At 36.1% G+C, this 65,642-nt stretch overlaps 3 protein-coding genes across 4 annotated transcripts; all 3 read left to right on the plus strand.

Annotated features, from left to right (window-relative positions):
- Window positions 1-44,627: 44,627 nt before the first annotated feature.
- LOC120149934 (transcription factor MYB1-like) lies at window positions 44,628-46,230 on the plus strand. Its single transcript, XM_039162644.1, has 3 exons — window positions 44,628-44,779; window positions 45,030-45,159; window positions 45,664-46,230. Exons 1-3 carry the CDS (start codon window positions 44,647-44,649, stop codon window positions 46,190-46,192), a joined length of 792 nt encoding a protein of 263 aa, XP_039018575.1. The 5' UTR covers window positions 44,628-44,646; the 3' UTR covers window positions 46,193-46,230.
- A 575-nt stretch (window positions 46,231-46,805) lies between these two features.
- LOC120149882 (protein CTR9 homolog) lies at window positions 46,806-55,196 on the plus strand. Of its 2 annotated transcripts, none has more exons than XM_039162583.1 (24): window positions 46,806-47,081; window positions 47,297-47,363; window positions 47,490-47,684; window positions 47,891-47,991; window positions 48,272-48,325; window positions 48,408-48,524; window positions 48,649-48,712; window positions 48,824-49,038; window positions 49,597-49,681; window positions 50,232-50,332; window positions 50,431-50,523; window positions 50,744-50,812; window positions 50,940-51,032; window positions 51,214-51,480; window positions 51,972-52,052; window positions 52,139-52,297; window positions 52,480-52,575; window positions 52,964-53,065; window positions 53,146-53,253; window positions 53,329-53,553; window positions 53,813-54,079; window positions 54,196-54,267; window positions 54,374-54,691; window positions 54,869-55,196. In XM_039162583.1, exons 1-24 carry the CDS (start codon window positions 46,941-46,943, stop codon window positions 55,061-55,063), a joined length of 3,285 nt encoding a protein of 1,094 aa, XP_039018514.1. In that variant the 5' UTR covers window positions 46,806-46,940; the 3' UTR covers window positions 55,064-55,196. The 2 variants fall into 2 exon arrangements, with proteins under 2 accessions (XP_039018514.1, XP_039018515.1); XM_039162584.1 differs by having other exon boundaries at window positions 54,374-54,686; window positions 54,867-55,196.
- Window positions 55,197-55,882: 686 nt separating this feature from the next.
- LOC120149883 (RING-box protein 1a-like) lies at window positions 55,883-58,380 on the plus strand. The gene is made up of 5 exons (XM_039162585.1): window positions 55,883-56,075; window positions 56,163-56,213; window positions 56,323-56,382; window positions 57,939-58,010; window positions 58,116-58,380. The coding sequence occupies exons 1-5, from the start codon at window positions 55,940-55,942 to the stop codon at window positions 58,151-58,153; spliced, it is 357 nt and encodes a 118-aa protein (XP_039018516.1). The 5' UTR covers window positions 55,883-55,939; the 3' UTR covers window positions 58,154-58,380.
- The last annotated feature ends 7,262 nt before the right edge of the window (window positions 58,381-65,642 follow it).

A 65,642-nucleotide genomic window follows, 5' to 3' on the forward strand; every position in this document is an offset into this window, starting at 1 on the left:
TGTGATTTACGTTCTTGGATAGTTTTTCCTCATCGCTCGACTCTAATTTGCAGCTTGTCGGTGATCTTTTAATAGTTTGATCCCCTTTGTGGTTCGTTTGCTGATGCAGTCAAATATGTTTGTATCTACCTTTTGTTCGAGCTTAATTGGTTAAATCTTTTAATATTTTTCTTGTATCTTCCTTGTGTCGTGTGATCTTAAATGGCTAACTACATGTGTTATTGATTATAGGAAAAGTCTTCATTATGTGTTTAGTTCGTGATTTTGTAAACATTCATTGTAATTTGGATATTTTTTACTTTTAACAAAACTAGTAGCTTCTATAGAATAAAGAAGATTACATGTCACTAAAAGAAAAGTTCAATTTATTTTTTTTATTTTTTTAATATATCATTATTTATTTGATTGAAAGTAAATAAATTATGTATTATCAGTGAATTCAAAAAAAATGATTCATACTTAATTCAGGATACAAATAGCTTGAAAAAAAAATGCAAAAACAGATGAAAAATTGAATAATACCTTTTTATTATTTTGTTCATATAATATTTCTATCAACCTCATGAGGATTATCAAACGAAAATTCCCATGTTTACTCGATCACCTTGATAAATTGTAAAATGTCTTCGAACAAGCAGTGGGGTGGTGGCGCAGCTAGCTAGCACGTAGGTCTCATAGGTTGTCTGAGTGACCCTGAGGTCGAGAGTTCGAGCTTCTCTCACCCCATTTTTCTTTCTTCTGCATTTTGTTTGGTACACGTTTTTCCTGGATAACCTGGCAATTGATACTTTGCACGGTTTCTGTATAGTTTTTCAGGGTTTAAAGGAATTAAGGAGGGAGTCTTCGTTGTTCAGCAGATCACTTCCGGTGAGAATCTCATCCGCAAGAGCTAAGGGTTTCTCAATGGAGTCGAAGCTGTCAAAAGTCAGTTTTGGAGACTTAAAAAATCAGATTTTTCGGTGCAATAAATGCATCGAATGGGGCAAACAAAATCAGCTGTAAATTATTGAATTATTTGGCATGAGATAATTCATATTTAGTCATTGTAATTTAGGGTACTTACAAATTAGTCCTTAAAGCTTCAACTATAAATACCCTAACTCATTTAGCTTCAAAACCATCCCAAAACATTCTAGCTTTCTTCCAATACTAGAGAGAATTTAGAGGGTTTCTTGAGAGTTGTTTTCTCCTTTTTATCAAGAGAGAATTATCATTGTTTTCTCCTTGGTAGATAGAGAGAGGTTGTAATTCCTATTTTCTCATAGTGAAATTCTTCTACCGTTGCCCGTGGTTTTTACCCTATATTATTTAGGGGTTTTCCACGTAAATTTTGTGTCTTCTTTATCTTCATTTTTATTTTCTCAAATTATCAGTTGCGATTTTGCTCTATCCGATAGCCGTCTTCCGCAACAATTGGTATCTGAGCCAGATTAAAGTGTGTAATATCTGCTTATTGTCTTTGTGGTTGCCACCAAAAGGTGGATCATCCAACATAAGAAAGTAAGAAGGTATTACCCATTCTTTGAAGGTTCCATAGAACTATTCACGATAGTGAAATAGTGAGAGCTATCCGTAATAGAAGCTATGGCAACAAAATTTGATATTGAAAAATTCAATGGGAGAAATTTCTCATTGTGGAAATTGAAGATGAATGCAATCCTGAGGAAAGACGGGTGTCTAGCGGCTATAAATAAAAGGCCGATGGATTTCACAGATGACAACAAATGGATCGAAATGGACGGAAATGCTATGGCAAACTTTCATCTAGCATTAGCAGATGAAGTATTGTCAAGTATCGAGAAGAAGAAGACATCTAAGGAGATATGGGATCATCTCACCAAACTGTACGAGGCCAAATCGCTACACAATGAAATTTTTCTTAAGAGAAAATTGTACACTCTCCGTATGCCAGAATCTACTTCAGTGACGGAGCACTTAAATACACTGAACACTTTATTTTCTCAGCTTACATCCTTAAGCTGTAAAATAGGAGAACAAGAACGTGTTGAACTTCTACTTCAAAGTCTACCGGATTCGTATGATCAACTCATCATCAACTTGACAAACAGTAATGTCACCAGTATAGTCTTCGATGACGTTGCAGCTGCTGTTCTACAAGAAGAAAATCGGCGCAAGAACAAGGAAGACAGACAAGTAAATCTGCAACAAGCAGAAGCGTTGACAACGATGACAATGATGAGAGGGAGATCAATAGAACGTGGCCAAAGCAGCAGTCACAAACATGGTAGATCGAAGTTGAGAAGCAAGAAGAATTTAAAGTGTTACAATTGTGGAAAGAAGGGTCACTTGAAGAAGGATTGTTGGAGTCTAAATAAAAACTCCAATCCACAAGGCAATACCGCAAACACTTCAGATGATGGAGATGCTCTATGTTGTGATGTAACACCCCCAACCCGTATCCGATCCGGATACGAGTTCGAAGTGTCACATTGACTTTTCAAACATTTATTCGTATAAAATAATGAGTAATTTAAAAACTTTGATAACATTTAACTTATTCAAAACGTTTACAAAATATATATCAGAGTTCATACAATTTATGTCTTTAGACTACATGCCAACTACACTCTATATACCGTACATATATTTTCTGATATGACAATTGGGTAAGGAGAACTGACCTGTCTTGCTCCTCTTAGCTCTTTACTCTTCTCACTTCTGTAACCTACGTGTGAAACAATCACACGCTAAGTCGTTGACTTAGTGAGGCATAAAACATATAATAAAACTCTAACTCGTAATCATGCTTGAACAATTTCTACTAACATATCACATACAAGCATCATACCCACATATACATGTAATGATTCCTACTATGCACCTTTCATATATATATATATATATATATACATATCCACGCATACATATAATTACCTTCTTTCCTATCATTATCATATTATCACCTTTCATATTTCTATTCTCTTGTTCATATAATCAATTAAGCTCATATCATATATCTTATAGCATATACAATAATCACTAACACACATATATCATATACAGTACATTCCATGTTATCTCTTATTAGCCCATGTGCACCTGTGAGAACTGTAGATATGTGAGTCTATTGAGGTTGTGCACCACTATGCTGTCACCACAGCTCATATAAATGTCCCGAAGGACCTATCCAGAGGTCACAAAGACCCCGGTAACTGTCCAGAGGTCATAAAGATCCTCGGTAACTGTCCAGAGGTCATAAAGATCCTCGGTAAACTGTCCATATGTCTCGAAAGACATAGGTAAAACTGTCCATATGTTCCGTAGAACATAGGTAAACCCTCGACTCTTGGCATGCCAACTATACCCCTAGCTCTCATGACACATAACATGGGCGTTATCATTTATTTCATTTCAAATATTCACATAAACTTGTAATTCACTTTCCCATATCACGTATCACATAGCTTCTTTTCATATTATCACATAGTCACGTAGTTCATGTTTTCATATAATTCTATCATTTCTCACCCAATCACATTTATTCATGTAAACATACTTATCATATCTTATTCACATAAGATCATATACTTCATATAATATATAGAAACACCTAGAACACTTTCACGTAGCTTATAGTCATAGGTCTTATCTCATAACATGTACTTGTTTTCAAATATATATATTTCATATCATTTCTTATACCATCACATAATTCGTTCAACATACATAACATATCATGTAACATTATAATAGAAATACCTATAAGTCATATCACTTAGAGCACATATACTTATAGTCACATTGCTTATATCTTACTCTTATGCCTTCTCTTAGATATATATATATATATCCTCACGATTTATCCTACTATAAATCATATAGCACTCTTATAATTCATATTCATATTCATCATGGCAGACTTATAAACACATCTCACTTCTATTACTTCTTTATATATATAATCTAATCTGTTTACTTAAATCAATTTCATATAACTCCTATAATCTTCTCATATAACTTCATAACCTTTCTTATGTAATTACTTATACTTTATCATCTAACACATAAAAGAACAGATCAATCCATATAATCAAGCATACATACATGCATATTCCACTCATGCCTTTAATCATGAATTCATGTGTAACACTTTAGGAAATAGACTCATCGCAAGTCTTATTCCCATCGCACATTGTATACTATTGAATATGCACTCACCTGGCCTCACTAGTCAATTCCAATCTCTTATATTTCCCCTTGATCGATCTTACTTGCCAAACTTTCCGGAATTGCTTTATGCGTAGAATCTACATAAATGTACATTTTGAGGCAATCATTAGATACCTACACCTTGTAATTGGATACTAGCAACTTAAACGAACTTATTAAACCAATATTCACATTTTCCTTTAGGGGGAATCGGTTCCCTACCATGGGGGTATCGATTCCCTCAAGACATTCTGGAATTCTGTCGTTTGAAGGGGTATCGGTTCCCCTTGAATGGGTACCGATTCCCCTTGCCCAGAAATCATATTTCAGCCCGAAAATTACTTCATTTTCTCTCAAACACTTCATATATCATCCCCTTTTTCATTCTTAACCCTAGTACACATACTTAAACCAATCTATATTCATTTATTTCATCTTAAACCTCAAAATCCTATCTTCCATATGAGATTCAAAAATCATACCAAATTTTCTATATGTTCTAAATCCAATTATATCACTCCAAATCTCTTAATTTAACTATTGACAAGTCAAATTTAACTTCAAATTCTACTTATCAATTCCTTTCCAAAATTTCATATAAAAACTCCAAATCTTTAATCTCTCTTAACCCCTCCATCCTTTGTTTTTAAGATGATTTAAGCTTTCCTTAAGCTTAGTTATCATCTAATAATCAAAACCCAACCTTAAAATCAACAATTCATTTACAAACAAAGAAACTTACCTTTGGCTTGCTCTCCCACGTATGAAGAAGAAGAAAGGAGAAGAGCACTCTGGAGAGTTCTCTTCCTTTTCACGTGTATATAATTCCTTGAATGATCAAATGACCATTGAACCCTTAATTTCCTTTAATAATTACTAAATAACCTTCAATATATATTCAAATAATCATTGAATTATTTCATTCTTCTACTTTAGTCATCAAATTCTGAAACTTTACAATTTGATCACTAACCCGGTATTGAGGATGTTACATGTGAAGCGTCAACCACCGTGGAAGGAAGAAAACAATTTGCAGATATATGGCTCATTGATTCGGGAGCAACATATTACATGACCTCAAGAAGAGAATGGTTCCATCATTATGAACCTGTCTCAGGAGGATCTGTGTATAGTTGCAATGATCATGCCTTAGAGATCGTAGGCGTGGGAACCATCAAATTGACGATGTATGATGGAACGATTAAAGTTGTTCGAGATGTACGGCACGTGAAAGGCCTGAAGAAAAATTTATTATCCTACGGATTGTTGGATAATAATGCTAGCAAGATTGAAACACATAAATGAATCATGAAGGTGTTTCGTGGAGCGCTTGTGGTGCTGAAAGGAGAAAAGATAGCTGCAAACTTGTACATGCTTAAGGGAGAGACTTTGCTAGAAGCAGAAGCCTCTGTTGTCTCATGTAGTTCAGATTCTGTAATGCTATGGCATCAGAAACTTGGACACATGTCAGAACAAGGAATGAAAGTCCTTGTGGAGCAAAAGCTACTTCCAGGCTTAACAAAGGTATCACTTACTTTGTGTGAGCATTGTATAACAAGTAAGCAACACCGGTTGAAATTCAACACATCAAATTCTAGAGGCAAAAGTGTTCTAGAATTGGTTCATTCTGACGTATGGCAAGCACCATTTACATCCCTAGGCGGAGCAAAATATTTTGTCTCATTTATTGATGACTACTCCTGGAGATGTTGGGTGTACCCTATTAAGAAGAAGTCATATGTTTTTTCCACTTTCAAAATCTTCAAAGCGCGGGTGGAACTTGATTCTGGAAATAAGATCAAGTGTTTCAGAAAAGATAATGGAGGAGAATACACAAGCGAAGAATTTGATGACTTTTGCAGGAAAGAAGGCATCAAAAGACAGTTCACAGTGGCGAACACTTTTCAACAAAATGGAGTGGCATAGTGGATGAACAGAACCTTGTTAGAAAGAACAAGAGCAATGTTGAGGGATGCAGACCTAGAAAAATCATTCTGGGTAGAAGCAGTCAATACCGCCTGTTATTTGGTGAATCGAGCTCCATCAACTGCAATAGAGCTGAAGACACCAATGGAGACGTGGACTGGTAAACCAGCTGATTATTCAAGCCTCCATGTATTTGGAAGTATTGTATACGTGATGTACAACTCCCAAGAAATTTCAAAGCTGGATCCAAAATCCAGGAAATGCAAATTCTTGGGGTATGCTGACGGTGTAAAGGGGTATTGCTAGTGGGATCCCACTGCCCGCAAAGTGATCATTAGCATGGATGTTATCTTTGTAGAAGATAAGCTACAAAGAAAAGAAGAAGATGGTAGCGCTGAAAAGTCAGAGACTACACAGATACATGTGGAAAAGGAGTTTGAACAAGGAGATTCTTTTGAAGCAGAACCAACACATGATGAACAAGAACCAGAGAGTTCTGAAGCTCCAACAACTCGTCAATCAGATCGTGTGAAAAGACGTCCCAATTGGCACTCAGATTATGTTATAGAAGGTAATATTGCATACTGCCTTTTAACAGATGACAGTGAGCCATCAACATATCAGGAGACAATAAACAGCTCAGATGCTTCACTATGGATGATAGCGATGCAAGAGGAAATTGAAGCCCTTCATAAAAATAATACATGGGACCTTGTGCCACTACCACAAGGAATGAAGCCAATTGGTAACAAATGGGTCTTCAAAATCAAGCGAAATGGTGACGATCAAGTTGAGAGGTATCGTGCAAGACTGATGGTCAAAGGATATGCTCAAAAAGAAGGTATTGATTTCAATGAAATATTTTCTCCTGTGGTTCGACTAACAACAGTTCGAGTCGTTTTGGCAATGTGTGCTACATTGGACTTACATCTAGAGCAGCTAGATGTTAAAATAGCTTTTCTTCATGGAAATCTTGAAGAAGAAATTTATATGCTCCAGCCTGAAGGTTTTGAAGAAAAAGAAAAGAAGAATTTGGTTTGCAGGTTGAACAAATCTCTGTAAATTTGTTCCTCCTAAAGTGGCAGCTTTTGTCTGGAAAGCGGTTCATAATAGGCTGTCGGTTACGACTGAATTAATCAAGAGAGGGGTTAATGGTAACGTTCAGATCAGTTGCTTATTTTGTAATGATCACCCGGAAGATGTTAGTCATGTGCTTTGCCATTGCAATGTTGTTTGGCAAGTGTGGCAGAGATGGTGTTATTTATGGAAAGTGATGATCATTTTCCCTAAGAATGTTAAACATCTTTTAGAGTTATGGTCGTCACAGGTTATTAAAAGTAAAGTTTGAAACCTTTGGCTTCTTGGATTCTTCGATTTGATGCGGCAGATTTGGTTGTGCAGAAACAAAACTAGGTTCGATGCAATCTCTTTCTCTGTGGACCGGTTGTTCAATTTGGTGTTAGTGCAGGTTGGATTTTGGGCTAATATCTTATGGCCATCTCTGGTTCCGCTTGTTCTAGATTTTGTGCGTTGTGATTGATGATTTTCCTGCTGATGTTATTGTTTTCCTTGGCTCTTTGCTTTCGCTTGTTTGTTGGCCAGTATATCAGTTATAGATTCCTCTCGTGCAGCGTGGAGTTTTAGCATCTTTTCTTGGTCTGTGATTTCCAATAAATATCGGAAGCTTTAGTAATTGTTTGTTGTGTTCTGGATGGGTTCAATTCATCATGACAGTCGTAGCAGGTCAGCTGGAGGATCCTGTGTAGATTTAGTCTCCAGGGAATTTTTTTTAAGGCTCAGTATGTGTCTATTGGCAGCTTGCTTTTCGGTTCTGTACTCGTTGGATGGGCCGTCTGCACTCGTTGCACTTTATGCTTATAGAGACTGCATAGCTCCGTTTAGTCTCGTTTTCCTTCTTCCTTCTTTTCATTGGTCCACCTTCAGGTTCTGCGGTTATTCATGCCTCAGTGCTAATCTGTATTCATGTTTTGGGTGCCGTGGTGGTTATGTTAGATGTGCCGGCTCGATACATTGGTTAGTTGTCTGTGTGTGTCCCGTTATGTTCATTTTATGGGTTGTATATGCTGGTTTATTTATGAACTGGTATGGGGGTTGGTTGTATGGCTGAGTTAAGGTATGTTGATGTAAGATATTATGTGTTTCGGCACTATCCCACCTCAAGGTGCACTATTTTTCCTCTAATTATAAATATGAATGTTTTTTAATGAGGTCCTTGAGATGATATACTTTGTATTCATCTTTAATGCAAAGTAATCTCTTTAAAAAAAAAATCACCGTATTCGATCTAAAAGACCTAACTTTATACAAAGTTGAGAATTTACACAATCTATCATATTTATCTTTTTATGAATCGAACAATTTTCTTAACCAAGTTGAGTATAACCAATTAGCTTCAAATTATTAACACAATTAACAAAAATCCGTAAATAATTGACATTATTTACTCTCCCTAAAACTATAAAATCCTTAAATAATTGACAATATTAAAAGTATATAGATCAAATTGTTTGTTCAATTACTCTATCGGCTTGAACCTTCGTTTACACACTCGAATAGACTCAAGTGTAATATCTAATCATTACTTGTTTTGATTATGCAAACTCCTTTAGAATACATGATTAGTCCAACTATTACTATGTGACAATGACAATTTGTTAGCAATGGATCGTAAATTTGCATCGACGTCACACGCACATGGTTTCTATTTCTATATTTCTATGTAACCTTTGATTCAATACTATTTCATATTACGTATGAAGGAATATATATATATATATATATATATATATATATATATAATATTACATATTATGTGTGAATGAATATATATATAGGTCGTGATCCACTTATATAATATAAAATTATTTAGTTCTACATAAATTTAAGATTGTTGCATGAGTGAAAATAGATGATCGAGATTGACTATTTATTTTTTTCAATGAATATCTTCTCATTTCTTACTATTAATCTCAACATTATATTTGCACTCATCCAACGGTCTAAATCTATGTAAAATTAAAAGAATTTTATATTGTGTAAGATAATCATATCCCTATATGTATATATGGACTTATTATGTGTTTAATCTAAAAATTAGAAGAACAAAAATCTAGTTTTACTTATATTTAAACTAATAAAAACCTAAGATGTTATTAAATCAAAATTTTTATGAGAGATAAAATTCATTACCACTATCCCTATATATCCGTTATATATATATATATATATATATATATATATATATATATGCTAATGTATGATGTGATTAGTCCTCAAAGGCGGGCCCCTGGCTTCTCGGTGAAGCTATGTTTTGTCATGTCTTGGATTAAATTAATAATTCTTGGAAAATATTAAAAATATGAATTTCCATTAATTAAAGGGTTAGTAGAGATTGAATTAAATTAATTAAGTTTTGAAGGGATTAGAATTGCACTTTTTAAATAAAATATGTTTGAAATTGAACTTATAATCTTGTTTAAAATATTGGATTAGGACATGATTAAAGTCAATTAAGATATCAAAACCAATCTTATTAACCAAATTTAGGGCCTAAACGAAAGAAACTAAACTTACTAGGCTTTATGATCAATCAATTTAATTAAATAGGGACCTAAAACTTATTATGCTTGATTCTAAATTAACTGAATTAAATAAGTATCTAATTAAAATAAGCTAGGCTTATTAGGCTCAATTATTGATTAATTTAATTAAATAAGGACCTAATTGAAAGATACTAAACTTATTAGGCTTCATTATTAATCAATTTAACTAATTAAGGATCTAATTGCAAGAAGCCAAACTTATTACATTTAATTATTAATTAATTTAACTACTTATGGACCTAATTGAAAGAAGCTAAACTTATTAGGTTAAAAAATTTAGTACGATATCCAATCCCCAAAGTTTTTAGAGAAAAAAATTGGTGTTAAATATAAATGATAGTTATAGGGAATACAGATAGATAAAAGAAGACGTTGGGTTCGTCTTATTTTATGAAAATTTTAGAATTTTATATATTTTTAAATATATTATATTGATGATCTATTTTCCCTCCTAAAATCTTATAATTTCATATCTTTAAAATTTTAACATAATTTTTTTAATAATATGGGGTGATCTCATGATATAAAAACGTGTATTCGTTCTTGGTATTCATAGATGACTTGAGTCATCCTTAAATTCATTGGAGACGGTTTTCAAAATTTAAGGACAATTGAATATTTTTGACGAATTTATCTTGGTTTAGTTGAAAAATAAATGTCTAAACTTTACCTTTTATTTATTTTAAGTTTTTAAATTTTTTTTAATCAAAGTATGTGTCTAACGGTTTCAAAGTTATCATTTAAGGCATTTGACCATTAAAATAATATGTTAACTAATCAATATTTACTTGCGTCTTCATTCAACTAAACCAGATTACTGAGAGAAACAAACGTAAAGTTTAGTTTTCTTCCATCTGCCTCCGCATCACTGGTAGATTGCTTCAGCTGCTTCTCCCATCTTCGTTTTAGGAAGCGTTCATGGAGTTTGGTTCAGTGTTATTCGTGTTCATTGCTTTAGGAAGCAGAAGGAGACGGCGTTTTGGATCTATATTCGCGTTTGTTTGGTTCAGCAGCAAGTATGAAGCCAGTGTTGTGGTTCTGTGGGTAGATGGGAGGTTGTTAGAGGGGTTTATTTTTATAGTTTTTCTTGTTAAATCTTCGGTATCAGATTTCTTCAGTTTTGTTTCTGGTAACTCGGTGAAGAGGGTGTGGACTCTGGCTATAAGAGTTTAGAGGTCTTTCAAGGGTGCTTCGGTTGGTCGGAATGTCGTGGGTGGTCGGTCACAGGATTTTGCTTCAGCGAATCAGCATTGTTGGTTAGTAGTTCTGGGTGCTTGGTGTCACGGACTTAGCCTAGTTGGTTCGGTTGCTAATCCGTGTGGCACTCGAAAGGGACGCTTCCCAACCAAGTCAGCCTTAATCTCGTAGATCTGATCAAGCATAAACAAACATTGCGTTAGATCTTTATAGCCACATGGTCCTTCGACCAATAATCCGAGCCCGTGGGGCATAGCGGATGCACACCTCAACCCCCGGACTTCTCCGAGAGAAAAATGTTTTATTAATAAAAGAAATATCGGGTTACAGAAGACTCACCCACACCACCGATTAAGCCGTAGGGGCGGCCCTCGATGGTGTTCACAAGACACGTACCTTTACCTGTGGATCAGCCCAAACTCTGCCGGCTGTCCACCCCCTACATATATGCGAAAACAAAATAACAGAAATGCTACCTATAGACGTTGAAATGCTCGAACAGGGGACAGTAAGTCATACCCCTACTCCCTACCTAAAACATTAAAATGCTTGAAAAGAGGACAAGCTTATTCTACCCTGCCACTAGGCCCTATACATGGTTGGCCTTGGCGTACTTACCCGGTTGTGGCCCCATAAAAGGGACGATCACGACAATCTCCCCCACCTAATTTGTCGACGTCCTCGTCGACTGCTTGGCCTGAAACTCTTCAATCTGTTGCTTAAATGCCCTGAGATCATACTCTCTTTCCCAAGTGTTCTCTTCCTGATCAAAGCCTCCCCACTTGACTAGATACTCCCGTCTTTGCTTTCCATCCACCTTAACAATTCTCCCTGCTAGAATCTCGTCAACATGACGCTGTGAGGGTGGTTGTGTGCCGATTGACTCCATGGCAAACATACTCTGATTATCGATATTGGGATCGATGTGAAACGGCTTCAAATTGCTCACATGGAAGACAGGGTGAACTCTCATCCAAGTAGGAGGGTCAACTTTGTACGAAGCATTCCCCACCTTTGCTACTATTGAGACTGGACCCTCGTACTTACGTACCAAGCGACGATCCCTCTGGCGTAAAAATCTAAGTTGTTCTGGCATCAACTTGACTAGCACCAAATCTCCAACCTGAAAGTGTAGGTCTCGCCTGTTACGATCTGCGTATTTCTTCATACGCTTCGTTACTTTCTCTAAGTAAGCCTTGGCAATCTCCATATTCTGCTTCCACTCCCCCACAAAATTTGAGGCACGAGGGCATCTACCTTGAGAGGTCTCATCCACAGTGTGAGGAAGTCTTGGCTGCTGACCTGTCACCAGTTCAAAAGGGCTTTTATTAGTAGACGAACTCTTTTGTGAATTAAAACATAATTACGCCACATCCAATAATGGAGGCCAGTTCTTCTGATTGGCCTGAATAAAGTGCCTCAGGTACTCCTCCAAGAGTCCATTAAATCGCTCAGTCTGACCATCTGTTTGAGGGTGGTAACTCAACGAAAAGTTGAGTTGTGTCCCTAATAACTGGAACAATCCTTTCCAAAATTTCCCAATAAATCTTCCATCTCGGTCACTGACTATGCTCTGAGGAATGCCCCAATATTTCACCACATGTTTGAACACCAACTTAGTAGTCTCTTCCGCCGAACAATACTTTGATGCTGGTATAAAAGTGGCGTACTTCGAGAACCTGTCCACTATCACCAAAATTGATCCAAGATCTCCTACTCGAGGCAAGCCTGATATAAAATCCAAGGAGATACTCTCCCAAGGTCGGGCGGGTACGGGTAGTGGCTCGAGCAACCCAGCAGTCCTCTGTCGATCTACCTTATCTTGTTGAAAGATAAGACATGTCTTGGTGTAATCCATCACATCTTGGCGCATTTGAGGCCAATAATACACTTGTCCCAACAAAGCAACAGTACGCCTCCAACCCGGATGCCCGGCCCATGGGGTATCATGACATTCCTTCAACAGCTTCTGTCGTAGATTTCCAGCTCGAGGAACAAACATTCGTGGCCCCTTTGTCATCAATAAGCCATTTTCTATCCAAAAACATTTCGAAACACCCTTTTTAACCATCTCCATAAGGGCCTCCACTTGCTGATCTTGCTTGGAAAAGTTCACAAGGAGCTGGCGAATTTCATTGGACACTCTACTAGCGGATATAGGGGCCACACATCGGAGTGCTGCCAAATCTGCCCTGCGACTCAAAGCATCAGCAACCTGATTCTTTTTCCCCGCCTTATGCTCAAAGTTGAAGTCAAACTCGGCCAGAAACTCTTGCCATCTAGCTTGCTTTGCTGTTAGTTTCGGTTGTGTAAGGAAGTGGCTAACTGCTGTACTATCGGTCTTTACCACAAATTTGGAACCCAATAAATAATGCCTCCAAATCCTCAAGCAATGAATTACTGCGAGAAGTTCTTTCTCTGGAGCCGTATATCTCGCTTCAGTTTCATTTAGCTTCCTACTCTCAAACGCCACGGGATGTTTGTCTTGTAAGAGTACGCCTCCAATTGCATAGTCGGATGCGTCTGTCTCTACTACTAGAGGTTTTTCCAGGTCTGGCAAGGTAAGCACTGGTTCACTGATTACAACCTTCTTTAAATCGTCAAAGGCCTCTTGACAGTCCTTGGACCAAACCCACTCGCAGCCTTTCTTCAGCAAATCGGTGAGTAACTTTACTCTACGAGAATAACCTTCTACGAATCGTCTATAATAATTGGCCAAACCAAGGAAAGATCTAAGCTCACTAACATTTTGTGGGGTCGGCCACTCCTGGATAACCTTCACCTTCTCTTTATCCATACAAATACGCCCTCGTTCAATGATGTGGCCCAAAAATTGGACTTGCATTTGGGCGAAAGCACATTTCTCCTTCTTCACAAACAACCAATTTTCCCGTAATCTTGTCAGCACCAACCGAAGATGCTCCAAGTGCTCTTCTATCGAATTGCTAAAAATCATTATATCGTCCAAGTAGATGACTGCGAATTTATCGAGATAGTCATGGAACACCTGGTTCATTAAAGTGCAGAAAGTAGCGGGAGCATTGGTTAGTCCAAAAGGCATAACGAGAAATTCAAATGCTCCATACCGAGTTACACATGTCGTCTTAGGCTCATCCCCTTCGGCCACTCTCACTTGATGGTATCCCGACCTGAGATCCAACTTCGTGAAATACTTAGCATTACTCAGCTGGTCGAACAAATCGGCAATCAACGGAATGGGATATTTATTCCTGACAATCACTTTGTTTAATGCTCTATAATCAACACATAATCTCAAACTCCCATCATGTTTTCTCTGGAATAACACAGGTGCCCCGAAAGGTGACTTCGAGGGTCGAATAAATCCTGCTTGGAGCAACTCATCCAACTGTTTCCTCAACTCTGCCAACTCCGGAGGACTCATCCGATATGGGCATTTCGCAGGAGGTTTTACTCCCGGAATTAATTCAATCTCATGGTCCACCAACCGTCTAGGGGGCAACTCTTTCGGCAATTCACCCGACATTACATCCTCAAAGTCTCTCAGCACTTCTTGAACATTCCTGGGCATCATGCCAAGATTGTCATCCTCTTTGGAAATTGGAAAGACTAAGAAGGAGGGCTCCCCCTTTTTCACCCCTCTCTTAAATTGGATAGCGGACAATATCTTCTTCCCAGGACGAGGGAGAATCGTAGCTGGTACCACACATGGCTGCTCCCCCATGAACATTAAACAACTTGATGCCGGAACAGGAATCACCTGGGATGCCATCATAAAAATCGAGCCCTAATACCACGTCAAAATCATCCATATGGGAAACAGTGAAATCTACACTTCCTTCCCAAGACCCAAGCTTGATACTGACCCTCTTCACACCTCCACATATCATTGAAGCGGCAGAGTTAACTGCTTTCATTTGTCCCACCTCCTTGGTGACAATCAACTTACATCTCTCCGCTTCCTCAGGAGAGATAAACGTATCTGTGGCCCCTGTGTCAACTAGAGCTTTAGAGGTTTTCCCATTTACTGAGATGTCCACATACATCAATCCCCTCTCTGGTTCTTTCCTCAAGTTACTCAACTGAGACTGTAATGCAGTTATGAATCGAATGGAGCCCATTCTAGCCGGCTCAGGCTCAGTATCTCCCATCGGAGCGTTCACTCTTTCTCCGTCCTTTGTTGTTGCAACCATGGCATTAAAAGCACTTCGTTGTGGACACTCTGCAACCCGATGAGGTCCATTGCAAAGAAAAACACCTTAACGAGGGTCTATTCCCTCCATTGCTCGATCCAGGACCAGTAGGGACTTTATTTTGAGCTGGGTCCCTTCCAGGGACTCTTCTATTTGCTCCCCAACTCGATGTCTTCTCCCCTCGAGCCAACTTGTTCCCACTAACCTGTTGGGTGTTACCTCCACTCACAGAAGGCGTCTTGCGCTTTCCAGGATGATCGTTATAATCATTAAGGCACTCGGCAGCAGCTATCGCTATTGTCAAATAAGAAATTCTCAAGCTCTTTAGCATCCCTCGCTCCATCAAAGCGTTGAGGATCAGGGATCTTGGCTCGTATGCCCACTCTTTCAATAGGGTTTGCGGTCAAACTAGCTACCGCTGCCTGAAACACACTGACTTGAGCCTTCAGCTCATCATACCCAAGTTGTATCACGCCTATGGCATGTCTTGCCTCATTGCCCAAATCAGTCACTGTCTCAAGCAAATCTTCTTGGGTCTCCTCTACTCTCCTCATACGATCACCAGATATCATATGAGCTCTAAGGGCAGCTAGTGCGGCTTCGATCTCTTCTAGCTTCCGTCGATCAACCGAACCAGTCTCTTGCACAACTGGCTCGGTAGCTTCCTGCTCTACACCTCTGTGAGAGCTTGTCGATCCGCCATTTCGTGTGCGAACCATTCTTGGTGCAACCGGCTCAGTAACTTCCTTCTCTACACCTCTGTGAGAGCTTGTTGCTCCGCCATTTCGTGTGCGAACCATTCTTTGTAACTCGCTGGCACCTCTATGCCTGCAACACAAATAAGCACAATCGTGCCTAAATTAGGAAGGAAAAGAGCACCGCTGTGCTGAATCCATAGCACCTCTGTGCTAGAATTAACGATTGAGCACCTCTGTGCTTCAATCGAGAGCTGACACTTCTGTGTAGCTAAGATGATTGAGCACCTCTGTGCTTCAATCGAGGACTGACACCTCTGTGCAGCCAACTATGACTGAGCACCTCTGTGCTTCAATCTAAATTCTGGCACCTCTGTGCATTGGAATGATTGAGCAACTCTGTGCTACAATCTAAAATCAAGCACCTCCGTGCTTTTACAAATGACCGAGCACCTCCGTGCTGCGGCCTGAGGTGAAGCACCTCTGTGCTAGGTTTAGCACTTGTGCACAGCTGTGCCACAAGCAGGTAACAAGCACTATCATGCTTTACTCAACAAAATGAGCACCTCCGTGCTTTTAGTAAATGAACACGCACCTCTGGGCTCTGATACCAAGTGTCACGGACTTAGCCTAGTTGGTTCGGTTGCTAATCCGTGTGGCACTCGAAAGGGACGCTTCCCAACTAAGTCAGCCTTAATCTCGTAGATCTGATCAAGCATAAACAAACATTGCGTTAGATCTTTATAGCCACATGGTCCTTCGACCAATAATCCGAGCCCGTGGGGCATAGCGGATGCACACCTCAACCCCCGGACTTCTCCGAGAGAAAAATGTTTTATTAATAAAAGAAATATCGGGTTACAGAAGACTCACCCACACCACCGATTAGGCCGTAGGGGCGGCCCTCGATGGTGTTCACAAGACACGTACCTTTACCTGTGGATCAGCCCAAACTCTGTCGGCTGTCCACATCCTACATATATGCGAAAACAAAATAACAGAAATGCTACCTATAGACGTTGAAATGCTCGAACAGGGGACAGTAAGTCATACCCCTACTCCCTACCTAAAACATTAAAATGCTTGAAAAGATGACAAGCTTATTCTATCCTGCCACTAGGCCCTATACATGGTTGGCCTTGGCGTACCTACCCGGTTGTGGCCCCATAAAAGGGACGATCACGACACTTGGCTCCTTGTCAATATCTCGAAAGTTCGCCCCCCTTTCTCTAATCAGATTAGTTATGTTGCATGGATTTTTAGAGTGGTTTGTCAGATCGAAATATGGTGGAGTGAGTGTTGTCTGGTTGCTAATAGCTTTAGGTTGTATATCGAGTTTTTCATTTACACAGCTTTTTAAGTGAAGGGTTTGATGAAAGGGTTTGGTTTAGTTTCATTCTGCTGGTGGTACTCCAGCTTAAAGGGGATTTGGAGTGTATGGCATGTAGGAACAACAGAGTTGTCTGGTTTCGAATCTGGTTTCTCGTTCTGGATTTTTTAGAAGGGTTGAGCAGAGAATCATGATGAAAATATGGGTTATTTGCATAGTGGTTTCTTTGTTAGTGTGGTACATTTTTTTCACCATTATTTTAGGGTTCTTATGGGATTCTTCCTATTAATCCATGTAGAAACTAGTTTTAGTGTACGTTTTGTTGTCATCAGATCACTTCCGGTGGTGCAGTGGCTTTTGGTGGTTTTTTAGATTTGCTCTGTTTTCTTTAAGGAGTGTGTTGTGTGGGCTCTTGGGCGGTGGTGGAGGGGTGAACTCAGCTGATGTTAGGGAGGAGCTGTTTTTAGGTTGCAGGAGGGTTTTCTTGTTTTTGTTGGATTCGAGGTAGCTTTACTGAAGATAGTTTCAATGAAGCACTATGAGGTGTGTTGTAGATGCTCTGTCAGGCATATTCCCGCATGTTATTCTCTTTGTGGGAATTTAGGTATTTGTTGGAGTTTATTTATTAGTTCTACCCATGCTGTTTTTTGTTGGGCCTTTTATCTGTGGGTGGTAGTTTGCATCGAGTCAGTTGGTTTTATTATTAGTTGTGCCCATATTGTGTAGGGGAGTGATTTTTTGTTGAATTATTCCAATGGCCTTGGGGAGTTTTTAATGATGCGTTTTGTGTGCTGGGATGAAGATTGATGTTGTCATGGTGTCTCGTTAGTGTTGTCAGTAGATTTGGTGATCTTGGTTTCTGCCGTTGTTCGGTTCCTTCTCATTGTTGTTGTGTTTGATGCAAATCAGTTTTATGGTTGTTCATCTCGACCTTTATTCGTTCTGTTGTAAGGTTTGTATTGATGTTAGGAGTTGGGTCGTGGCTTCGGGTTTGCCTTGTGTGTTGTTACTGTTATCTCTGTATTCGATCATTTCCACCTCTTGGTTCACTTTTTTTCCTCTATTTAGGGTTAGAGAGGTTTTTTAATGAGGTCCTCGAGATGGTGTACTTTGCAATTATTCGTAATACAAAGTACCCTCTTAAAAAAAACTAATCAATACTTGACATGTAGCATAATTTTTAAATTTTCTTTAATTTTATTTTTTTAATCTTAAAATCATTAATTTTTTTTAAAATTCTTTAAAATCGCCTAAACTCTTATGCACAAGCTAATTTTTTTTGCCTAGGCAATCCTTGTTCGTCACTGTCGGTGATGCTGGATTAGGAGTTTGAGAAATTAGAAAAATTAAGATTTTTTATAAACTTTGAAAATTAATATTAATTAAATAATAATAACACATGTCAAGCAACAATTATTTGAAAAATTTTCAATGGTCGTTGATAAGACGACCTTAAAATAATAACAGAATGAAACTTTAGATACCTTTAAATAATAATTTTGAAAATATTAGATATCTATTAAAAGATGAACATCTAAAATAAATAATAAATGTAATTTAAATATTTATTTTTAAACCAATTAAGTTTTAATAAGAAAAAATGGAAGCAACCATTGAAATTAACGAGTCAAACGAGCATTGACATTTGATGAAATAGTTACTATATTACTGACAAGCTGGAAGAACGTAGATTAAACGATAATTTGCATTAGAGATTTTGATTTTGTGGAACGATTTAATTTAATTTTTATTTTTAATCCCAATTAAAACGTGTGGGGTTAAACACTGAACTCGTTAACTTAAATACAGTTTAATTACGGATCAATCAATAATTGTCAAACTTTTTCGTTATAAAAACTATTAAATAAAAGAAAACAAGAGTTTGGATATTTGTACTAAAAGAACAAGAGTTTTGCAATAATGTTTATGTAGATAATTATTTTTTAATTCAATTTGAGAATGTTACATTAATAAATGATAAGAGATTGTAATATAAAAAGTTTAGGATACAATCTGTTTGATGAATAATTATTTTGAAAGAAAAATGAAATTTACATAAAAATTAGTTTAAATATTTGCGATTTCTTATCATTTATTAATTTTTTTAATTAATTTTTTTTACATAAAATATTTTCTGTTTACTTTTGATTTATTCTCTTTAGTTTATTCCCACGTTTCTGTGTATTAGTTTATTTCTTTATTTGATTTTTTCTAACTCTAAATTAGCAATACGTTACCATGCTTAATACTAGAAAGACTAAATCCACATTAAACAATATTATGCACTGATTGGTGTATAAGTAAGGTTGAAATAATATTTTATATCTAAGTTATTAGTATTTCTTTTTAATCTTATTCATGCATCAATCAGTACATATTTTTTCTGTTGGGGTAATAATTAAATAATATAATAGTATTTCTTCTACGCATGCAAAGACATATTATATAATACTAACAATTTTAAATTATTTATCTCAAACGTAAATCTCATGCATGCGAGTAATAAGGCTCGACAAATGGTCGAACTATTGTCTAATTGGCCAGTGTGATTATTGCCCTATTAGAGGGAGACAAAAGATATCAAGCAAATTACTTTACACATGGGGCCTCGGTTATGATTGAATTATCATCACGTACTCATGATGTGATTAGTCCACAAAGGCAGGCCCCTGGCTTCTCGGTGAAGCTATGTTTTGTCATGTCTTGGATTAAATTAATAATTCTTGGAAAGGATTAAAAATATGAATTTCCATTAACTAAATGGTTAGTAGAGATTGAATTAAATTAATTAAGTTTTGAAGGGATTAGAATTGCACTTTTTAAATAAAATCTGTTTGAAATTGAACTTATAATCTTGTTTAAAATATTGGATTAGGACATGATTAAAGTCAATTAAGATATCAAAACCAATCTTATTAACCAAATTTAGGGCCTAACCGAAAGAAACTAAACTTACTAGGCTTTATGATCAATCAATTTAATTAAATAGGGACCTAAAACTTATTATGCTTGATTCTAAATTAACTGAATTAAATAAGGATTTAATTAAAATAAGCTAGGCTTATTAGGCTCAATTATTGATTAATTTAATTAAATAAGGACCTAATTGAAAGATACTAAACTTATTAGGCTTCATTATTAATCAATTTAAAGGATTTAATTGCAAGAAGTCAAACTTATTACATTTAATTATTAATTAATTTAACTAATTATGGACCTAATTGAAAGAAGCTAAACTTATTAGGTTAAAAAATTTAGTACGATATCCAATCCCCAAAGTTTTTAGAGATAAAATTTGTTGTTAAATATAAAAGATAGTTATAGGGAATAGGGATATATAAAATAAGATGTTGGGTTTGTCTTTTATCTTCTAAAAATTTTAAAATTTTATATATTTTTAAATATTTCTATTGATGATCTAATTTTAACTCCTAAAATTTTATAATTTCACATCTTTAAAATTTTAATATAACTTTTTTTTAATAATATGGGGTGATCTCATGATATAAAAATGTGTATTCGTTCTTGGTATTCATCGATGACTTGAGTCATCCTTATTTTCATTAGAGACGATTTTCAAATTTTAAGGACAATTGAGTATTTTCTAATGAATTTATTTTGGCTTAGTTAAAAAATAAATGTCTAAACTTTACCTTTTATTTATTTTAAATGTTTAAATTTTTTTATCAAAGTACGTGTCTAACGTTTTTAAAGTTAAAATAATATGTTAACTAATCATTACTTGACATGTAGCATAATTTTTAAATTTTCTTTAATTTTATTTTTTTAAATCTCAAAATCATTGATTTTTTTAAATAATCTTTAAAATGGCCTAAATCTCAAATATTATCATCGAATGAACCACCATCTGTCATTCCTGTTGAGTAAATCGATCGACGGAATCCGCCAAGAGGGGATGAATTGGCAATTAAAATTTGGTGGAAGCTTTTGAAGAAAATTAAAAGTAATTGCACAGTGATTTAGAGTTGTTCGACTTTCTCAATCAAAGTCTACGTTCACTACCTTAGCTATCCACACTAAGGATTTTCCAACAAATTCACTAATTTGTTCTTTCTTTTGAGACCGAAGAGATAATCTTACAACTCCCTCAAGAATATACCCCAATTCTTGAGAACACTCTTTCTCAAAGAGAAGATTAAAAAATTTGCAAACTTATAAGGAAATCCTCACAAGGTCGATTGTTTGCACAATTCTAGAACAAAGAAAAGAACACTAAAAATGAATACAATTGAGTACAAGTAGTGTTCTTGAAAACAAAATGAATATTGAATGAAAAATAGGCTTGAAATGCTCAAACTTAAGGTTTGATACTTTCTCTTTGATTCTCTCTTGATTCTTGTTGATTGTTGTTTCTTGTGTTTGATCAATGGCTTCTAAGCTTGTTTAAATACACCTTCAAATGATTATGAACATCGGGGATGCTTAGTGGAGTCAATAGAGTCGTTTAAGTGTGAAAACAATTAATAAATTCAGTTGGGAGCGTCAGTGCATCGATGCATACCCATGGTCCATCGGTGCATCAGTGTAAAATTCAAATATTTTGACCGTTGGACCCTTAGTGCATCCGTGCACTAAGAGTGCATCAAGTGCATTCGATGTTTCAAAATAGCCAGAGTTCATCGATGCATGGCTGGTGCATCGATGCATCAAATGCATTCGATGTTTTCATAAAATCCTCAGTGCATCGGTGCATGGTATGTGCATCGATGCATGAAATGCATTCGATGTTCAATTTAATTCATGGTGCATCGATGCATGGATTGGTGCATCGGTGCATCACTTTGATAAATTGATTTTAGGCTTGATTTTGGTTCAAAATACTTTATGAAAATTGTTTCAAAAATAGTTTAAGTATAAAACACAATTTTACACATTTAGTAAGGTTTGAATTTGAACTTGAAAGACTTTGAGTAATAATTTGATATTCGATTAATTAAATCGAATATACTTAGAAAATTATTTGTAAAATCTTAAAATTCATTTAAACTTAATTTGTTATATCGAAACACAAAAATGTTTTTAACAATCTCCCCTTTTTTGATATAACAAAACATTTTTGTTATTTTAAGATTTTCTAAAATTTGAAATCAATTTTGAAAAATTACTCCCCCTTAATATAACACTTCTCCCTTTTAAAATATTTTAACACTTAACATTTCTCCCCCCTTTTGTTAAATCAAAAAGATTTTAAAACGTTTGTAAACAATGTTTTGAAAAACATAGCCAATTGATTAAATAAATATATAGCTTAAGCTGCTAAGATCATAATCAAAAGAGAGATTAGCCATTAGTTCCATAATCAATATTCATAAACAAATGTGAAATGGCATAATTGATTATATATATCTAATGATGCAAAAATAAGAAAATTCAACCAAACCAAATATATATATATATTAAGTTCAAAATCCAATCATCCAAACCATAACAAATTCAAACATTAAACAATCCAAAACAAACAATCCAGAAACATCAAAATCAATCCAAGTTTTAAAAACAAGAAAGCATGGAAAAGGTCTAATCCATAGGAGGGTCGGGAGGAGGAGGATAATGAGCTCGAACTTCAAGAGTGAGCGCATCCATACGTTCACGCATCTCCCGCTGAAACTCAGTAATCTGAGACTCCATGGAGGTAAACCTCAGATCAAACGACTCCAAGAAAGATCGAAAATATGGTGGCATTTGATCTTCTTGTCGTGCCAGTTCCGGTGCAGGCTCATCGTCTGGAACTTGATCATCGATATCTTGCATAAGTTATTGAAAATCAGGATCATCGTCAGCAACCGGTGCCGTAGGAGGAGGAGGAGAACGAGAAGAGCTAGGAGCAGCTCGTGAAGAACTAGCTCCCGGGGTTTGCTTACCGGGTCGAAATACCCAAAGACCGGTTTCCTCGTCTTGTTTCCAATCCGTTTTCTTCAAGGAAGTAAGATTAATTTGGTTTTGGAGTGGGATAGGATTGTCGAGAGAGACATCTAGACCAAGTTTGATAAAGAGGTTACTAAGAAGACATCCATAAACTAATGTTTCAACATGTTTTGAAGGAACATTGTTTATGACATCAACTAGTGACTGAAGATAATGTGGGGTAGATTGATTTGATCTATTCTTGAGACAGTGCATCCACCACAAATCCCTAATACGAAGAGTGGAGTACATACCTCCGGATGGTCTAAACCACCAAGAGATCATCAGATGAAGAAAACGATCGTGATGAGATCGTAGAGTGCTAACACTAGCGTTTGGAACATAGGGATAATCTACAGTTTCATTCTCATTATATAACCCATCATCATCTAATCCAAAACATGAAGCTATAATCGCGGGGCCAATATTAATATATTGGCCTAAAATGATTAATGGCTATAGTCCCATTGAGTTTCGTTTTGAATACATACCGCATTGGAATAGAAAATGCGGACTAACTGTTGATAAACGATAGGTTTGAGTTGAAACATTTTATCAAACTTCCAAGCTTTAAGAATCGGAAGGTATTCAAAGTCTATATCAATCATGGCTTGAAGAGAAGGAATACGCTCTTCCCGAATTCTATAAGATTGAAAAGAATTTCTATACCTAGAGTACAATTCGTCTCTACGACGCTCAGGCATGTTAAAACAGATCCTAATAGAGATGAAGGTGGAGGAGGAACGAGATTATGAGGTTGGTTTGAACGAGAACGACTCGACGAAGTCCTAGGGTGTTTGGGATTAGACATGGTTTAGGAATCAGAAAAAGGAATATAACCTACAATTTGAAACACACGTATGCAATTTAATCAATCCCAAAACTCAATTGAGTCCTCAATAATTCAAGGTTCGCTAAATCAAATCCTAATGGGCAAGGTTTTGAAAACTATTTGAAAATAATCATAATATGTATAGTTTTCATGAAAACAACATAATTAAATCAAAAACATTAAATTTAAAAATTAAATTCAGATTTTTGATTTTTTTATTTCGAAAAATTCAGAAATATCTTTGAAAATTTATTAGTTTTTGATGAAATTAGTTGTAAAAACTAGTTTGTGATCATCAAACAATCAATGCCCGATATATTGTTCATCCTAGAACTAATTAAAACTAGTCCTAAGATCAAAAATCAATAAAATAGAAGTTTTTGAAATATTACCTTGAAAATTTTGGATTTGAGAGGAATGTGATGTTGTTTTGCACGATTTGATGATTAAACAGGATTAGGAGTTGAAAAGCTCGAAGATTTCGACAAAATTACGTTGATTTTGAGCAAAAGGAGGATTTAGAGAGTGTGAGGGGCGTATGGCTGATGAGGATATAGTTTTAGGGTTTGAAACAAGTGAGAAAATAAGCCTTTTAAACCCAAAACCCAACGGATGCATCGATGCATGACCCCATGCATCGATGCACATTCAAGGCGTGTATCGGTGCATCAATATGATGAATTGATGCACATTCAAAGGGATGCATCGATGCACTATTAAGTGTATCGATGCATAAAGCACAAAAATGTCAAAAATCCGTTTTAAACACTTAAAATGCTAAATTAATTAGCTCTAGTGGTATTGGCAACTCATATAATGAAAATTAATCATGTTCAATCAATCAAATTAATGCTTAAATTTCATTTGAACATAAAATTAATTTTCACTAAGCAACATAAACTCCCCCTATCTAATAGCAATGAATGCAATCAAAAATTACTATTATAAGCATTTTCATTTATTCTTAAAAGTGCTAAAATTATTTTAAACACCAAGTGAAGATAGGCCAGTTAAACCTAATTCTCTCCTAAGTGTCCAAAATCTTTCCTTGTCTAAAGGTTTTGTAAAGATATCCGCTAATTGGTGCAAAGTATCAATAAATTCTAGAACTACATCTTCCTTAGTGACATGGTCTCTAATGAAGTAATGTCTTATTTCAATGTGCTTAGTTCTAGAGTGTTGGATGGGATTTTTAGTGAGAAAAATAGCATTAGTATTGTCACGCTTGATAGGAATGATACCTACTTCAATTCCATAATCAAAAAGTTGTTGTTTCATCCATAAAACTTGTGCACAACAACTACCGGCTGAAATGTATTCTGCTTCAGTGGTAGATAATGCAACACAATTTTGTTTCTTTGAAAACCAAGAAATCAGCATATTTCCAAGGAATTGGCAAGTACCGGAGGTACTTTTCCTATCTAATTTGCATCCTCCATAATCCGCATCAGAGAAGGCATGCAAACTAAAGCTAGAGTCTCTAGGATACCAAAGTCCTAAACTAGGAGTGTCCTTAAGGTATCTAAAGATCCTCTTAACAGCTAGTAAATATGATTCCTTAGGGCATGATTGAAATCTAGCACATAATCAAACACTAAACATAATGTCCAGTCTACTTACAGTTAGATAGAGCAAAGAACCAATCATTGACCTATATAATTTAACATCCACACATTTACCTCCTTCATCTATGTCAAGCTTTGTTGATGAGCTCATTGGAGTATCATGAGGTTTCCCATTTTCCATTCCAAACTTCTTGAGCATATATTTGTCGTACTTAGCTTGATTGATGAAGATGTCATCTTTTCTTTGCTTGATTTGGAGTCCCAAGAAAAATGAGAGCTCCCCTATCATGCTCATCTCGAATTCACTTTGCATTAGCTTAGAAAATTCTTGGCAAAGAACGTCATTAGTAGAACCAAATATTATCATCAATATAAATTTGAACTACTAATAAATCTTTACCTTTATGCTTTAAAAACAATGTAGTGTCAACCTTCCCTTTTGAAAAATCTTTTTCAATTAAAAAGTTTGACAACCTTTCATACCAAGCTCTAGGAGCTTGTTTTAAACCATAAAGCGCTTTTATCAATTTAAGAACATGATTTGGAAATTTTAAATCTTCAAAACCATGAGGTTGTTCCACATTGACTTCTTCCTTTATAAAACCATTTAAAAATGTATTTTTAACATCCATTTGATATAATTTAAATTCATGAAAACATGCAAATGCTAATAACATTCTAATTGCTTCCATCCTAGCTACGAGAGAGTATATTTCATCATAGTCTATGCCTTCTTCTTGAGTATAGCCTTGTTTCTCACTATATTACCACTCTCATCAAGCTTATTCCTAAATACCCATCTAGTACCTATAGTAGATTTATTACTAGGCCTTTCAACTAATGTCCATACTTTACTTTTCTCAAATTGATTTAACTCTTCTTGCATAGCCATAATCCAATGTTCATCATTTAATGCTTCTTTAATGTTCTTAGGCTCTATGCATGAGATAAATGCAACATAATTACAAATATTTCTAAGAGAAGATCGAGTTGTTACCCCTTTGGATGGACCAATAATCTCACCATCCTTGACATAGTTGTACTCTCTTCGGTAAGATACTTCCCTTTCTTCAATGGTTGGATTCTCGAGAGGATTTTGAGTTTCCTCATCTTTCGTTTCTTCCTTTGATGATAGTTCTCCAACGTCATGTTCAAAGTCATTTATATTTATAATACCTACATCATCATTCAAACAAGAATCCTTCCTCGGAAGGGGAATATCATCGAAAACAACATGTATAGATTCTTCTACAACTAAAGTTCTTTTATTAAATACTCGATAAGCTTTAGAATTTAAGGAATAATCCAGAAAAATTCCTTCATCACTTTTAGCATCAAATTTGCCAAGATTGTCTTTACCGTTGTTTAAAACAAAACATTTACATCCAAAAGGATGAAAATAGCTAATGTTAGGCTTTTTATTTTTGAAAATTTCATATGGAGTTTTCTTTAAGATTGGCTTAATCATTACTCGATTTACAACATAACAAGCGGTATTTGTGGCTTCCGTCCAAAATTTTTTTAGCAAATTGTTTTCACAGAGCATGGTTCTAGCCATTTCTTCTAAAGTTCGATTTTTCCTCTCAACAACTACATTTTGTTGAGGGGTTCTAGGTGCTGAAAAATTATGACTATTACCATTAGAATTACAAAAATCAGTAAATCCAATATTTTCAAATTCAGTTCCATGATCACTCCTAACACTAGTTATAGAGTGACCTTTTTCGTTTTGGATTACTTTTGAAAACGTGATGAATTTTTCTAATGCTTCATCTTTAGTAATTAAGAATAGAACCCAAGTATATCTAGAATAGTCATCTACCAAGACAAATGCATATTGTTTTCCACCCAAGCAAGTAGTCCTAGTTGGCCCAAAAAGATCTGTATGGATCAATTGTAATATTCTACTAGTTGATACATCATTAATGGATTTAAAAGAAATTCGCCTTTTTTTTCCTTTAGCATAAGCATCACAGATTTTATCATTATCAAATTTAAGATTAGGTAACCCTCGAACTAAATTTCCTTGAATTAGCCGTTGCAAAACACTCATACTAGCATGTCCTAGTCTCCTATGTCATAACCAACTATCATGCTCATCCTTAGCAACTAGGCATAAATTAGTCATATCAATAGAGTCTAAATGCACCATGTATATGTTTCATATTCTATGACCAACAAGCATAATTCGATTAGATGCAATGTCAATAACTTTACAACCATTAGTTTCAAACATGACATTGAATCCTTATCACATAATGACTAATACTTAGAGATAGCTTTAATCCATTCACATATAAAACATTTTTAATTTGAATGGAAGAGGTAATACCTATAGTACCTATACATTCGATGTGACCTTTTGAATTATCACCAAAAGTCACTTCTCCTCCATTTTTGGCATTAAGCTCTATAAACCGGTTTTTGTCTTCGGTCATGTGTCTTCAGCATCCACTATCAAGGTACCATGAGTTTGAATTTATTTCCCGTGCCTTGTAGCAATGCTCCTTTTCCTACAAACATAGGTTAATTTCTAATTTTTGGTACCCAAATTCTTTTGGGTCCATATTCATTAATTTCCAAAATCCTAGTCCCCTTAGGTACCCATTTGTGTATTATATCTTTATCTTTAGTAGTAATTAGTCCTTTAGGAACCCATATACTTCTAACGATTTTTCCATTAGAGGTTCTTCGGGGACCTCTATGATTGTAGTTTTTAAAACTTTTTCTAACAAAGTTGGATTTTAAATTTTCTCCATTTTCAAAACGTTTTGTTCCATCTTTATCAAAAGAAGTTTTAAGATCATCAATTTTCTTTTGATGATCATCATTGACTTTTGAAAGTAAATTTTGCAAATCCAAATTCTTCTAGTTTGATTTGCAAATCTTTAATTTTACTTTCAAAATCATTGTTGGTCTTGGATATGAGCTTATTTTCATTTTTCAATTTTGAGACATCATTTTTATATTTTAAAAACAATTTCTCATAATCCGAAGCCAACCCATTATATTCCTCTAATAACTCATCATAAGATAAATCATCTAATTCAGATGAGTTAGAGGTTACCTTAGAATCTTTCCCGAATGCCATCAAGCACAATTTTGCTACTTCTTGTTCCTCTTCATCGGAACCCTTCATCGCTCCATGAGCCACATAAGCCTTGTGCTTATTTTTTGATTGACCCTTTCTTTTCAATTGTGGGCAATCATATTTGATATGCCTCAGTTTTTTGTATTCATAGCAAATGATAGGGTCATTTTCTTTTGGTTCATTTTTTAGGCCTTCATTTCGTTTGAATTTTATTCCTTGGTAAGGTCTCGTCATTTTTCTGAACCGTTTGGCAAACAATGGCATTTCCTCGTCATCGTCATCTTCATCCAAATCACTCTCATCTTTTTGGATTTGAGAGCAACTCCAATGTTTTTCTTCTTATCCTTCTCTTTTGGTGTCTCGTCAATCTTATCGAGGTCCACCTCATCTTCAAGCATCATTTCATAAGTGAGGAGGGAACCGATTAGCTCTTCAAGAGTTAAGGACTTTAGGTTCTTAGCCTCGATGATTGCAGTCTTCTTGGATTACCATGATTTTGGAAGTGAGTAAACTAACTTCCTCACAAGCTTTTCGTTTGGAATGATCTCTCCTTATGATTTGAGACCATTGACAATCGTTGAGAATCTATCCGTCATAGCTTTGATATCTTCATTTGGTTTTATCCTGAAATTTTCATAGCTATGTGTGTTAGAAGACTAATTTTAGATTCTTTTACCTCGTCGGTGCCTTCATGAGTGACTTATAGTTTATCCCATATTTCTTTGGCGGTTGTACAAGATGAAACTCTTCCATATTCATCTGGTCCAAGAGCACAAAATATGATATGGATTGCTTTGGAGTTGAGCTGGAACATTCTTGTCTCTCCTTCAGTCCACAATCTTGGATGAGTGATAGGCTTGATATATCCGTCTTCTACAACATTCCATACTCCCATGTCACTTGTTTGAATGAAATACATCATCCTATTCTTCCAATAGGCATAGTTAGCTCCATTGAAGAAAGGAGGCTTGTTGACGGGTATCGAATCGAGATCGGAGTTGACATTTGAAGTAGAGGCCATTGATGACTTGACAATCGATGTAACTCTTCTCGAATCGACTCAAGAGGCGATTAAACCTTCAAATAAGTGAGGCTCTGGTACCAATTATTGAGTTAATCGATCGACGAAATCGGCCAAGAGGGGGGTGAATTGGCAATTAAAATTTTGGTGGAAGCTTTTAAAGAAAATTGAAAGTAATTGCACAGTGATTTAGAGTGGTTCGACTTTCTCAATCAAAGTCTACGTCCACTACCTTAGCTATCCACACTAAGGATTTTTCAACAAATTCACTAATTTGTTCTTTCTTTTGAGGCCAAAGAGATTACCTTACAACTACCTCAAGAATATACCCCAATTCTTGAGAACACTTTTTCTCAAAGAGAAGATTACAAATTTGCAAGCTTACAAGGAAATCCTCACAAGGTAGATTGTTTGCACAATTCTAGAACAAAGAAAAGAACACTAAAAATGAATACAAATGAGTACAAGTAGTGTTCTTGAAAGCAAAATGAATATTGAATGAAAAATAGGCTTGAATTGCTCAAACTTGAGGTTTGATGCTTTCTCTTTGATTCTCTCTTGATTCTTGTTGATTGTTATTTCTTGTGTTTGATCAATGTCTTCTAAGCTTGTTTAAATATACCTTCAAATGATTATGAATGTTGGGGATGCTTAGTGGAGTCAATAGAGCCGTTTAAGTGTGAAAACAATTAATAAATTCAGTTGGGAGCGTCAGTGCATCGGTGCATACCCATGGTGCATCGGTGCATCAGTGTAAAATTCAAATATTTTAACCGATGGACCCTTAGTGCATCGGTGCACTAAGAGTGCATCAAGTGCATTCGATGTTTCAAAATAGCCAGAGTGCATCGATGAATGGCTGGTGCATCGATGCATCAAATGCATTCGATGTTTTCATAAAATCCTCAGTGCATCGGTGCATGGTATGTGCATCGATGCATGAAATGCATTCGATGTTCAATTTAATTCATGGTGCATCAATGCATGGATTGGTGCATCGGTGCATCACTTGATAAATTGATTAGGCTTGATTTGGTTCAAAAATACTTTATGAATTGTTTCAAAAATAGTTTAAGTATAAACACAATTTTACACATTTAGTAAGGTTGAATTGAACTTGAAAGACTTTGAGTAATAATTTGATATTCGATTAATTAAATCGAATATACTTAGAAATCATTTGTAAAATCTTAAAATTTATTTAAACTTAATTTATATCGAAACACAAAAATGTTTTCAACAATCTCCACCTTTTGATATAACAAAAACATTTGTTATTTTAGATTTTTAAAAATTTGAAATCAATTTGAAAAATTATTCCCCCTTACTATAACACTTCTCCCTTTTAAATATTTAACACTTAACATTTCTCCCCCTTTTTGTTAAATCAAAAAGATTTTAAAACTTTTGTAAACAAGGTTTTGAAAAACATAGCCAATTGATTAAATAAATATATAGCTTAAGCTGATAAGATCATAATCAAAAGAGAGATTAGCCATTAGTTCCATAATCAATATTCATAAACAAATGTGAAATGGCATAATTGGTTATATATATCTAATGATGCAAAAATAAGAAATTCAACCAAACCAATATATATATTAAGTTCAAAAATCCAATCATCCAAACCATAATAAATTCAAACATTAAACAATCCAAAACAAACAATCCAGAAACATCAAAATCAATCCAAGTTTTAAAAACAAGAAAGCATGGAAAAGGTCTAATCCATAGCATGGAAAAGGTCTAATCCAGAAACATCAAATTAAGGTTTTTTTTATAAACTTTGAACATTAATATTAATTAAAAACTAATAACACATGTCAAGCAACAATTATTTGATAAATTTTACGTTCGTTGATGAGTTGACTTTAAAATGATAACGAAATGAAACTTTAGACAACTTTAAATAATAATTTTGAAAATATTAAATATCTATTAGAAAATGAACTTCTAAAATAAATAATAAATGTAGTTTAAATATTTATTTTTAAACCAATTAATTTTTTAATAAGAAAAAATGGAAGCAACCGTTGAAATTAATGAGTCAAACGAGCATTGATATTTGATGAAATAGTTACTGTATTACTGACAAGCTGAAAGAACGTAGATGAAACGGTAAATTGCATTAGAGATTTTGATTTTCTGGATCGAATTAATTTAATTTTTATTTTTAATCCCAATTAAAGCATGTGGGGTTAAACACTGAACTCGTCGACATAAATACAATTTAATTACGGATCAATCAATAATTGTCCCACCTTTTTATTAGAAAAACTATTAAATAAAAGAAAAACAAGAGTTTGTGTAACACCCCAATTTAGGGGTTAAACTATAAATTTTTGAAACTTATAGTTTGCTTAAGAAAGTGTAGGAAATTCATAAACCCAATCATGAATTTGTCTATTTTTCTTAGGCAATGAAAATTTAACCGCTTTCCCGATGAAATCCTCAAAATTTTCCCCAAAATTATCAAATCCCTAAAAAAATCTCCCTCAATCGAAGCCTCGTCGGGATCCCATGCCCTCGCCGTCCGGCCACTTTTATCGCGCTTCAACGCCACCAACATGATCGACATCCTTTGGTGACCAATCCCCAACCGTCAACGACCCAGATCAATCGTCGAATGCCGTTAATCGAAGAGAGGAATTTATTTCGTCGTCGCCACTTCTCTCTCGAATTTCGGCCGTTCAAGTGGCCGATAAGTCTCACCTCCCATCCCATCGTGTTCACCGGTCGGTTCCGCTCAAAACCAGATCAGTGGGTAGCGTCAACACCACCGATTTCCCTTCGTCGCCAGCGTGGGTAAGTTATGAATTTTTTTTGATTATTTTGGCTTGATTGGTTGATGTTTTTGGATTGATTGTTGGTCTGATTGGTGTTTAACTGCCCATAGAGTAATTGGCCGACCAACCAGAGCTCTGCCGCCACCGCACGCACCGCCACCCACGCGTGGGGCTTATATTGGTCCAAGGATTTTTTTAGAATCGGGTCAACCCGACCCGATCCGCCTGGTCTGATCCAGTCACCGAGTCAACTCGATCAGAGTCAATCTGCCTGAGTCAACTCGATCAGAGTCAATCCGCCTGAGTCAACTCGTCCGAGTCACCCGTCTGAGTCAACTCGTCATAGTCAAACCGTTGACTTTTACCCGTTGACTTTGACCAAAAAGTTAACTTTTACGAAAAGGTCTTATTTTATATTTTTTGACGACTTGAGTCCGAATCCGAAGTACGTTTTTCCAAATTCGCGTCCGATAAGCTGTTTTTCAGTGATTTACCTTCGGATTCAATATGGTTTCTCAGTTAAGTTCAATTTCTGACGTAAATTCATTTGTTATGTATCCAAGGAATTATTGGACATTGAATTAAAGTTTAATGATGATCGAATGGATTTAAATGTTCGATCGGTGGGGAACAAAAATTAACATAATACTCTACTACCTTTTGTATGCTTTTCAGAATTCATGGATGGTAAATGTGTGTATAGAATGATTGGTCAATTAGATGTATTTAACTATCATCGGACTCATACGAAAATTTGATTAATAAGACTCAGACAGCTCGAAAAAGAAATTGGTAGACTAATCGGAAACAAATCTCAGTTCAATGATTTAATCAGTAAATCAACTAATCTCAAAATGCATAAATTCTGATTAAACTCGTTAAAGATTAAATGTTGGAAATATTTGGTTAAGAAATTACCAAAAATAGCCCTATGGGTAAAATTATGAAAATGCTCTTGCACTGAAAAAGGACTGAGACTTCCCCTAGTAGTGAAAATAACCTCCAGTGATCAATTGAGAAAAATACCATGAACTAAAAAGGAAATATAATACTTTCAATCCTAAGTTATCCGAAGTAAAGCCACAAACAGAATTTAATGAAATGACGATAATACCCTTAAAGTGTAATGTGATCCGAAACATGTCCAAGCTTTGGAATAACTAATACCCTCAGCTCTGAAATGAACAAATCAACCTCGATAACAATATGACTATATTATTATATGACCAAGTTAAACAGAATAGAAGTACTGTATGTATTCTAAGTTTGGAAATGACCGAATTACTCTGGAAACTCCGAAGTAACCGGGATAGACTTAACTAATAAATGGCATAATTACCCTTAAAGACCTTGTATTAAGTGAATGACTTAGATAAGTCTAGAAACATCGATGATCTTATATGTTGTACCGTCAATAAGGGTTAGGAACCACGAATCAAGCACGTTGACTTTTCCTAATAACGTTGCAATGCCGAATTGGAACAAACACCATTGGAATACATGTTCGTCTCTATAAGAACCAGTCAGCGACGATCCTGATAATGATTAGTATAACTAGAGCATTCAGTGTTAAGAAATGAATAATAGTGAAGTATCACGATGTAAATGATTTAAATACCATCAAAACCCCAAAAAAAGTAAAAATACTTAGAGCTTAAGGTGACTGTAGTAATCTGGAGTTCGAAAATGATCCAAATACCTTCTTGACCAAGAAATAAGTGAACGTTATTGGATAAATTAGGGAAACACTGAGAAAAACTTAATATGGTCACCCATAAAAGGTTGGGGAGTACGACTCAAGTACGTTGATCATTTTAGAGACTGTTGCAATTCATAAGTTGAGCTAATACCATCGGAATAAGTAGAGTTCCTTAAGATCCATTCAGCGATGATTCTGAAGATGATCAATTTGACAAGAGTCGTCTGCATTGAAAAGTGAATACCCTAGAAGTGTAATGATATGATCGGTTGACAGGCATCAGTGCTAGGAGCTGTCAGTTCTAGTTAACTCGATATCCTGATAAATTGACATGAATCTTAAATACCATGAATCTTAAACATCATGACTCATCATTAATCCCTTATTGGATTAAATTACTAATAATTCTCCAAGAATCAAATGTCTAAAATTCCCATGATTTGCTTGAATAATGGAAACACTCATGTTATGTCTAAATCTTCAATAATTCTGATATAAAAGATTTTTGAATGCCTTCCCGATACTTAATTGCTTACAAAAAATATATGTATATTGGACGATCTTGATAAACCACTTCTCGAATGATTAATGAATCAGTTAGCTATCAAACCCTTTTTTAAGGATCTTGATTCTAAATCCTATTAAATTACTAAAGTTTCATGATCTCTTACCTGAGAAATACCAAGTATCCTCGAATAATAATATATGGATCCTCTAGTGTGTTCCTTATGTGACATGTAAATGTTTTACTTGTATTAAATGTGTTTTTCTGAAATCAATGATTTCCTGATTTACTGGTTTATGAACTATGGTTACTTGAAATATGTTCTCCGGTTATCTGTTTTCACTGTAAAATATGATCGTTCTTGATTTATGGATTATGAAACCTTTTAGTTTTATGAACTATGGTTACCTGAAATATGTTATCGGGATTCATGTTTTCACTGGAAACTACTATCGTTCCTGATTTATGGATAATGAAAATACTGGTTACTACTTGAAATATTTTATTAGGACATTATTTGGGTAGGCTGGAGTATGGAGGTACAACTTTGATCAAGCTGGTAAATCCTTACAAACCTAAGGTGATCCTTGGGTAAGCTCTGAGGCTCTGAGAAACTTTCTTGGGTAGGCTTTCAGGCCCCCAAGGCATTCCCCTTGGGTTAATCATGGGACTACATATGGTGTACGGGTGGATGACAGTTATATGGTTTACTTCATGGTCACGTTTATGAGATTTTACTAGATTACGGTCCAGATCTTACTATTATTGTTAAACTGATTTCTACCGGATACTGTATAGGTATGATTCTGGAGTATGGATGTTCAGCTTTGATCAAGCTGGTAAATCCTTGTGGACTTAAGGATACCCTTGGGTAGGCCTATAGGCATCAAGGCATTTCTATAGGGTGGCTCCATTTGATGTGTGCTTAGGTTAAGCCCTTATGGATGTAATTCTGGTGAATTGCATAACGGTGTTCGGTTAAAGGGTTATACTATGGTTTTGAAATATGTTTTAAACATTTACTATTTTAAAAAGATATATATATATATATATATATATATATTCATTGGTTTTAAATTGGAACACACTAGACATCTTATTCCAATCTCCTGAAATCTTCATGTTCTTCAGCATCATCTGGTAGTTTTGTATTACTAAGCTTCCCAAATCTCACTCTTTGACTCCTATTTTAGGTTAAAAGGATCAAACTTGTACAGCTATCGACTTCAGTAAGGAGTTCCACCAGCGTTGCTTGCGGAGTACGGTGCATGTGATTAGGAGGCATGTAGGATTGTATTTTATTTTATATACGAGTCTAAAATCTATTTTTATTTTTGAATAACGGTAAATGTTACTTTTGCATTTATAAATTATTTTATGATTTTATATGTTTTAACAAAACTTTTAATTTTACTGAGATTTTTACAGTGGGTCTGGTGGCCCTAATGTGACACCTCGGATCGGATCGGGCCACCCGCATCGGTCCGTGGGTGTTACAGTTTGGATATTTGTACTAAAAGAACAAGAGTTTTGCAATAATGTTTATGTAGATAATTATTATTTTTTAATTCAATTTGACAATGTTAAATTAATAAATGATAAGAGATTGTAATATAAATTTATTTTGATCTAATATAAAAAGTTTAGGATACAATCTGTTTTATGAATAATTATTTTGAAAGAAAAATGGAATTTACATAAAATATTAGTTTAAATATTTGTGATTTCTTATCATTTATTAATTTTTTTGTTTAATTTTTTTACATAAAATATTTGTTGTTTACTTTTGATTTATTCTCTTTAGTTTACTCCCACGTTTTTATGTATTAGTTTATTTCTTTATTTGAATTTTTCCAACCCTAAATTAGTAATACGTTACCATGCTTAATACTAGAAAGACTAAATCTACATTAATCAATATTATGCACTGATGGGTGTATAAGTAAGGTTGAAATAATATTTTATAAAGAAAATAACCTCAGTGACCAAAAATCTCATATAATATACGATTTTAACCAACTTTTTCCGGATTTGCCAAAATGACCAACAAAATCGCAATGCGATCGCTAATTCGCAACGCGATCTCCATTATCGCAAATTCGCGTTGCATTTTCGCAATGCGATAGTTGAAAATCGCGTTGCGATGGTCTATAGTATCGTTGCAATTTTCCCAATTCGCAATGCGAATAAGTAAATCGCAACGCGAATTGGGAAAATCGCAATGCGAATAAGTAAATCGCAACGCGAATTGGGAAAATCGCAATGCGATACTGACTATCGCAATGCGATAATAAAAAATCGCAACGAGATACTTACTTTCGCAACGCGATACTGACTTTCGCAACGCGATAATACATAATCGCAATGCGATTTTCAAAGCGCCATTAGTATCCTGGCCAAGTATTTTATTTTTAAATTCCAAACATGAATATTAATATATTGGAACACTGAACTGTCCACAGTATATCCCGGAATCGCAACTCATAACCTAAAACCTAAAATCACAACTCAGTCCCATCTCCATCTCTCACTCTCTCACCCATCTCCGACGAAATCCGTCCCTATCTCCGGCGAAATCCGTCTATCTCCATCTCTCAGAGCCACCCTCACAATCAGAAATGGAAAATCAACCAAATCAACCAACGAGGGTTAGTTTTTTTAATTATTTTCTTTTTGAAATTTTTGCATTATTATTAGGTTTTTCATATTGAAATTGATGATAAGTTTACTGGTAATTTCAATAATAGATTAACCATTTCACTTAGATTGCTTATTAAATCAACCAAGAATCGCAACGCGAAATGCAAATCGCAACGCGATTTTAGTTTCGCGTTGCGATTCTCTCGTTGCGATAGTCATTTTCGTGTTGCGATTTTCATTTTCAGAAACTATTCTTCTTCTGCAAATTGAAACTTGAATGAATTGCATTACTTCAACCAAAAAACAAAGACAAATACGAAATTCACAGTGTTGCATATTTAAGTTTGAAGAATAAACTACTACTATTTATGTTTATTATTGTTTTTGGTATATCTTCACAGTGTAGTTTTTGGTATATTAATTATGTTTATTGTTTTTGTAGAACTTTTATTCGGCTCAATTGACCTTGAGAAATAAAGTCAGCCTGGCCAAAACAATTGCGTCGAAGCTTTCACCTGCACAAAGAAAAATGTTTGAGGATACATGCTTCGGGCCATGGCTGAAAGTACAACATCCCGGTGGAGATGCGATGTTGACACACCTGTTTCTTCAAACCATGACTAGCGATCTACCAGAGAATATACAACGTCGTGATGAAGAGATATGGTTTGATTTTCCACCGGCGTATACGTGTTTTGGGCGGGAGGAGTTTTGCTTAATCACCGGTCTACGCTTCGGACACGATGATGTAGGTCGGTACACTAGACACATTACCCGCCCATCATGGCTATCCCGGGTTTTTCCTGAGCTGGAGAGGCCGAGTCTACACGTAGAAGACCTGACAAGATTTTTGAATAATAAAGATGGTTTTACTCGGATGGATGACGTCGACGTTGTCCGAGTATGCCTTCTAATTCTTTTGCATGCCGGTTTTTTAGGCATAGAGGCCAGACAACCTATTCCAAATGATCTAATCAAATTGGTAGAAGACCTAAATGCGTGGAACCTGTTTCCGTGGGGCTCGTATTTATGGAAAGCTACATGGACATACCAGATGACTTACAAACAGTTTTGCCACCAGCCATGGACAGAAGGCTACCTGGCCGACCAAAAAGTCACGATCGTATACCGTCTAAGGGTGAAGAGAAGAAGAGATCGACATGTAGTCGGTGCAAAGGAAAGTGGTCATACAAGGTTGACATGTGGATCACCAGTGCCATCACAATCATCTTTTCCTCTACCAAAATATGGATCATCATCAAAATCCAAAGCTCATATGGTGTCAAGAAAAAGGCAATCAAAATCGCAATCATCTTTAAAATCCCAATCACAACTGGCTTCACCTTTTGGGACTGTTAACTTAGGTGATTTTTAAATGCAAACGTTGTATTATGTAGATTTTATGTGTGAACTTTTAACATTTTCAGTTAGGCATGTATTAGTAACTTGAGTTTGAAAATTGCTATGATCTGTTCCAGTTGTTATCACTTAATAGGCAATCATCTTAATGTCCATCGCAACGCGGAAATTACTATCGCAATGCGAAATGAAAATCGCAAGAGAATCGCAATGCGAAATGAAATCGCAACGCTAATTTCGCAATACGAAATGAAAATCGCAACGAGGGAATCGCAATGCGAAATGAAAATCGCAACGCGAATTTAATTTCGCGTTGCGATTTTCATTTTCGCGTTGCGATTCTCTCGTTGCGATTTTCATTTCGCATTGCGATAGTACTTTTTGCCTTCAACATAATGCAGATTGAAATCAACAAAATCAACCATTACATTTCAATCAATTAAACAAGCACAAATAAGAATTATGTTAACATCAATTAACAAATCACCTTTACAAATCAATTAAACATCAAAAAATAAGCAATAATTATTAGAGAAAATAACACTTCTACTATTGAATCAACTTTTGCAGCCATACATCATTTCACGCAGCTCACTTCTGAGATTAACCTGCATAAACCAAACATTTGCTCAAACAACACTTTCTACACATCTAAAACCTAAACAGCAAATTATTGAATTCTAGGTACTTAACCAAACATTTTCAAACCACAAGCCTATAAACATACCAATTGTTTATGGACATTTTTATAACGCGGATGCAGGTAGGCAGCGTCTCGTATATATCGATCTAGCCATATAATGTCGAAACCACAAGCCTACTGCAGCTCTATCTATATCGGTGGGAGGTAGATACTTTATACTTCCTGTGATCAAACGGTCCAACGCCAAGCATACGAGAGGACCACAATCCCCTCTGGGTCCTTTCGTTTGTTGTGGTGCGGTCTCGTCTCTGCTAACTGTAATATTGAGCTTCTTTGGCTTCTTGTTTCCAGAACGAGTCCAATAATTTATCGCATCCAAGTATTTAGCCAAATAAGAGCTCCATCCCTTAATAATATCTCTTAAATCAGCCAATGATATGTAATTTATCATGCTGTCATATACTATTGCCTTAAGGGATGGGATCTGAAGCTCGACGATAAGCCAATGGTTACGTTCCAAAACAGGGATAAACACCTGCAATCAGTAATAATCATTCATTTGCGCACTTATTTATGAATACCTTTAAACTCGATCTAAAATAAACACTAACCTTATCGACCTCCCACCATGCAGGATAAAGTTTAGCTTGTCCATTGCCCAACGCAAATGATCATCTCGTTGATTCTTCAAGTGAACGGCGTTAAAAGACGTCGGCATAATTGTATACCGTGTATTTCTTTATTTTCCTTAAGTTTCCTAATTATTAGAAGACGGACACCCACGCATCGATATGCTGTTTTACAAAAAAAGACATATATTAGTAACTTACATAAATTTACAAAAAAAATAATCAAATGAAAATATAAGAAAATATAAGACTTACTCCTCCATCGAAATAGCCATTGTCTTCGACCCCTAATAATACGCCCCACCAAGACCGATCAAGCAACAAATAGATATCATCATTGAGCTTGCATATGTCAGTGAAACACCCCTGGCTTCGCTCATGTAGATAAAAATCAACTGCGGTCTTAGCCCAAAGGGTGTTATCCAGAATTGTGTCCGGTAGTTGTTTCCTCTCCTCTTCAGATACCGGTATGGTACTGGCCGGTAACTCATACGAGAGCCAACTTGAATCCATCATGTCCGGCACGTCAGAGGGTTTCTCAAGAATCCTACATATGACGCCATGTGAATCGGGCTCTTGAATGGTGGGAGGGACCTCTTCAACGATGACAGTGGCCTCTTGAACGGTGGGAGGGACTCTCGAGGAATGATAGGGGCCTCTTCAACGATAGGAGTGGACTTGAGGGATGATAGGCGAGTCGGCTTCTTCTTGCGGTGTCTTCGCACTATTGGGGTATACGGAGACTTAATAGCACGTGCACGCCGTCTGATGCGTGAACTCTATCGTGCAAGAAAAACCCGACGTAAAGCATCCACCTTATCGGTCCGCTAAATAAAATACAAATATCAGTAAATAAACAGACATGATATTTAAACAGTGAAAACAAAGATAAATATATTTCAAACTTTCAACAAAGACAAACAAAGACAAATACTAACTTCACAGTGTTAAAGTAAAAGTTTAGCAGTTTTGGCAGCAACCGAATAAATTTACTAAGCAATCTAAGTGAAATGGTTAATTTAAGTGAAATTACGAGTAAATTTATCATCAAGTTAAATATGGAAAATCTTAAACTTACCTCGTTGCGTAGAGTATGAACCTCATTCTGCAACGATACTACCATCTCACGTAGAGCGGTAACCTCACCACGTAAAGTAGACACCTCCACACGCCATGCACCATCGTTATCGCGTAGAGTACCGATCTCATCACGCAAGGCATTGACCTCATCACGTAACTCCCTTGACTCATCCCGTGGAGGTGGAGAACAGGGAGATAGAAGTCGTGGCATCTTTGTCGGTCGCCTATCATGAGGTGATGGTGGAGAAGAGACTCGATGATGTGACGGGATAGGTGATGGCTCTCGTTATAGAGGTGTATAGTCGGGTCGATCAGGTGATGGCTCTGGGTGAGGTGATGGCTCTCGAAGTGGAGGAAGTGGAGGCTGCTCATCATTCATGCCATCAAAAAAATACTGACTAGCTTGCCACCAATCAGTGGCAAGCTCAGCCTCCGGGTGTCAGTCTCATTAATGGAGTGTTGGCCCCTAAAAATATAAAAACTAAAACAAAGTTAAACGTCTACTATTAATAACTTGTTTATATATGATAGTATTTGTGTTAACTTACATTATTTATTGTCGCATATGGTATTAAGTCTTCCCCAATCCAACATATGTTCCTCTTCCAGGAAATAGCCCTAGGAATATCATCTGAGGATTTTAATGCATATGTCGCATGCTGGGAAAGCCTCGAATATCCAAATCTACAAATAATATAATAACAAACATTAGTAATTGTTAAATAATTAATTAATTTTGAAAACATTATATAGAAATTCTTACCTTAAAGGCCCAAACAAAGCCTGACAAAGTGTATTTCGACCCATCGCCCCGCAAACTTTTGCGGTCATCAAAGGCAGACGACAACTTAGTCCAGGTAGCTTTCCATATATACGAACCCCACGGAAACATATTCCATGCATTTAGGTCCTCTACCAATAATATTAGCTCCTGAGGAATAGGTTGTCTGGCTCTCTGCCTAAAAAGCCGGCATACAAAAGTAGTAGAAGGCATACTCGGACAACATCGACGTCATTCATCCGAGTAAAACCATCTTTCTTATTAAACAATTTCTTCATGTCGTCGACGTGTAAGTTCGGCTTCTCTATTGACTCATCAGGAAAAACCCTGGATAACCATGATGGGCGGGTGATATGACGAGTGTATCGGCCTACATCATAGTGTCCGAATCGTAGACCAGTGATTAAGCAGAACTCCTTCCGCCCAAAACAAGTATACGCCGGTGGAAAATGAAACCATATCTCTTCTCACCACGTTGTATACTGTCGGGTAGATCGCTAGTCATGGTCTGAAGCCACAAATGGGTCAAACTAGCATCTCCACCCGGATGCTGTACTCTCAGCCATGGCCCGAAGCAGGTTTCTTCAAACAATTTTCTTTGTGCAGTGAAAGCTTCGAAGCATTGTAGTGGCTAGGCTAACTTTATTCCTTAATGTCAATGAAGCCGAAAAAAATTTCTACAAAAAAAATAAAACATACCAAGTTAGATATACAAAAAATTACACTGTCAAGATATACCAAAAACAAAACAATAAACATAAATAGTAGTTTATTCTTGAAACTAAAATTTGCAACACTGTTTTTGTCTTTTGGTTGAAATGAAAATCGCAACGAGATAATGAGAATCGCAACGCGGAAATGACTATCGCGACCAGACAATCGCAACGCGAAATGAAAATCGCAACCGCGAAATAAAAATCGCAACGCGAAATGAAAATCGCAACGCGAAATGAAAATCGCAACGAGAAATGAAAATCGCAATGCGATTTTGGTTTCGCGTTGCGATTATCTCGTTGCGATAGTTATTTCGCGTTGCGATTTTCATTCTCGAAACTATTCTTCTGCATTACTTCAACGAAAAGACAAAGCAAAGACAAATACTAACTTCACAGGCTAAACAGTTTAGCAGTATTGGCAGCAATCGAATGAATTTAATAAGAAATCTAAGTGAAATGGTTAATCTATTATTGAAATTACTAGTAAACTTATCATCAACCTCAATATGAAAAACCTAAAATAATGCAAAAATTCAAAATAAAAATTAAAAAAACTAACCCTCGGAGGTTGATTTTCCATTTCTGAATGATTGTGAGGGATTTTTGACTGTGAATGGTTATGAGGGATTTCGCCGACGATGGGGACGGAAATCTTTGGAGATGGGGACGGATTTCGCCGTAGAGAGTGAGAGATGGAGATGGGACTGAGTGTTGTGTTTTTGGGTTTGAGGTTATGAGTTGCGATTACTGTGGACGGTTCAGTTTCCGATTTATTAAGAAAAAATTCGTGTTTGGAATTTGAAAAAAAAAATACGCGTTAATACGAATGGAGCTATGTAAATCGCGTTGCGAAAGTCAGAATCGCGTTGCGAAAGTCAGTATCTCGTTGCGATTTTGTATTATCGCATTGCGATAGTAAGTATCGCATTGCGATAGTCAGTATCGCATTGCGATTTTCCCAATTCGCGTTGCGATTTACTTATTCGCATTGCGAATTGGGAAAATCGCAACGACATTGTATACCATCGCAACGCGATTTCCAACTATCGCAACGCGAAATGCAACGCGAATTTGCGATAATGGAGATCGCGTTGCGAATTAGCGATCGCATTACGATTTTGTTGGTCATTTTGGCAAATCCGGAAAAAGTTGGTTAAAATCGTATATTATATGGGATTTTTTGTCACTGAGGTTATTTTCTCTATTTTATATCTAAGTTATTAGTATTTCTTTTTAATCTTATTCGTGCACTAATCAGTGCATATTTTTTCGGTCGGTGTTATAATTAAATAATATAATAGTATTTCTTCTACGCATGCAAAGACATATTATATAATACTAACAATTTAAATCATTTGATGATTGAATTATCATCACGTACTTATGAATCAAGAATTCGAGAATCGGTATCGAGTATTGTTTTCATATTATATTTTCTTCATTTATGAATTAAAATTTTAGTTTTTAATCTTACTGAAATGATTTAAGATCTTACTCCAGAAACCAATTGATAGTTTAAAATGTTTATTTACGTGCTAATGTCGGCCTCTTTCTATGGTGTCGATGACAAGTATTTCAACCTATTAGATTTACGAATGCAAGATTTTATGTAAGAGGGTGAATTTATAAAATTTTAGAAGAAAGTGAAATTATAAAATTTTAGGAGACGAAAATAAACTATCAATAGAAAATACACAGAAAAAATATAAAATATAAGATAATTTAAAAATTTTAGGGGGGACAACTGCCCCCACGCTTCCCACCTTCGTTCCATCCCTAGTTGCATGGACCTATCGTAAGGGAGTGACCATTTCAACTCTGTTTTCTTCATTAATAAGTTAAAATTCAAACGCTTGATCATGTTTAAGGGATTTAATATTTCACTAGATCAAGTGATTATTTTTTTAATAGTCTCAAGTGACTACAAGGTTAAATTTGTTCATAATTTTTCTTAGCCTATTAATAATACATATATACATACATACCCTACAAACAAAACTTCTTAAATTCGGATCCTTAAAAAAACCACATTTTTTTTACTGCCGAGACGGCTCATAATCTAAAATACTTGTTTCATAATCTAAAATACTTGTTTACATGCTAACGTCAACCCCTCAACGGTGTTGCTGACAATTAGTTGAACCTGCTCTCCTAGGGACCTAGAGGGTATATAAAAACCCTAATTCTTCGCCCCATGATTATCAGCACACAAAGGACGTCGAGTGAAGAAAAAAGTGACCGTGTGAAAGCTCGGTGAACTGATGGGAAGGAAACCTTGTTGTGCCAAGGAAGGGATGAACAAAGGCGCATGGTCTGCAAATGAAGACCAAATCCTCACCAACTACATCAAAACTCATGGCGAAGGCAAATGGAGAGACCTTCCTCATAGAGCTGGTATTGTTGTTTTACTCCATTATACCTTCAATTAATTTTTTCCCTCAACTTGGTCCCTGAATTTTTCCAACTTTTAGTCCTTTTAACTGTGCGGTACTTTGAGATTGTGTCATGCGTGACATTATCAGAGCGTGACATTATCGAAAGGACTGGAAATGAGATAAAAATCTTTAGGGATTAATATGGACCGAACAAAAGTTCGAGGACCAAGTTGATATAATGTCCTTTGTAATGAATGTGGTTGATATAGGGTTGAAGCGATGTGGGAAGAGTTGCCGGCTCCGGTGGCTGAATTATCTGAGGCCGGATATTAAGAGAGGAAACATTTCTATTGAAGAAGAAGAGCTCATTATTAGACTACACAGGCTCCTTGGTAACAGGTAACAGGTAACTCTTATATATATTTTTTTCTTTTGGATAAATTCTGGTTTTTTGTCTCTCTACTATATTTAAATTTGAGATTTAGTTCTTATATTTTTAGTTGACATATATGTAGTTGACAGCTAATTACTCCAATTAATTATATTTTAAATATTTTTTAGAAAACACTCCTTCAAACACGTCATCATCATAAAAGAAAAAGATTAAATCGTGTCAAATTAAAGTACAATGATTAATCTCAAATTTGAACATAGTAGAAGGATCAATATCAAATGTTGACCTTTTTTTCACTTTTCAATTTTAGAGTAAATGAGTTTCCACATCTTTAAGAAAAAAGGGTAGAAAATGGCACTCGACACTCTTTTTGCATTAAATGAAACTCTTGTTCAAGTGTTATTTTAGGTAACATGTACGGTACGTTTCGTTTCAGTTAAAATTTTAGTGTGTTCGATCATTTTAATATATTTTTATAACTTTTGGTAATGAAAGTTCGATACTTTCAGGTGGTCTCTCATCGCCGGCAGATTACCGGGACGAACGGACAACGAAATCAAAAACTACTGGAACACAAATTTGGGTAAAAGATTGCAAGGCCAAAAGAAAAATACTTCTCCCATAGCTACCACAGAAGCTTCTCACAAAGTGATTCGTACCAAGGCAGTTAAGTGCAGCAAGGCCGTCAACCTTACTCTAGACCTCGAACCCAAAACCGTTAGTCTGTCTTCTTCGAGCGGCAACGAGGACAATAACTCCATAGATTTCTTGATGGACTTCGACATCGATGAACTTCTCTTACCCGAATATGATCCGATCTCAGAGGTCCGTCAAGTTCAACAAGGTGATGAAAATGTCAATAACGCGAGGTATGGTGATGGTTTCGACTTGGTTACGGATGAAGTGAACGAGCTTCGCAAATCAATGGATGATTTGAGGGATGGCACTGCGTTTTCTCGGACAAGTGAAACCTTGGATCTTCAAAGCCTAGCCTCGTATCTGAACATAGAAGATGAATGGATTAACCAATATTTGTAGTTTAATAGTTCTGTTGTTGTAATAAGAATTGAGCGTCAGGCAAGGGAAGTTGGTCGATTGAGTTTTAGTTTAGTTAATACGATTATTATTGTAATAATTTGGATATTGTGAATTTTAACGTACTTAAAAACATAATATTATTAAACATTTTATAAAAATTAAGAAGTTAACCCGATTAGATAATATTTTGAGCATTGTCGTTAAGTAAAAATCACATTTCATAATTTATATGAAAAATAATATAAATCAATATTATAACTATTCATTATATTCGAGTGAAATTAATATTTTATATAAAGTTTAAGAGTTAAATTGTATTTTATGTACATTTTAAGGTTAAATTTATATTTTATCTAAAATTTTGGAGTCAAATTAAAATTTAACCATTTTTACTAGCGTGCCACTTTAGTAACAGAAAATAAGACGGATCAAAAATAAAAGGTACCAGAACTAAAAAATATTTGAACCAGTAACCAAAATCGAACAAACAAAAAACAAAAGGGCCACCAGTATAGTTACCCACTTAATATTTAAATAATTTTAATTATTTAAACTTTGCCGAACATGTATGGGATTAAATCCCTAATGAGAAGACATTATAAGTACAGGATCGGCAAAATCCACCGGTTCAGTCTCCGCTCAGGTATTCGCCCCGATTAGAAAAACAAAAGAACAAGAGGCGGAGGTAGTTATATATCTAGGGTTTTTATCGATTTAAGGGAAGATTTCAGTTTCGATCTAGCAATCAATGGCGTGCGTGTACATACCGGTTCAAAACTCAGAGGAGGAAGTGCGAGTGGCTCTGGATCAACTTCCCCGGGATGCTTCTGATATTCTCGATATCCTCAAAGCCGAGCAAGCTCCTCTCGATCTTTGGCTCATCATCGCGGTTCGCTCTTTGTTCTCTTTTAATTCCTTGTAAATTTATGTATTTAACTCGTGGAATCATCTCAATCATGTTACGACAAGGTTTTGGGATTTTATTTTTCACTTTCCTCTTAACGCGATTGCGAAAATTAGCTGAAATTTGAAACTGTAACTGTTTCTTTAAACTTGTCTTTGAGATTTTCTTTATATTCGTTAATTTTGTTCTTAATGATTTAGAGGGAATACTTTAAGCAAGGGAAGGTTGAACAATTTCGACAAATTCTGGAAGAAGGATCCAGTCCTGGTATTATGCGTTTTCTTATTCATGCTCTTTTTCTTGGTTTGGTATTATGCTACCGGTTTTGTTGAATTTGTGGTAACTGGTTAATTGTTATCGCATGTTCTGATTGTTGTATTTTTCCTATTGTAGAAATCGATGAGTATTATGCCGATGTTAGATACGAGAGGATTGCTATCCTAAATGCTTTAGGCGCTTATTACAGCTACCTTGGAAAAATTGAGACAAGACAAAGAGAAAAAGAGGAACATTTTATTTTGGCTACTCAGTATTACAATAAAGCATCAAGAATTGATATGCACGAGCCTTCAACTTGGGTTGGCAAAGGTGAACATTTTTGGGCTTTTTTGTGTTGTTGCATATCTAATTAGAGTTTCAATTACAAGTATAAAAGCGGGATAGTGTTGTGGACTTGGTTTTAGTTTCAAGTATATTTACGTGACTTTTCCTATTGATATGAGATTATACTCGGTGTCTAGTCTAGTTCATGATGAACTTATTGTTTGCTATCAATTAATGTCTACTATTTACAGGTCAGCTTCTCCTGGCAAAAGGTGAAGTGGAACAGGCATTTGCTGCGTTTAAGATTGTCTTGGAAGGAGATCGTGATAATGTTCCTGCTCTTCTTGGCCAGGTGTATTTAATTATTCTTTTCCCCCCTATCTAATGTAATATGATTGTGGTTAGATTTGTTGATTGCATTGAAGATTTTTTATGATATTGTTGTGCTAGTGACCATACTTGTACATTATATGATTGATAAACAGTGCATTAGAAATTTTTGAGGAAACTCATTGTCTTCTGTAAAGATGTAAAGTTCTGGATGGAATGGCCCAGGAAACCCAATTGGGTCATTGCTTAATATATTCATGCTGCTTCCCCCCCCCCAACTAACCTGTTCTGGATATCTTCAGGCATGTGTTGAGTTCAATCGTGGTCGTTATTCTGATTCATTGGAGTTATATAAGGTCAGCAGTTCATACTTTTTTAACTCAAGTATTTAACATCATGACAAGTTTGTTAACTCACATAACATCTTACTTTTCTAAGAGGACCTTGCAAGTTTATCCTAATTGTCCTGGAGCTGTCAGACTTGGGATTGGTCTCTGTCGATATAAATTGGGTCAATTTCAAAAGGCTAGACAGGCATTTCAGCGAGTTTTAGAGGTAATTTGGTTCAATCAATTACATTTCATCTCTTTTTTATTTGTTTCAGTTGTTTATGTTTCTAAATGCAATAATTTATGGCATGCTGATTGTTCTCTTTGTCTTCAAATATCAATATTTGCAGTTAGACTCAGAAAACGTTGAAGCTCTTGTTGCATTGGCAATCATGGATTTACAAGCAAATGATGGTATATTGGGACATATGATTGTTCAGCTAATGATAAATATCTCTATGGTTTGTTTATTGTTCTATTTTCTGATTTCAGTGTTGGTGATGATGCTTTAATATGTCTTTACAGCTGCTGGGATTGAGAAAGGCATGGACAAAATGCGTAGAGCTTTTGAGATATATCCCTATTGTGCAATGGCACTAAATTATCTAGCAAATCACTTTTTCTTCACTGGACAACACTTTTTAGTCGAGCAACTGACTGAAACAGCTCTTGCTGTCACCAATCATGGACCAACAAAATCACATTCTTTCTACAATCTAGCACGCTCTTATCATAGCAAGGTCCAAATACTATTACTTTATATCTATGTTTCTTACAGGCCCTTACTAATATTTATTACCATTATTATTACATACTTTACGGTGAACGATGTGGAAGTGTCAATATATCATATTGTTTTTTTTTGTTCATAGCACAATAGAGAATGCACTAGCTGGCTCTCTTTTCCCCTTTTGATCTTGCTTTGTTTTACAAGGAACTAGATAGGGTTGTCTGATAAATAGAACAAGCTATCCTAGTTATTCCTTTATATGGATGATGGTTCCTATTAATCAGTCACTATCCATGATTACTCTTATAAAAGTGATTGTGTTGCTGTTCAGTGTGATAAATAAGATTGTTTCTTCCTTTATATACCATTGAAGTTCTGTTAGACTGACAATTTTCCTGCTTGGAATAACTATAATGCTACTTTTCTTTGCTACTTCATATTCTCAAATCTCAACTTGTTGAATTTATGTTGGCAATCTAAAACTACTGAATTAGTCATACATGACAAACTGTGATGATTTGATTCTTGAAATTACTGATGGGAGCAATATTGTTTCTTCTTAGTGTAGGGGGACTTTGAGAAAGCTGGATACTATTACATGGCATCTATTAAGGAAATCAATAAGCCTGTTGAATTTGTATTTCCCTACTATGGTAAGTAACACATTTAATATACTTATGAGTTCAAATATTCAACTAATTTTGTGCATTATTCTCTGGATTATTTTAGTTTGAACTCAATTATCTCAGGCTTGGACTAACCAGTAAAGTAATACCTGTTTCCCTATTAATATCACCAATTTGAATGTGACACTTTAATATTGGAAATGGCAAAATCAATCGGGTGGGAGGTACAGTTTCGAATGTTTAACGGTGAGTGAGATAAGATGGTTTATAAAAATGATTGATATGAAATGTTGGAATTTCAAAGCATGATGATTATAAGCTAGTTTAGCATTTCTGTAGAAAAAGTACTTTTGAAAAGTGCAGTTGAAATGTGCTTTTGGAAAGACTTAACAGTCAGCTTCTTGGTTTGGTTCCAATATCACTTCTGAAAATTGTTTTTGATGGAAAGCCCTTTGTTTAGCATTCTTTTGCAATAAAAAAATGCTTTTGGACAGCCAAAAGCAATGTTAAACACACTCTATGTCAAATGTTACTCCTGAAATGTCTTTTGTCCATTAAAATGATTTTGTTGCAACAGGCTTGGGACAAGTGAAACTTAAGTCGGGAGATTTTAGGAGTGCACTTTCAAACTTTGAAAAAGTTTTAGAGGTTTACCCTGATAATTGTGAGACATTGAAGGTGAGTAGAAATGACATTGTTGTTTTTTCGTTCGTTATAGTGTTATGTTGTTTAAGGTTTTCCTTTTGTAGTTTACTGAATTTTATTGTTTCCTATAGGCTCTTGGGCACATATATGTTCAGCTTGGTCAGGTTGAAAAGGCCCAAGAATTTATGAGAAAGGCTGCGAAAATTGATCCCCGGGATGCTCAGGTAATTTATATTCTTTAAGATGTCCGTGGATTATGGTTCAGACTATGATGCCCACTGTTGTATGCAAATGCTTCAACATGGAATTTTCTTGAAAGATTGGCCGCGATTTTCAGAGATTAGATGGTGGATTTTAGGATAGGCAATTTTGGCATTCTTTTATCTTGTCATTGTACTAAAGCAGTTTTTTTGTAATGCTGTTTCTAATCTAGCCTTTACACAGGCATTTCTTGATCTAGGGGAATTGTTAATTTCATCTGACACAGGAGCTGCCCTTGATGCCTTCAAAACGGTAAGGGCTTCCTTGTTAATTGTGGCCTAATCTTGAGTCTTTGCTTCTAGATAAATTTCAATAAAGTTGTAGCGTTATCTTATCTATTTACTATTTCTTTTCTTAAAAAATCAAAATGCTTGTAAAGGCACGGAATCTTCTGGAAAAGGGAAGTCAAGCTGTGCCAGTAGAAGTGCTCAACAATATTGGCGTTCTTCATTTTGAAAGGGAAGAGCTCGAGGTTTGTGCAGATTTCTTATGGCTGAATCAATGTTAATCAGTTTTACTGTCTGTATATTTGTTGCTATTGCCGTTAAACAATTATATATTGCAAATTAAAGTACCCAGCAAGTAACATCTTCACAATTGTCAACTTGCCTAGTATTTCTTTACTTATGACAGCTGATGTTTCATATTTACAGCTTGCCCTGGAAAGCTTTAACAAGGCTCTGGGAGATGGTGTATGGCTTGCTTTAACAGGAAATAAGCCAAAATCCTATGTTATTGAAGCTAGTGCATCTATCCTGGACTACAAGGATATGCAAGTATTTCATAGGCTCGAGGAAGACGGTATTCCTGTGGAACTACCCTGGAATAAAGTAACAGTTGTATTTAACCTTGCCCGATTACATGAGCAGCTGCATAACACAGGAATAGCAAACATATTGTATCGCTTGATATTGTTCAAGGTAAGATCTGCAAATGTGCATTTCCCTTATATTCTACTTAAGCACCTTTCCCCAATAGTGATTACCCTGGACAAAGGCATTTATTTGACTAGATGTACGGGGACCATTGAATTAGAGGGGAATCTTATTTTTGATTATGTTTGATAGTTGGCTTTAAGACAGCTGATTTGTTGCAGTTTGTCAATTGGTTTTAGAGCTTAATACAGTCCAAATTTCCACTGTTGCAGGCATGATTTAAAACTATACATATTATGTTGCATGTTATATGAGACCTACCATTAATATAATGAGCCTGTTGTTATCCTTTTTCTTTGGTATATCTCCAAACCTTTTAAAGATTATTTACATGTTGATTATTTAAATTACCTCATGGTTGACCAAATGCCATGTTTTGGTCTGAAGAAAATCAGATATCATCTATTTCCTTTTAAAGATTATTTGCATGTATTCTCAATTTTGTTTAACAAGTTTGTTCCTTTACTTCTTGACAGTATCCAGACTACGTTGATGCTTATTTGAGGCTAGCTGCCATTGCAAAAGCTCGAAATAATCTTCAATTAAGCATTGAACTGGTTGTTATTAACCCAATAAAACTCCTATTTTCTTATATTATTTTATACTTGTTTGTTTGATCATAGTTCCAACTTTATACGCATAGGTTAATGAGGCACTGAAAGTGAATGACAAATGCCCCAATGCATTATCCATGCTTGGTGACTTGGAGCTCAAGAATGATGACTGGGTAAAAGCAAAGGAAACCTTGCGTTCTGCTAGTGATGCAACCAATGGGAAGGATTCTTATGGTATTCTTTCTCTGGTGCGTAAGAAGTCATTTTTGGATAGTAAAATTATTCTCCATTAACTTGCATTCATTTTACTCAATTCTCAACAGTGACATTTATTTCTCTGACAACTTCTGCCAATGCTCTTTCAAGTTTTGGATTCACTTGTTTGCATCTCATTCTTATGTTTTGTTTTGTTTATTTTGATATTTTGTAGGGGAACTGGAACTACTTTGCAGCAATTCGCAATGAGAAAAGAAATCCCAAGTTGGAAGCTACCCATTTGGAAAAGGCCAAGGAATTGTACACAAGGGTATGCTTTTATTGTTCACTTTTCTCTGTTAAGTGCCATTTTTCTGTACTTTTTATTAATATGTTATTCAACTAGAGGTTCTGATATATGTTGCTTGGTCTCTTTATATTTTTTGAAGGACCCGTGTTGGGTACATACACGTATCCAACACAACTGAAAAGTAACATAAAGTCTGATGGTGTTCCTCTGTATTACTAGTTTTCTTCTTCAAACTGATAAACCATTTCGCATCAAGGAGGAAGAGATCCTATGGATCTGACTTCTGATATCCTTGTTGAGACATAGATTCATTGCTGAACTCCATATCTTTTCATTCGTGTTGTGCTAATGGTTTATGTTTTGCATCGAATAAATTTGGCTGATACTGGTGTATTCACGTACATTGCAGGTCCTTGTTCAGCATACGGATAATTTATATGCTGCTAATGGTGCAGGAGTAGTGTTGGCAGAAAAGGGCCAGTTTGATGTTTCAAAAGACATTTTTACACAGGTCTGCGTTCGTAATTGTTTCATCTTGTACGCTTGTAACATAAAATTTGAAAGTTTGTAATATAGTTACGGTTATTGTAGGTCCAAGAAGGTGCAAGCGGGAGTGTTTTTGTCCAAATGCCTGATGTATGGATAAACTTGGCCCATATCTTCTTCGCTCAAGGAAATTTTGCTTTAGCTGTAAAAATGGTGAGTGATTTAAAACGTTTTCTTTTTTACATTAATCTTGCACTCCTACAATTGATAATTTTTGCTTTCTTGCAGTATCAAAATTGCCTGAGGAAGTTCTATTACAATACAGACTCTCAAATTCTTCTCTACCTAGCTAGGACTCATTATGAAGCTGAACAATGGCAAGAATGCAAGAAAACTTTATTGAGAGCCATCCACTTAGCTCCTTCAAATTACACACTAAGGTTTGATGCTGGAGTAGCAATGCAGAAATTCTCGACTTCGACACTACAGAAGGACAAAAGGACTGCAGATGAGGTTATTTCATCGAAATCATATCAATTTTGTTTTTTTTTCCTTTATCCAATACTCTTCTCCTGGGGGAAAGGTTTCATATGAAATGATGTTGTAATTGAAATTCTCTTTACTTGTCGTAGTGTAGTTGAAATGAGGCTAAGTTGTGATCCATTTCATTCACGAGTCACTCTGTTGAAACAATGTTGTTTACAACTGGATTCAGTGAACGAAAAGAAATCGATATGCGCCTAATCCTCTTCCCTTTTTTCCATGTTTATAGGTTCGCTCAACGGTTGCAGAGCTAGAGAATGCCGTTCGCATATTTAGTCAATTATCTGCTGCATCAAACCTTCATCTTCACGGGTTTGATGAGAAGAAGATTAACACACATGTTGAGTATTGCAAACACTTGCTTGAAGCTGCAAAAGTTCACCGTGAAGCCGCTGAACGTGAAGAGCAGCAGAACAGGCAGAAACAAGAAGCAGCTCGTCAGCTTGCATTGGCTGAGGAAGCCCGTCGTAAGGCTGAAGAGCAAAGAAAATATCTGGTCTGCATGTGTAAACTTGATTTATTTTTTTGTACATCTATGATTCTAACAAATACGGACGTTTTTTTTTAACAAGGGAAGCTTATGATTGCTTAATTTCTTTTATGGCAAAACAGTTGGAGAGAAGAAAACAAGAAGACGAACAGAAAAGGCTCCAACAGGCTGAGGAACATTTCAAGCGCGTGCAGGCAAGATTTCATCTACCGTCTTTTAAACAGTTATAGATTTTGAACAATTGCAGATCGCTGGCTTTATGATTTTGAATATGATTTGTTCGACTGCTATAATCTCCAGGAGCAATGGAAGAGTAGCAACCCTTCCAGGCGAAGGGACAGGTCTGAAATCGATGATGAAGAGGGTGGGCATAGTGAGAAGAAAAGAAGAAAAGGTGGAAAGAGGAGAAGGAAGGATAAGAATAGATCACGTTACGAGAGAGATGATGAGGAACCCGACATGATGGATGATCGGGAAGAAATGGATGATGAAGATGCCAACAGGAACTATAGGGAATCCACAACTCAGATGAATGATCAGGACGATGACAATGGTGAAAATCCTCACGATCTTCTTGCTGCGGCCGGATTAGAGGATTCCGATCTGGAGGATGATGAGGTTGTAACATTTACGTTAGTCGTTTCTTTTTACCGGCATCTAACATCGTCGTATTCTAGAGTTTAATATCGCCAATGCTTATGGCTTTTCTAAATTGAATTTTTAGTCGATTTGCACATCCGCTGGGATGGGTTATATATTGCCTGAGATGTGACAGTTTGTTTTTCATTTGTGAAGGCTGCTGTGCCCTCATCAGCTGCAGGAAGACGGAGGCAGGCATGGTCGGAATCTGAGGATGATGAACCATCACAAAGGAGATCTGAGTCGAGCCCCGTAAGGGAGGATTTGGCCGAGCAACAAGAGAGTGAAGGAGAAATTAGAGAAGATAATCACAAGCGAAATGCAGGCGATGCGCTTGACGATGAGGATTGAGATCGAAGGGACACGAATTCCGAATTCAAAGCTCATTTTAACTTGTATTGTGGAAATGTTGTTTATAGACTATGCATCTGTAACCCTTTGCTTTTATTTAAGAATCCATGGCCATTTTAGACCATTTAATTGATGTTTATCGAACGCCATTCATCAATTTCTTGCATCATTCCGTTCTCTTATTCTTGTAACATTATAGGGTTATATATTTTTTAAAACACCCTTAAATTTAATAAAATTTTAAATATAAACAATATATCGTTAATGTTTTATTAAAATACATGTTTTGTGAATATTTAGACTGTAGTTCTATATATTATTATATTAACTTCTGTGATATAAAATATATGATTTGGGGAAATGTAAAATAATATATTATAAAACAATAGAATAAACATAAACAAGAGGAATATTTTTAATAAAATTTTAAGTGGAGAGTATTTTATTTCTTAAAATTTTATTTTAAGGTAAAAAAGATTTTTCAATAAATGATTAATATCTTAAAGTGAGAATTTTTTATCTTAAAATTGAAATATTAGAGAATTAAAATGTTTCAAAAAATATTGGTTAAAGTGATTATCTAATTAAATATTAAAAATTTATCTTAAAATGTGAGTATTGAATCGTTAAAATTATAAATATATTTTAAAGAGGAATAAAATAATTATCTAATTAAATATTAATGACATTTTTCATATTATGTCAAAAATAAATCCAAAAAGTGTATTCTAAAGATCAAAATTTTATGTCATCATCCTTACTTCATCCTAGTACATATTTCTCTTATTACTCTCCTTTAATTAAAGTTGTTACATATTGGTTCTTCTCTTACATCTTCGTTGAAAGTCCTTCCCTTTACGGTTTTCAATCTCCGTCATGGCTACTCTAGACTATGATGTTCCCATGGTCCCCGTCGGAGAATCTTCAAACAGATCCGCCGCTTCCTCCTCCACTAAAAAGCCCAAGCGCTTCGAGATCAAAAAGTGGAGCGCCGTTGCACTCTGGGCTTGGGGTACCGATCCCTAACCCTTGTTTACTTCATCTTCTTGCCTTTTTTCTATCTTAAATCATTTCATATTGATTTGGTTGATGGATGCAGATATTGTTGTGGATAATTGTGCGATTTGCAGGAATCACATCATGGATCTCTGTGGGTCTTTTTATCTTGATTTTATTTTTTCAATTTCTTTTTTTTATCCTAATTATGATTTTTTTAGGGTTTGATGAATTCTGATTGGTTATGTTAATTTGGTTTTTAGGTATCGAATGCCAAGCAAACCAAGCCAGCGCCACCAGCGAGGAATGCACTGTCGCTTGGGGTATGTTTATCTTTTTCCACTCCCTAAAACCGTTCTTACCAAATTACACCGTGTTATAATGTCTTGGACATGTTCCTTTGTTGGGGATTACACCATTATGTGCGTGTCTGTGTGCTTCGATATCTCAATGTTTAATTCAGGAATTATTTAGAGCTCTCATTGTATAAGTTTTTTTGGAATAAATCAAGAATTTCATTAAAAGAATGTAGTCGAACTACAACCGACAACCAGAAGGCAACCTCAATTAAAGAAGCCCCCACTCAACACATAGCCTCCTATTCACATTATCACCTTTATCTATACAAGTATTACTCGGGGATAAGTGATTCTGATGTTTGATGCAAGTATATAATATACCAAACACAACAATTGAGATTTTGGAACTTATATAATAACTTGTAGTTGCATGTTTTGATTGTACAGCAGTGTTCTTGTATTGGGGTGGACAAGAACAAATTAGTTGACGAAACTATGGTGGTTTCATCATTTAAAGAGAGGATATTCTTGTTGAGTGTAGAAGATAATAAATTAATTGTAATTTAGACGAAATTATTCCCGTACTCTTTTGTGTTTTATTAGAACATATGTATCTTTTAAGGTGCTAATGGCGATGAATCAATTAAGCTGATAGGGAGCTATTCAATTTTGAGTCATAATGATTTGCCAAAAACCTTGCTGCTCGCTCAGCGCGTGATAGTTACTGTTCCCTCTATCGTTCTTGTAGAGCCTTTTTGAGTTGAGTGCAGCAAGAGCTCTGCCGTTAGGCTTGAGTAGAGAGGCTGTGGCGAGTGAAAGGGAATGTGACACTTCTTACTTTATATTAGGAGGTTAAATCAATAGCAATAGTAGACACGCTATAGTCTTTGCCTCTTTGGCTCTTTGCCAGACAGGAGCAGGACAGGAAGCATCGAATGCCATGGTTCTTGTTACAGACTAGGCTGCAAGTGAGAATGGTAAAAACAGCTCAGTTGTGAATGCTGCCAATAGCCAATTTATTAATTTACTCCTAGTGGCATGAGATGCATTATTTTATAGATTTTGTTGCTTTGCTGAATTGCGTTTGGTGTTTATGCACTTCTAAGTTATAAGTAAAATGTCAGATTATTTTGTATCCTGAAGCTATATGAATATTTTCTTTGTTTTGGTCCGGACTAAGTAAAACGAACCATATCGTTTGCTTTTCCTTTGATGGTTGTATGTTGTTTGCCAAAATTGTTGATCCCTAAACTTTAGTTGTTTCCTAATTAGAGTGATGAATATAGTGCTTGTTAAGGGGTAATTTACTTGTTCCATGAATTCTCTTTAGGATTCATATGAAGTTTGGAGAAACTATTAAAGCGTGTGGGTGATAACATGAAAAACAGAACCGCCTTCTTTAGCATGGTTAAAATATATTTGCTTGTCGATTAATGTTTTGGTCTCGAAATTTTTTTGGTTTACCTATATTAGTTGTGTTTCACCTAAATGAACACTGAAACTCACCCTTTACTGTTTTTGTTCGAAATAAACATAGAAATTCATCTTTGATTGAATATGTAATTGCTTTTCATTCCTAGGGGTCTGCAACCATGCATTTCACTTCCACTGTATCAGCCGATGGTTGAAGACTCGTCAAGTGTGCCCATTGGGTATGATTTTTGCCTCCCAGTGCCTTATTTTCGCTTTGATATTTCGCCTCATCCCATATTTGTTAACTGCATAGCGATCCCGTCTTTGTGTTTTTGATTTTGCAGATAATAGTGAGTGGGAGTTCCAGAAGTATGGTCACTAAATCTTCCGGAACTGTTATCGGTTGAACTCACTTACCTTTCTCACATGGCATGGATGAAGATGATATAATTTTCAGCTTTCTCGACTTTTATTGCACTTGCTTTTAAATATTTTGGGAAACATTTGGATCTATGAATTAGGGTTTGAAATTTGCTATACAGAGTGTAATATGCTTAAATTTTACTGAGAATTATTCATGTGCTAATCTTTCCCCTCTCTCTCTTGGGACTTGGGTTCTTGCCAATCAGGTTTGTAACTCGGATTTTTTGAGCTGAATCATTTCAAGTTTGAATTTTTCGAACTTGGATTTTTCACAGCTCAAGTCTTTTGTGTTCAACACATATTTGGATTTGGGTTTATCCCAATTTAAATTGTCAGGTTTAGATTCGAGTTTGAGTCATAGGAAATCAACAGGTATTAGGTAGGATCAAACATTCCACCAGAAAATTGCATTTAGTATATTAGAACAGTAAGGAGCATGGGTTACAACAGTTTTTTGTACAATTGCAGCAAAGGCCTACCTTCGGACATTTAGGATAGCAGCATTTCCATCTGCAACAACAATCCGTGCAAGAAGGAAACCGGAAAATACAACAATTCCGGCTGCATGAGATTGCTGTTGGTTTAGGACTAGAGCAACACTGCCGTTTTGGAATTCTGCAACAGCTTAAACACGAATCACCGGTACCCGTGCAGCAGTTGCACGAGCTGCCTTTACACGAACCGCAGTTGCACAAAATGCAATCGCATGGATGTTTGCAGTCACAGCAAGGCGTGCATTTCAGATGACAAGAGCACTCGGAACAACAGCAACAGCAGATCCACGACAAGCACGGCATTTTGCTGCAAAAAAGCGATTCGGAATTAAGACTGAAGTTCACAGTAGGCAATGTGTATAAACAAGCTATCCGGATTCAATACAAACAGGAACTCGGTACCATAGCCACTTCCAAAACCGACGCGACTTCCGATTCTTCCGATTTCTGCTTTGAAAGAGACAAAAAGCAAAACGTAAGGCTTCTTACATCCTCTTCTAAACATTAAGCAAAGATTGTTAAAAAAAATGTCGACGAGCTTAGCTCTTACGTAGGTATAAGAGAATCCGAGTTCGCCATCACGAAGTCCGTAACCCTGAGGCGAATAACAAAGAATCCTTTGGTACAACTTCAACAATTCATATATCAAACCCATTATATTTAGTTCGATTAACATTATTGTTGCTACATTATACACGAAAACGTGAGATATAATATGCTTAAATTTATTTATGTTCAAAGAAAACGTACTCAAATGCAAGGAAATTACAAAACTATGTGTCGCAACCGTCTTTCGGTTGGGCCTCGGAATTGGGCTTCGACTTGAAAAATATGGATTGGAGTCGTCACTGATCTTTTATTTTAAAAAAAATAGGTAGATTGGATACCCTATTTTTTACCTGATCTGCGTCTTACCAAAGATGTGTCGGATTCGGGAGTCGGTTACAGTCAAGGAAGGGTTAGCACCCTTGAACTGTCCTTTCGGTACTATATAATTTTCAGTTGTCTTTAATTAAGAAAATTTTAATTTTAAATTAAAAGGTAAAATAACGATTCAAAACTTACCATTGATCGATTGAAATAACCTTAAAGGAAAAGAGATGTTCGAAAAAAAAGTGAAATTGAACCGAAAATAAGGACCATAAGAAATAAACAAAATAAAACATAGAAAAATAAATAAATAAAATAAATGTAATTAATTAAAAATATATGTATAAAGGTAATAATAACAAAGGGAAAACTAAATAAATATATATATATATATATATAATAGTAAAAAGATATGGCGTAAAATGAAGAAAATAAACATGAATATATTTAATAATAATATATATATGATAAAACGTAATATGTTAAATAATATAAAGATAAATAAGATTAAAATAAGATTAAAAAACAAAGTTAAAACACAAATTAAATTTTATCGGGACTAAATTGGAAATTGAAACAGAATGGGGGTCAATTTCAGAAGAAAATCGGAATTGAAAATTGAATTTCGAGTTAAAATGGGGGTCTTAAAAACGTTGGGGATTAATAGGGTGATTTACCCTAATATTTACAAAAACACGCGGATCTCCTAGGGGATCCGTCGGGTCACGGGTCGGTCTGGGTTATAATATAAAAGTTAAATTTTTTAATTTTCCTTCATTTCTCTCTTCTCAAAACCCAGATGCTCCCCCTTATCCTTCAATTCTCTCGCCTGTTCTTCAACAAATGAAGAACACGGCAACATATTTCCAGAATCCGGCCGTTGGCCGCTCCCTGCGCCGCCTCGTCGCCTCCGTTGAATGGTGGCGACCGCCGTTCATCGGCGGCAAAATTTTTTTTTTTAAAGATTTCGAAAGCTCTTTCCACCATTTATTTTAAAAATCAAAACTTTTCTAAAGAAACAAACGCCTCGGGGCTAGATCTAGTTTCGAAATCTCGAAACCCTTTTCCTTTGATCATCGGCGTAACCAACTCTTGAATTATTTGAAGTCAGACAAAGGCAAATCAAGAGGAAGAAGAAACGACATGCAAGGTAAAAAACAAAACAAAAATATTCACCTTTTATTTCTCTTCGAATCTGGTTACACAGTAAAACCTCGAATATGTTGTATCCCTCTCGGTCTCTCGTAGTATATTGCGTATATTCGTGTGTAATCTTAGTGTGCTCGTGATTTCCAGTGTTCGATTACATCGAATATTTATAGCCTAAAGTTTAAGAATTTAAATCCTATTAAAACTCTAACTCCATTGTCTGTTGGTGGTGTCTTGCGAGATCTTTGCATCGGAGGAGTCGGGGTTGGTGTCGTACGGCGTGGTGACTTCGAAGAGGAAGTAGAGGAAACGGAACTCTCGGCCAAAACTCCATGAGGCGCTGATGAGGGTTGCTGAAGCGAGAGTGAGATGAGCTAGGGTTTGGGGTATCACGGGCTGCTTTACTGGGCCACGTGTTGGGCCTGTTTTTATTTGATTTGGGCCCTGTAAAATGTAAATAAAATTAATATAATTATATAATATAGTTTCTAATATTATATAATAATGTAATAATATTAATAACAAAAGACAAAATCGAGTGTCTTCAGCTGCCCCTCTTTGCTCATTATTGTGTAACGAGATTAGAGCAAAGATTAAAAGACACGAATTTCATCCATATTGAATATTCTCTGTCGTAGAGTTGAAATCCGATATTAAGATTGATCTGTTGATTCGTATTGAAATGACTCCCTTGTCGTGAGGTTGAGTCAAAACTAGAAAATTCTGATCACGAATCCTTCGTCGTGAAGTTGAAAACGAGATCAAAGCTTTTGCCAAGTGGCCTCTGAATCGTCTTCAGGCTCAAGATACTTCGTCGTAAAGGTGAAACTTAACCTGAGGACTTTGGTGTTGTGGTGTTACAGATGATTCATTCGTCGTGAAGTTGGGTCAGTCTGTTTGTGAAGCTGGAATTGTATATGGCTCCTTCGTCGTGAAGTTGAGCCTGAGAATTGGATATCCTTCATCGTGAAATTGAAATCCAATGCAAGTTGTGTTGTTCTGAGGCCAATATCCTTCGCTGTGAAGTTGAAATTGGCTCTGGAACTGGGAAATTGATTATTGACAACCAGCGGTCCCTTCGTCGTGAAGTTGAACTTGCGTTGTCTGGAGCCCAATATCTTTCGATGTGAAGTTGAAATTGGCTCTGAAATTGGGAAATTGTTTATTGACAACCAGCGGTCCCTTCTTCGTGAATTTGAACTTGCGTTGTCTAGAGTCCAATATCCTTCATTGTGAAGTTGCAATTGGCTCTGAAATTGAGAAGTTGTTTATTGACAACCAGCGGTCCCTTCGTCGTGAAGTTGAACTTGCGTTGTCTGGAGTCCAATATCCTTCGCTGTGAAGTTGAAATTGGCTCTGAAATTGAGAAGTTATTTGTTGACAACCAGTGGTCCCTTCGTCGTAAAGTTGAACTTGCGTTGTCTGGAGTCCAATATCCTTCGCTGTGAAGTTGAAATTGGCTCTGAAATTGGGATGTTGTTTGTTGACAACCAGCGGTCCCTTCGTCGTGAAGTTGAACTTGCGTTGTCTAGAGTCCAATATCCTTCACTGTGAAGTTGAAATTGACTCTGAAATTGGGAAATTGTTTATTGACAACCAGCTGTCCCTTCATCATGAAGTTGAACTTGCGTTGTCTGGAGTCCAATATTCTTCGCTGTGAAGTTAAAATTGGGAAATTATTTATTGACAACCAGCGGTCCCTTCGTCGTGAAGTTGAACTTGCGTTGTCTAAAGTCCAATACTTGTGAAGTTGAAATTGGCTCCGAAATTGGGCAGTTGTTTATCGACAACCAGCGGTCCCTTCGTCGTGAAGTTGAACTTGCGTTGTCTGGAGTCCGATATCCTTCGCTGTGAAGTTGAAATCGGCTCTGAAATTGGGAAGTTGTTTATTGACAACCAGCGGTCCCTTCGTCGTGAAGTTGAACTTGTGTTGTCTAGAGTCCAATATCCTTCGTTGTGAAGTTAAAATTGGCTCCGAAATTGGGAAGTTGTTTATCGACAACCAGCGGTCCCTTCGTCGTGAAGTTGAACTTGCGTTGTCTGGAGTCCGATATCCTTCGCTGTGAAGTTGAAATCGGCTCTGAAATTGGGAAGTTGTTTATTGACAACCAGCGGTCCCTTCGTCGTGAAGTTGAACTTGCGTTATCTGGAGTCCGATATCCTTCGCTGTGATGTTGAAATTGGCTCCGAAATCGTTGTTGACAACCAACCATCCCTTCTTTGTATAGTTGAACTTGTGTTGTCTTGAGTGATATCCTCCGTCGTGGAGTTGAAATCGTGGATGTTTGGCTTCGAGCTAGATATCCTTCGTCGTGAAGTCGAAATCTACTCTCGAGCAAATTGTGAGTTCAATATCCTTCATCGCGAAGTTGAAATTTACTCTGGCTAAAACTTGAAAAAGTTATGGGGATTTGGAGAGAAATCTTGATCTTTGGTTGCCTGTATGGAATTTCGAAGATTTCGACCCCTGATCTTGAATTCTTCAAATGTTCAAATCTGATGTTTGTTTTTTTATCCTTGATCCGAGAAATACCTCTCGACCATCTCAAGTATATGCATGAGCCCTGATCGACTTCCGAGTACCTGTACTTTTCAATGAATCTTTGTACAGTAATATACGAACATATTTTGCATGAGTGAAATAAATCATTAAATTTAAGCTCAATTCAAGATGCTCAAAAGGAATTGGTGTAGAGAAAATATTGTCTTTTATTCATGAGGGAAAAAGAACAAGTAATACATGACAAACATTCTGGAAAATGAAGACATGATGAGGTGTAAATGAATGTCTTAGATTTCAATAATGTAGGCACTTCTGAGCTGAAAAGTCGTTGGTGATCTTGAATACAGCCTTTGCCAAAGGATCTTTGAGAATGCGACAACATTCAGGAGAGTGCAACCCTTCTCCAACTCGTTGAGTCTGCGGAAATTCAGATGCTGGGGAGTTTCAAATGTATGGGTTTCTTGAATTATCCAAATCGCCCTTTCGGGTATTCAACTTGGACCCATCCTAGGTTGCAAGACGCCCTTTGCAGGTTTTCACCTTGAACTCACCTTTTTGCTCTCTTTTTTTCTTTTTTTTCTATCTAGGGCGCCCTTTCGAGTTTTCACCCTAAACGTTTTTCCTTTTTTTTTTGACTTAGGGCGCCCTTTCGGGTTTTCACCATAAGCGAAGTATTTCTTGACTGCGTCTGTATTGATGGGATGTGGTAGGTTAGGTCCGTCCATTTCGGCCAGGACAAGGGCTCCTCCAGAAAAGGCCTTTTTCACGACATATGGTCATTCCCAATTTGGCGTCCATTTTCCTCAGAAATCTTTCTGAACTAGCAAAATTCTCTTTAGCACCAGATCTCCTTCATGGAATATTCTCGGGCGTTCCTTATTGTCATGTGCTCGAATCATTCGTTTCTGATAGATTTGACCATGGTGAATGGCTTTCAGTCTCTTTTCATCTATCAGATTAAGCTGATCGTATCTGGATTGCACCCATTCTGCGTCATCTAGTTTGACTTCTGTCAAGACCCGTAGTGACAGAATTTCTACTTCAATGGGTAGTACTGCTTCTATTTCATAAGCTAGTGAAAATGGAGTTGCCCCGGTTGAGGTTCGTAATGAGGTTCGATAATGGAACAAAGTGAAAGGTAACTTCTCATGCCAAGCCTTGTAAGTCTCGGTCGTTTTCTCCACTATCTTTTTAATGTTTTTGTTTGCTGCTTCTACTGCACCATTCATCTTTGGTCTGTAGGTAGTAGAATTGTGATGCTTTATGTTGAATTGCTCACAAGCAGCTTTCATCATTTTATTATTCAAGTTTGTAGCATTATCGGTAATGATCTTTTCAGGTAAACCATACCGACATATGATCTCTTTCTTCAAAAACTTACAGATAACAGATTGAGTGACACTGACATAGGAAGCAACCTCTACCCACTTAGTGAAATAATCAATAGTTACAAGGATGAAACGATGACCATTCGAAGCCTTTGGATGTATTTGCCAAATTACATCCATGCCCCACATAGAGAAAGGCCATGGTGACGTCATGACATAAAGCGGATGTGGTGGAACATTTATTTTATCTCCGTAAATCTGACATTTATGACACTTTCTAGCATAGTTGATGCAATCACTTTCTAGTGTGGACCAGAAATATCCGCATCTCATTATCTGTCTCGACATCATATGTCCATTTGCATGTGATCCACAAACTCCGTCATGTACTTCTTCCACTATCATTTTTGCCTCTTCAGTATCAACACACCTTAATAAATCTTGATTATGGTTTTTCTTGTACATGATTTCTCCGTCAAGGACGTATCCAGCTGTCATCCTTCTAATGGTTCTTTTATCAGTTTCAGTGGCCTCCTCTGGATAGCTTCGATGCTTGATATATTGTAAAATATCGTCGTACCAAGGCTTAGCGTCTTTTACTTCTTCAATCTGGTAGCAATGAGTCGGGTACTCATACGACTGCATGTCAATTGGCATCATCTCGGACTCCCTGCCAACTTTGAATGCAGCTGCCAAGGTAGCAAAAGCATCAGCCATTTGATTCTCTTCTCTTGGCACATAGTGGAAAGTGACTTCATCGAACTCTTCGAGCAGATCCAGTATTAGCTTCTGGTATTCCATCAATTTTGTATATTTGGTTTCCCATTCTCCACGGAGCTGATATATTACTAATGTTGAATCTCCATATATCCGCAAGGTGTTTACATTTTGCCCCAGTGCAGCTCGAATTCCCAAGACACAGGCCTCATACTCTGCCATGTTATTGGTACAATCGAAGTTCAATCTGCTGGTAAATGGGTAGTGAATCCCTTCTAGAGAGATCAGGAAGGCCCCGATGCCATGTCCTAATGCATTTGATGCCCCATCGAAGTACATTCTCCAGGAACTGTCTGTTAAAGTACATGTTTCTTCTAAGGATAAAAC

Source organism: Hibiscus syriacus, unplaced genomic scaffold, assembly GCF_006381635.1.
Source record: "Hibiscus syriacus cultivar Baekdansim isolate YM2019G1 unplaced genomic scaffold, ASM638163v2 tig00111013_pilon, whole genome shotgun sequence".
In the NCBI taxonomy this organism is placed as follows: Eukaryota; Viridiplantae; Streptophyta; class Magnoliopsida; order Malvales; family Malvaceae; genus Hibiscus; species Hibiscus syriacus.

What these genes read in the sequence shown, in the direction of transcription:
- LOC120149882 (XM_039162583.1), top strand. Translation starts at nt 46,941, where the DNA reads ATGGCGTGCGTGTACATACCGGTTCAAAACTCAGAGGAGGAAGTGCGA. An exon ending in ATTCATTGGAGTTATATAAG is followed by an intron (nt 48,326 to 48,407) that starts GTCAGCAGTTCA and finishes TACTTTTCTAAG; the next exon opens with AGGACCTTGCAAGTTTATCC. An exon ending in TTGAAAGGGAAGAGCTCGAG is followed by an intron (nt 51,033 to 51,213) that starts GTTTGTGCAGAT and finishes TCATATTTACAG; the next exon opens with CTTGCCCTGGAAAGCTTTAA.
- LOC120149934 (XM_039162644.1), top strand. Translation starts at nt 44,647, where the DNA reads ATGGGAAGGAAACCTTGTTGTGCCAAGGAAGGGATGAACAAAGGCGCA. An exon ending in AGACCTTCCTCATAGAGCTG is followed by an intron (nt 44,780 to 45,029) that starts GTATTGTTGTTT and finishes TGGTTGATATAG; the next exon opens with GGTTGAAGCGATGTGGGAAG. An exon ending in CACAGGCTCCTTGGTAACAG is followed by an intron (nt 45,160 to 45,663) that starts GTAACAGGTAAC and finishes CGATACTTTCAG; the next exon opens with GTGGTCTCTCATCGCCGGCA.
- LOC120149883 (XM_039162585.1), top strand. Translation starts at nt 55,940, where the DNA reads ATGGCTACTCTAGACTATGATGTTCCCATGGTCCCCGTCGGAGAATCT. An exon ending in CGTTGCACTCTGGGCTTGGG is followed by an intron (nt 56,076 to 56,162) that starts GTACCGATCCCT and finishes TGATGGATGCAG; the next exon opens with ATATTGTTGTGGATAATTGT. An exon ending in GGAATGCACTGTCGCTTGGG is followed by an intron (nt 56,383 to 57,938) that starts GTATGTTTATCT and finishes TTTCATTCCTAG; the next exon opens with GGGTCTGCAACCATGCATTT.